The sequence below is a fragment of the Rhipicephalus sanguineus genome, chromosome 1, assembly GCF_013339695.2.
Source record: "Rhipicephalus sanguineus isolate Rsan-2018 chromosome 1, BIME_Rsan_1.4, whole genome shotgun sequence".
NCBI lineage: Eukaryota > Metazoa > Arthropoda > Arachnida > Ixodida > Ixodidae > Rhipicephalus > Rhipicephalus sanguineus.
This window is the reverse complement of record NC_051176.1, coordinates 182,164,000-182,236,088: the sequence shown is the minus strand read 5'-3', so window position 1 is coordinate 182,236,088 and position 72,089 is coordinate 182,164,000. Positions and strand designations below refer to the sequence as shown.

The following is a 72,089-nucleotide window of genomic DNA, read 5'->3' as shown; positions in this document are numbered from 1 at the left end:
ACTCAGACTCACTCAGACTCAGATCGGGCTGTGAGTCTGAGTCTGAGTGAGTTCGGGTGAGCAACATTGTGGTGAGTTTGAGTGAGTCCGGTTGAGGAAAATTTTAGCGAGCCTCAGTCCGAGTCAGTCCGATTCAGGAAAATATTGGTGAGTCTGAGTCTAAGTGAGCCTTAAGCTCAAAATATATTTCTTAAGTAAGTCTGAGTGAGCTCCACCTTTTTTGCCGACTTAGGGTTCTATCTGATCATCTTCAGCATTACTGTCAGCCTTACATTAGCTTAAGTTGATGCTCAAATCTATTCACACATACTTGAACGCACCAGAATTCGTGCGCCACCTCAATATTTATTGAGGTGGCGCAGTGTTTCACGAGAAGTTCCTAATAACATAAAAATGTTTTAATGGATTAAAACCACTGATAACTGGCATTTGAAGGTGTAAGATCAAAAGGCTTATAATAGAGCACCGATTATGTGAGATATTGGCGTTAAAGAGCGTTGACACCATGATCAAAAGATCTAATTTTACGCTAACGGACTCATGAGTCGGCTCACTCTGGCTCCCTCAGACTCAGGTGATGCCGCAAGTCTGAGTCTGAGTGAGTCCGGCTGATCAATATGGTGGTGAGACCGGTTGAGAAAATGTTTAGTGAGCCTGGGTCTGAGTGAGTCCGGTTGAGGAAAGTTTTGGTGATTCTGAGTCCGAGTGAGTCCACATAACAAAATATAGTCCTTGAGGGAGTCTGAGTGAGCTCCAATATTTTTGCCGACCTATGGTCGAAGGGTACATGACTCTTCGGGGAACGAGAGAAAGAAGCGATGGACGGCCGCTACAGCACCAAACTATTTCGGTTGCGCAGTGGTTACAGAACCCGGTTTCCGTTTTTGCTTAATGAGGAGTCGGTAGTTCGATTGCACGATCTGGTGCCTCAACCGAAGTTTTGGTTCTGACTACTTTTCTTTGTAACCTATTTGTGTGTTTTTAATGACGTCATTTCCATGACGCAAATAATTTTCATTCAATTCTTTGTTGACCCTGGCATAAAGCAATCTCGTGTTAAAAGGACCCCCTCCTTTGTACAACAGTCATTGTCCTATTTTTGCTGAACAGTTCAAACTGTATCTAATGAAGCATGGTATTTACGCGAATACTGTGAACTAATTATTATTCTACAGCTCTTTTCATTTGTGTCAGCATGGCTTTCGGAAAGTACTTTGTGCGACAACCAAGTGGCGTCTGGAACGCTCTCGTCTCAACATTAGCCCGCTCGGACCAGTCTGGGTGCGCCGCTACCTTACTAATCGGCAACACTTTTTACACGCTAAAACGTGTTCAACCGCGCAATCTCCTGTGCATTACGACCTGCCACCAAGCACAGTCTTTAGACTCTTTCAAGCGAAGCTTGTACTGACTGACCTGTGAAGCTAGTGATATTGGTGTTCCAAAAAAACCCACGCGACGGGAAAAAGACGTGACGGGCTCCCCTAAAAACCCTCCACACCCACAGCTGGTGCGCACCAAAGAAATAATATACAAAACTAAAGAAACTTGCTTTCCGGGGACGGGATTTGAACCCGGGCCCCTGAAAGCGAGTGCGTTGACCACTAGGCCAAGCGCCCACGCTTGCCCAATGTGAATTGAACTAAAGCATACGAATGCGTTCTACCGACGATGCAAAAAGCAATTGGGAAACAGTGCACTTGCTATGGCCGCTTCATTGAAATGTTTCGTGTTGGCGGACTAAAACCGATCTGCCGATCAATGCGTAAGGCCGATATCAGGAATTGCGCATTTCAGGGAAATTCTGACTTCGAGAAAATTGAATTCATGAACCGCATCTCACAAGGTACAGTCCCTCGGATTCCTCCACTTCATAACTTAGAATAATGACCTTGCTACAGACATTTCTGCGATATAGGGCTGTTCGCAGATGGATGAGTCAGTTATCGTGCTGCAACAAACACTTACGGCATTAACGTACTTTAGCATCCCCTCGAACATCATACCATCGTGTAACTAATGGTTAATGTCTTCCAACACCTAAAAAAAAAAGAAAAAAGAAACATCACTATATGGTTTTCTCTTAGTGTAGACATGGCATTAAATCAGCAAAGTGTGATGATATTTGCTACTTTCAGCTCGCAAATATCATCCATCGAATCAAAGTTGTGGAATAACCATTTCAAACGCTCTAACTATAGGTGACGTCGTGTAGTTAACATAACCAAGGCCATCGAATGAACTTCTGACTTTCACTCGGAACGTTCTCCCAGCAGTATTATTACCTTAAATGTGCCCGCCTTAAAATTATAATATGCAAGCTCTATTTGAAATCCTTATCAGAATATATGTAACAAATCAAATAGACTTGAATCAGTTCAAGATCGTTCAAACTTTCAGTCAATTCATTTATCATTCTCTAACACCGAAGCTGAAATCGCATTTTTAAGTCATCTCAGAGAAAAGAAAATCTCTTTTTACGCTTTAGGATAAAAGGCGGGGGGGGGGTGCATAAAATTTAAGAGGACGTCATCTTGTGTCTAGCTTAGAAAAAAATTTATCTGAGAGATTTGGCTAAACACAGTGAGAAAAGTGTTGAAAGTCTGAGGACTGCTCGCGGAAACTTTTTTCTCCGCCAATGCTAGTACGCGTATGCTACGCCGGTGGACAAAACCGGAAGCCGTCCAGGGCATGTGTTTGTAAACACTAAAACCTTCTATTGCCATGCATATTGCAGAAGACAGGAACCCACGCGGTGAAAGCAACTTACCAGGGGATGCGAGGATCCCCAAATGCTATTGTCAGTTGTCATCGACGATAGCATAATAGCCATACGACGACACTTCGGTAGTGTGGTTGAAACGTTCTGGCGTACACGAAGGAAATTCCTGACGATAGCATTACTGCTGTGACCCGCCACGGTGGTCTTAGTAGTTATGGCGCTCGACTGCTGACGCGAAGGACGACAACCTCAACGCACCTCAAAAAACGACAGCCTCAACAAGGGTGCGCAAACGATATATAAATGCTTGAAGACAACAGAGTCGGAGAGCACGTAAGCATCGCGCGGCAAGAAACCCAAGCTCATTCTGAGTAACAGAGACTGACGGCCGACTCCATTTTTTCTCATCCATTTTTTTTTCTATATTTTTTTTTCAATTTCAGCCTCAGAGCCCCGCCACGGAGGTCTAGTGGTTACGGTGCTCGACTGCTGACCCGAAGGTCGCGCGATCGAATCCCGGCCGCGGCGGCTGCATTTTCGGTGGAGGCGATAATGCTCGAGGCCCGTAGACTTAAATATAGGTGCATGTTAAAGAACCCCAGGTGGTAGAAATTTCCGGAGCCCTCCACTACGGCGTCCATCATAATAATATCGTGGTTTTGGGACGTTAAACCCCAGATATTATTTATTAATACTACTGTGGAAACGCGTCAAGCGTATGGACGCGCTCGCTCTCACGCGGGACGTTCTTAAAGGGATGCTGAAGTGGTTTTACAATTCGGTAAAACTGTGTTGTTAACAAGGACCAACATTATTGTCGACGATGGCGTAAATTTTTTCGCTGTTGTGGCAGCAGGAGCTTTAAAATACGCGAAAGAAAAGCGGCGATCGACTACAGGGTTACTATAGTATGTCTTGAACTGAGAAGGCAATTGGTTCATCGGATCGTCCTCCAGTGCAACTGGTGCAACGCAATTGCGTAGAAGTGCGCGTGGTGCGTGATCGACGGCAACCAGCTTAAGGGAGAGGAGGTGAAGGCAGTAGCAACCAAACGTTGGTAACAGCAGTAGACTGTGAGATGGAGAGAAGTGGTCAAGTTCATTTCTGCCTCGATGGGGTGGAGCCGCCTCCTGCCCGGGCTTGAAGCATTGGGGAATGCTTGGAGTTGGACGCCGTACGCGACGGAGATCAAAGCGAGTTCAATCTTCCTCTACGGGGTATGGCCGCCGCCAGCTCTGGGCTCGTTCTGCTAGCGCACAATTATGCGCTGTAGTGAAAGCAGTGAAAGAGAGGCGATGTGCACGGCATCTGAGTCTCAGGATAGCGCGCCTCGCAGTCATGCGCTCCGGCCAAGGGGCGAGGTTGGGGGGCGGGATTGGGGGGTGCCGTAAACGATTAATCGAATAGTTTTAATCGATTAATTCGATTAATCGAGTGGCGGAAATAGGTGACGATTAATCGATTAATTGTGGACCTTTAATCGATGAATCGATTAATCGTTCATCAATTTTACCATCCCTACGCCGCGCGTGTAACGGAGGTGCTCCAGTTGCCGCCGCTTTCCCGCAAGGTGACAGCAGGTGTACTATGGGCCGATATCTCCGCTGCGGTGCATTTGAAAGCATGTGGCCAGCGTGCGTCGCGAGCATTTAAACTGCAATTTACATCTTTAACCGCGGTGTATTTATTACACCAAAGAGGCCTTGAGCAACACTGAAGAGTTTCCGTCGCTTAGAACGGACGCGCCACTAAGGAAAGCATGCAACGCAACCAGCGTTGCAGCGGCGTCTCTTCCTTTCTGCTTGGTCATCTTCGATAAATGCGGAGGTGTCCGTGGGTGCAAGCGTCCGAAGAGCAAGAGCGTCCCTATGCGACGCAACCAGCGTCGCAAAGTCGCAATCAGCCTTCGAGTCATGATCACGGCCAGATCACGGTGGTCGTGATTAGGTGATCCCACGGCTTGAGGTCCGCTCTGATGCGTCGCGTTTGTTGCGCTCTGTCAAACCAACGCGCGTGACCGCATCGGTGTTTCCGCTCACTTTGTAAGCTGGAACCACGGCTGAAACCACGGTGGCTCGAACTGTGCCGCTGATGCGGCGGCCACCATGGGACGAAAATGCTTCGCTCCAAATTGCAAATCTGGCTACAAAACGTGCAAAGAAAAGCTGTGTCTTTTTTCCGCGCCGACAGACGAAAAGCGACTGCAGTTCTGGAGAAATGAAATTCCGCGGAAAGACCGCCAGCTACAGTCCTCCGACATACGTACGATAACGTGAAAACCAAATGCTTTTTTTTTTTTACTCTGTACACTCGTCGGTAGGAATTCTCACGCTTTCGAAAAAAAAGTACACGCGCGTCTCTTGCAATCGGCACCCTGTGACAGTCGTATCGGGACTGCCCGCGCCGATTAAAAAAATTTAAGCTTCATAAAGCCTGGCGCTCTTACTTTTGCGGTCGAAGCTGGCAGACAGCCACTACAAGCTAGTAAAAGCACAAACAACCGTTTAAAGCCACAAAATTAGCTAGAGAAACCGGTTTTTACAGCACAGCGAGAGCTTGCGGTGCGCGTCTTTCTTCCCAAAAACTCGTCGCGAACCTAGCGGCGGCCGCGAGCAACTCGAGCAGTACGGCAACGCGCTCGCGGCGGTCGATGGGCCACCTTTTTTTTTCTACCACCGTGGTTTTGGCGGAGCCGTGGCCTCCGTGACTACTTCTGGCTGCGCGCGTTGGTGGAGCTAATCGCGAAGGCCATGCTTTTACAAAGCTGATGGCGCCGATGACGCGCACAACGAAGTTGACGTCACCGCCTTCGCTCGGCAGTTCAAGGAGCCCTGCGGCTGCAGCCGCTGTTTTTTTGCCCAGAAATGCCATTTGCGTTCACTTCTGTGAACTCTTAGATTGGTTTTCGAATTAAGCAAGGATCAAACTATGATTACACATTCCAAAGTCATTTTTCTTAAAAAGTGCTTCAGCTTCCCTTTAAAGGGACACTAAATGCAAATAATTTATGTCAGCGTGAAAGCTCAATGTATGACAACGCCTAAAACGGCAATATTATCGACAGCAGTACCCTAGTTACCAAGAAATTAATATCACACGATGAGCGCCACGAGCGGCACATTTTGGAAATGATCCCGATGACGTGAGAGAGTTCAACTACAATTAATCACTCGTAATCAAACTAGCTGCAATAAAAGAAGGACCTTCCGTGCATCAAGAGACGTAATAAAATGCTGCTTGTTCGTTTCTGTTTCATTCATGAAAAAAAAAGAACCTCTTTTGCGTTGCCATGGGGAACAGCGCGCGTGGTTCAAGGGTTCCGTTTTCGCCGAACTGCGCTTCGCCCGGCACCCTGCTTCGCTCACGCGGTATAGCGTCTCAGTGGTAGTTTCGGTATCGCGTACTGCAGCATGTGTTTTGCGCGCTCGTGAAAGTCACTCTGACAGAAAGTTCGACAAAATGCCGCATGCATGTGAAGTTGCCGGATGCCCGAATGGCGTACGCCGCCAGTGCACGCCGCCGCGCAGTAAAGGCGGGCACCGTTGGGCACGGCAGCTGGGACGTGAGAAACACCGCTTTCAGGCGGGTGATTTGAAGTGCGCTAACGCGATGCTCACCACTAAAACGTGATTTTATTTCAAAATAAGCACTTCCTTGGCACAAAAATAGCACTACGAGGTTTCTAGACCGTTATTTCAACAATCAACGTCGACTTAATATTTGCCTTTAGTGTCCCTTTAAAGACGTTGTGCTGCGCTCGGTGAGGTTTTCGCATGTGGCATAGTGGTTTGAACAACGGCCCAGAGTTCAAATCCCGTCGTCGGAGCGCATTTTTGCGCATATTCATTCATATTTGTCTGGTGTACACATGCAATGCACTAAGGTAACTCAGTTATATGATGTAACTCGTGCGTGTGTGGATGACGTCTACTGTTAGATCCACCGCCCATATGAAACCAATCGTGGCAGCCAAAGAAATGCTTGCAGCATTTAAACAAGGACGATAGTCCAAATTTTTCCACTTTACATTCATCCTGCCCTCAGTGGCATGGGCTAACGCGCGGCACAGCTATATCGCCGGTATCAGCCATTTTGTGTGCTTGACCGCTTACACCCCACCCCCCCGCCTTTCTGGAGACGTGAGGGGTCATTTAAATTTTATTAATTGGCAAGATATTATGATGTGCGAAAACTCTGTAAAAAAAAAGTACCAAAATTAGAGGAAATTGTCGGGATGCGAAGCAAGTAGCGCGCGAATCTTTGCCGTATGGCCTATGTTAGCCTTATGCGGCTCTCATTTCACGCTTTTATACATATAATTTTGGTGGATAATGGAGCTCAATAGACTGTGGGGATGAAAATAGTGTACGGTGCCTCTCAATCTTATGAGGCGTCAAAGAATGTTCACAATCGTGGTATAGTTATTCTAATTATAGAAACTTCTGAATATACATACATACTCGTACACCTTGCCAATTTTCGTGTGCTAATGAACTAAGAATTTTACAGCGAAGCTGCATAACTCTCGTTGGTCTGAAAATTTCGTGGCGTCAGTACAAAAGTCCTAGAGCGCGTATGTGCCACAGAAATCGGGCCAATCCCACTACTCACCACGGGCGCTCACGCGCTCCTCTGCTAGCAGATGGGCGCGCTCCTTGCGTTTTCACCTCGGACGCTGAGGAAGGGCATTCGGAGAGGTGGACAGACGAGCCGACGAACGCAGCGTAGCGAAGGAAAGAGCAAAACGAGCAAATGCGTTGTAACTCCGCTAGCGTTCGCTGTAGACTCGTGCACAACTGCAACGCCACAACTAAATTTCGACCTCTGGGTGGTTTAGGGACACATTGACAATTCAAGGCTAACAGCATATCTTTCTTTGCAATCAGGCATACAGCATAGCGCTCAGGTTGGCGATCGGAGATCTGTTCGTTCCGCTTGTTCGTTCTCCTGGGGAAGAACAAGCGCGCTGATTGGCTGAAGCGGGAGATGCCACTCAAGGCCGGGGGGTGTCGCCATTTCTTTTTTTTTTGCTTGATATTTTCTTTTTTGGTGACGTCATATCGCGTCATAACGAGTAGGTTGGTCGGAGATCTCTGTTCTGCGCCGTTCGTTCTGCACCCATTCTGGCGGCGCACGCGATTAGCCGAAGCCGGAAAAAACCACGTCTCTGAGGGGCGTAGCCATTTTTCTTTTTGCTTGATCTTTTATTTTTTGGTGACGTCATACCGCGTCATAACGAGCATGTCGTCTGCTACAAACGAACGGATCACGAGGCCGTTCGCACGCGTTCTCTCGAGCGAACAAACGGCTTCGCACGGCATGATGCGGCGGTTGCGGCTGCCGCAACAGCGGATTTTCAGAAAATGGAGCTTGCGACGTGTGCTTCTCTTGCGGTTGGAGGTGCGAGGTGCGTTTGAAGCCATGAGTGAGTGCAGCGTCGCTTTCGGTTCTCCAAACGAACATTGCGAATGGAATGAACGGGCCTGCCACTGGGCTGTGGTCTTACGCGCAGGGACTTAGTTCAAAAGCGCTACCAGCTCTTGCCACGTGTCGTCCCTGTCCTCACTCGTGAACGACGGCCCCAGCGGGCGCGACGGCGTAGCTATCTGTGGGTGCTCTTTCATAATAGCCAGCAGAAGCTCCCTTTGACGATCCGACACCCGGGAGCCAAGCCAGACATTCCGGTGGGACGACATTTTGAAAAACTGCGCCAACCGCTACTTTTCCTTTTTTTTTTTTCGCGTGCGCTACTTAACATAGCAAGCACGTTAGAAAAACTAACACCAATAAATATCAGCACTCAAAGCTATTGCTGTTTCAGAAACTGCTTGAGCTTGAAAAGAAAAACAATATCTTTTCGTATGACAACTGTATTTATTAGAAGGCGACAAACACTTCGTTCTGAAATATTCGGTCCCTTTGCCGAGGACAAACGATGCGCGTCTACTTCCGGAAAGCTCGCCGCTCACCGCTTGACGAATTGGCTGTCGTCTTCCTCTCGGCGGAAGAGAGCTGCGGACCGCCCACTTTTGTGACGTAACACCGCCAGAACGAACGCGGAACGAACAGAGATCTCCGATCCCCCCCCCCTTCCCCCCAGTATTCGTTTCAATTAAGAAAACTACAAAACAAGCATCAAAACCGCATGATGGATGATAAGGCGCCTGTTAACAATGGGAACACCCTCCCACGCGTTCCCGGTAAAGATTAGGCTGCAACTGTTTTGCACTTCCCACGAGAGCTTTGAATGACGTGAAACGGCCATTCCTTCTACCCGCGTGTGTTTCCCGCTTTCATATATAAAAGGGGACCCGTCTAGCAACTAGTGATGCAGAGTTATCGATGGTACTATCGATACTATCGAAAGGAGAGTCACTATTGCACTATCGATGGTAAAAACAACTATCGATAGCGCTATCGATAGTAAATTCGATAGTACTAACGATAGTATAAAATCAACCGCGCGAACTTATTGCAGCATAAACTTGATTCCCCGAGTGTGTGGTGCAGTTAAACTCGATCTAATGAAGCCCGATTTTGCGAAGTTCCCAATCTAACGAAAAAATTTCCATTCCCCGACAAATACCCATATGGTTCAGTGCTGTCATTAACCCGATTTAAAGAACTAATTTGGCCACCAAATATGATATAACGATGTCTTTCCTGAAATAACTGAATGAAAAAGCGGTGATTTCCTTCTAATTTTGACCGAGACGGGTTTTTGTTCGACGGTGCGCTCTAACGATATCGTGTTATAACATCTAGGTGCCATAATTAGGGCCGTAGCTTTCCTTTGACGAGGCTGCACGTGGCGCCAATGCACGGAATAACAAACTCGCAGCCGGTGGCGTTCTTACGTACCGAATTGTGCAAGATGCGGCGGTGGTTGCTTTGATTATTGCATGGTTTATGCGACGGATAGCACTGATCATCGCCTCCCATCTTTCTCTATCGCCCTGCTCACACAGTCACTGCATTCGTTCTCCGTGTCATCGCATGTCGGTAGGCGGTCATAACTCCACGTGACCATCTGCCTGGCCTGCACCGCCCGGACATAGTGTGCCTTAAGTCTGGGCCACCCTCGGGCATTCCTCGCGAACTTTTCAGACGCGCAGTCATGGGTTGTCGATTGAAACGATGCCCTGGAAGCTGTTGGGTGCCGCTAAGTTACAATTTTAAATTTAGAAGGACCGTAAAATTCTTTTCTCGATTTTACGAAATTCCAGACTTAACGAAATAAATAGAGCGTCCCGATCACTTCGTTAATCACGGTTCAACTGTATATGGGAGAGCAGGAGAAGCAGGCTGAAGGGCAAGAAAGTTGACATGCTTGCGTTCCTCCCCCAGATTGGTTGGCTTACACATGATAATTAAGTTGAACTGTTCAGCTTTAGCAGAAAGGAAGCCGTTGCATGTGGCGGAACTGTGCGGCTTCAAACTTGTATTGCATTTTATGATTTCATTTCAAAGTAAAAATATCAAGAACTAAGTTTTTTAATTGTAAGGTGTAAGTGGTTACCTTTTGTGATCGGTCAGTTTCGGTTTCGCCACCTTCGAATGCCAAAGAGCTGTGTGAAGCGAGAGGAAAACGAAGTTGGGTGGGCGGCTAGTTAGGATGAGAAGTCTGGGCCGAATGTAGAAATAATTATTGCACTAGTTCTTTTTATGTTTGCTTGTCTTTTGTGTTAACTTAGTAGTTTTAAATCTTCATATCTACAATTCTTGGCCAATCCCCCAGTGTGGGTATGAGCCATGTGTAGAGGCACATCATCATCATCATCATCATCATCATCATCATCATCATCATCATCATCATCATCATCATCATCATCGGCCGTCGCCGCGTTCGATCAGGCGTTTGGGGCTTCTGACCCCGTAGGGTAGGCCAGTAGCGCTATGCGGGCGCCACTGCGCCTGCAAGGACGACGCAACGGTCCCACACTCCCGCCGCCCCGTACCAGAAGTAGCCATCATGAGCACTTGCGACGTGCCTTCTTGCAAGAACGAGACAACCAGGTCATCATGCTGCCCATGCAGCGCCTGTGTTCGCTGCAACGGCATGATTGTCGACGTCTCCAGGACGTGGCTGCTTGCAAGTTCGACACGACCAATTCATCGTGCTGCCCGGTGCCTGTGTTCGTCGCAACGGTACGAGTGAGTGGACATCGACTTCGTAAGCATTGGGTCACGAGCTGGCGGTGCCGTGCATAGACATTTACGTGGAAGAACATGGGTCGTATTTCACCAAGGCTGACAGTTACGTCGTTAGTGCAGTGTCCAGTTTATGAGTATTGTGGCTGTTGTCTGTCTTTCAGTTGTGGTGCGTCTGAAATTAATTTTCTATGTCTACCGTCTTAGCTGTGCACGTCTCAGTTCCTGGGCCCACGAACTTTCACATTTTGAATATAAATTTACTGACGGACATATTCCAGCATTTTCATTGCGGCAATAATTTATTTCTTTCGCCAAAAGATCGCTCATATATTAAGCGAACTGAGTACTGCTGATAATAGGCTATCGCAAATGATTTGGTAATATCGCCACCCAATAGCAGCATAATTATTCACAGCACTATTGATTGTGCTATCGACAGTAACACTACTGATGGTACAAGTGATTGCACTGTCGATAATACTCTCGATAGTTTTTTACTCTATGGATAGTTTAAAAAGAACTATTGATGGTATCGACAGTCCATTTACCAATAGTTTGCATCAGTATACCAGCAACTCATTCAGTTCGTTCTAAGACTACCATAGGCAGACCATGAAAATTAAAGTCACCAGAAAAACAGCGGCAATACAATGAACATATTCGGCTTGCTGAAAATGGTGGCGGAAGCAATCACGGTCTATCACAGCGACCATAAAGCGATTGACACTACCATTACTTCAAAGTAATGACAGGAACCACCTGGCGCGCACCAAATAAATAATACATAAAAGTGAATAAATTTTTGTTTTCGTTCCGGGGATGGGGTGTGAACACGCGTCTCACCGGTCCGAAAACGAGTGTCTTGAACACTAGGCCACGCGCCCACGCTTGCCCAATGTGAAATGAACTGAAACATACAAATGAAGTCAAGTCAACGCGCCCCCCCCCCCAAAAAAAAAAATAACAATACAAGTAAAAAGAGGGCGCTACAAATCAAGTCAATAACAAAATAGGTGAAGAGAGGGCGCCACTGCATCACAAATAAATGTTGACTTTCCCGCCATGGACGCCGAGCAGGCTGCACGTTTGGAACGCCAGCATCGCTGAAGGGCTTATTCGTTTGTCCGAGCCAGCGAAGCGATATTGAAACGCCAGCACCGCTAGTTAAACACAGATCTACGGAGGAGATTAGTGGAGGCGAAACGCTAGCGAATGCGAGGTAACCCTCAGCTTCGGAAGACTCAGACGCAAGCCGAGCGCCAACATAGACAGGTGAATCCGCAACTTCGACTCGGACAAACACAAGCCCAGCCTGAAAAGAGGCAGGCGAATCCTTATCTCTGCTCTGCAGTTTGTACAGTTTTCACGATGTGGAACTGGCGCGATTTCAGAAGCTGGCTCGCCAGGTTCTTAAGCTGGGGCAAAGTCCCACGCCGTAAGCGTAACCTTAGTTCCAGAGGTGACCGCTACAGGCGCAGCTCGCGCGAAAGAGAAGTCTTCTCCTCTTGTTCTTTGAGGGCGCCTTGATGATGATATTAACGCAGGCAAAACCACATATAGCATAGCCAACTGTAGCATGGGCACGCTCGCGCGAAAGAAAAGTCTTCTTCCTCTTGTTCTTCGAGAGCCTTGATGATGATAATAACGCAGGCAAAACCACATATAGGATAGCCAACTGTAGTATGCGGCACTCGCTCCACTCCGGCAGTGCGCTTCGATACTAATAACATGAACGAAGAAGACAAGGCGGCGGAGCGGAGGGCTCGCAAGGCAGTAGCATTGCGGGCTCGCCGCCAAGACCCTGCGGTGAGAGCTCGCGAGGCCGCAGAGAGACGTCAGCGTCGTGCGGACCCCGAGATATGAACCCGCGAAGCCGAAGCAGCGCGGAAGCGGCGGCAAGAGAACCTCGAAGAGGTACGGGCGCGGGATGCAGCGGCCAAGCGCCGAAAGCGGTCGCTACCTGAAGTTCGTGGTTCCGACGCGCGCTTCGAGCGCGATTTCCTCGACCACACGCTCGGCCACAGCTGCAAGGTCTGCGACCGCTTGTGGTTCGACAACAACCTGACCGCTATCGCTGCTATAACAACGTATGACGTCTTTATGACAGTAGAGGAAATGTACGGAGCATTCACGGTTTACCCGATTATCTCCGAGCCAGCTCCTCAACCATCATTCACTTCGTGGATATGGCGTGATTTTTTTTTCAAGGGTCGTCACTTGCAGTTGCGGTCTGACGTCACACAGCGGCGGCATTTCCTGCGCGCCTAGCCCGCTCGGTTTCGATATCGCTTCGACTGCGGCCTTGAATTTTGATGATTAATATCACAAACAACGTGTGTTTTAACGCGATAGCGTTAAAGACCTCGTTTCGCAGAAATTCCGGAGTCGGCGTCGGCGTCGTTGGTTGTGAGCGAAAAATCAGCGTTGTCCGTGACCGACGAATCGGATGCAAGTAAAAAATAATAAAAAAATCTTCAGCTCGAGCGGGAATCGAACCGTGGCAAGCAGGTGTTCTACCACAGAGCCACGCCCGTGCTCGAACACGCGTTGGAAAAAAAAAAAACCTATATGAATGTTAAGTAGTGCGAGGAGTGTCATTAGCACATGTAATATTGCGTGGCAGTCACGTAGAATTTCACCAGGTGTCAAAACATATGAGTTGCGCATCGAGTGGCTGGTTTAAATGCCTACTCATGACAAAGCGCTCAGGAATAATTAATCATCATCATCAGCAACAGCATCAACAAAGTGGGCAGATGCGCAGGTGCGCGTGTTTACGGACACGAAGTGGGTACTTTGCGAATTTGTAAAAAGGAAGAATTATGGCGTAGTGAGCAATTCGCAACTGTACTTGCAGTAGGCATTCTAGGATAGCTTGATAGGGCCTATGTTACACGCACAGGCGTTCATTTCCTTGCAGCACGGCTGAGTTGTCCACCGAGAAGCGAAGCGAGTCTAGTGATTGAGAAGGCTATGCGAACGGGGCCCGATTGCGCTATCGCGTTCTGCTCTTGAAGGCGAAGCTCAGGAGTCCCCCGAATTTTCGGGGGCATCTCTAAAAAAATGTGTATGCCACAAACCAATTGCCTTCAATCGTATCAATTGCCTTCAAGTTAAATAATTAAAAAGTAATTAACGAGTTCTTGTCAATCGATCATTTCAATACAACTTTAGGTGCGACAGAGTATTTCCGCCTAGGTGCGAAGTCGACCGGTGCCTGACTGTCGTAGGATTTTTAGAAAAAAAATTGTATTATCTTAAGAAACAACACCCAGAAAAGGAGGGAAGTAAAAGTACAATTTTTACAGTTTTCATTATGGGCAAATGAACGCACGTCCGCTCCCCTTGGCTTTTTGCCGCCTGGTACCACCCGGTTTTTCCGAAGAGGAGATAGGTACGCACTCCGATGTAGCACTCTTCGATATGGGTACTCCTCTCGAAAAGGTGGCCTCTGCTTTCAGCTCCCGTATGACACTGCGCAGTGCTCCCTTTCAGAAGTAAGCTTCTTCCCTAACCTCCACTCACTATCCGAACCCGGCCAGGTCATACATGCTTCGCACCAACCCTTCGCACGGCGACGGCGGTAGCGGCTGAGCGTCCACGTGCCCTATGTTGTAGGCACTCAGCGGCGAGTGCAAAGGGTGAACGAGCCGATATAGCGGGTCGCTTCGTCTGTACGGTCTTTCAGCACACCTATAGTATTGGATGTCGCATTATGAAGGTTTGAGACGAGTCACAGAGAGGGGCAACATGACGCATTTAATCTCTTCTGCCTTCGCTTTTGTTCAGACTAGCATTGTGATAGTTGGCATTTTCTGTCCCCGATTGATGTCCGATCTTGTTTTCCTGAGCGCACGCGTGGCATCCTGCTACCTAATTCACTCAGTAAGCGAATGTTTTGCGCAATATATATCAATCCCAGGAAACTGCGCGTGGTACTTTGTGTACATGTCTAGTACATTGTTATCGCTATAAATGCTGCACTTCCCGGGTGAAACGGTGACTTTTCTACAGTATGGTAAAACCCGTGTTGATCGACTTTGCTGCGTTCTCAGGACTCTTCAGTAAATGGGTGGCATTAAGATATTTTCCATATATTCACATTTAGGTTTACATGTCAACGCTCTCCTGTTTTTTAAGCATAAGAATCATAAGATTATTTTTATGAACATCGCACTGTCGCCTCAGAACATTCCTTTATTTTTAATTTCCCCTCATTTAAGATATTTAGAGCAAAATGGGTACCACCACAGGCCGCTACTTGTGTTCCTGCCTGCGCTTCCACCCACTTTCTGTGACTTAATGTGTTGTCTATGATGTTGACGATCTTTTCTTACAAAACTTGACGTTCCTTTGCTAGTGTATAATAGAAAGTGAAGTAGAAACCAGAAGTAAATAAAGGGCATGTGGAAGGCGGAAGTGAACGAAGAAAACATGAAGTGGAAACCGGAAATGAGCTAGGGGACACCTTGCGCGGATGCTAGAAAACCAGCGTACCCTTTTACTGACACGGGCACCGCGACGAAAAGAAGGTCAGTAAATTTTCAGTCTAACCTGTAATAAAACACTTTTATCTTAAAAAAATGTCTATAAATAAGAGGATACCAGCGATTATTGGGAGGCCTTATCGCTTCTCGTTAATTTTATTCAACCTCATCAGAAGAACATACGTAACTAGAGCTTCGCATGTAGTGCCCATTTTACGAAGAATTGTAACTAGTTGGGCGAGTCGGTACAATTGCGTATTTATTTAAAGCACGAACACCACAAACCAATTATTAACGAAGGACGGCACAACACTAGTGCTCTACAGTGCAGTGCTCATGCTGTCCTTCAGTATTTTTTTCGCAAAATGGGGAGGCTTACCGAGGACCCTGATTTATTTATTTATTTATTTATTTATTTATTTATTTATTTATTTATTTATTTATTTATTTATTTATTTATTTATTTATTTATTTATTTCTCAAATGCCGCTACGTTTCTTTCCGGTACCCATCTCCTTTGCCGCGCTACAACGAAGCTTAAGAAATAGGACATGATACGTTAGTAAGCATGTCGTATTACGCTCGATACCAACTAGCCCAACATTCATTCATTCATTCATTCATTCATTCATTCATTCATTCATTCATTCATTCATTCATTCATTCATTATTTCCTTAAAGACCCCACTAGGGGCATTACATAAGGGGTGGGTTACAAGATATACAACAAGGTAAACACTTTGTTACATGGTATATAGGGATGTGATAGCTTCCATGAAGGCAGATGGGCTTGAGTCAGCGATTTCCTGCGCAAGGTCGTTCCAGTCCTTGGCTGCTCGAGGAAAAAAAGAAGATGCGAAGGTGACAGTACGAGCATGAGGACGGGCAACATTTAAGGGGTGACCAATGCGATAGGATATGCGTGATAATGGCAAAATATACGGTGCTCGGTTTAGCGCGCTGCGATAGAACTTATGAAATAACGATAAACTAGCGATGAGACGTCGATTGGAAAGTGTTTGTAGGCCAGATTCTGCTTTCAAAGATGTTACGCTGATATCATATGAAAATGTGGAATGGATGAAACGAGTGGCACGATTCTGAAAGGCCTCAAGGGCATTTGTGAGGAAAATCTGGCGAGGATTCCAAATGGCGGATGCGTACTCTAGTTTCGGCCGTATTAGTGTCTTGTATGCTAGGAGTTTGACATGCTGTGGAGTGCTTTGTAAGTGACGTCGTAAAAACCCAAACGTTTTGTTAGCTGATGCGATTACTTTTGTCACATGCGCACACCAGTCAAGGTCATTTGATATCGTCAAACTTATAAGTATTTATATTGGCTTACTGTCTCAAGTTGCTGATTTACTATTTCATACTGGAATTGCAACGGGTTAGAACGGCGAGAAAAGGACACTGTTTTGCATTTACTGGGATTTAAAACCATTAACCAACGTTGACACCAATTTTGAATGTTGTGCAAGTCTTGTTGAAGAGCAAGCTGGTCAGTATTGTTAGCAACTGAACGATAAATAACGCAATCATCGGCAAACATGCGGATTTTGCTAGTAACGTGCATTGGTAGGTCGTTAATATATATTAGAAAAAGTAGGGGGCCTAACACCGAACCCTGAGGGACGCCGGATCCTACTGGACGAGGCTCAGAGTTGTTGTTATTGACGCACACTGACTGCAGGCGGTTAGTAAGGAATTGCTCAATCCATGTTAGAACAGCGGGTTGTAGATTTAGTTGTGAGCTTTAGTAATAAGCGTTGATGAGCAACCTTGTCGAATGCTTTCGCAAAATCAAGGAAAATTGCATCAGTTTGTATGTTAGCGTCTAGATTTAGGTGCAGGTCGTGTAGAAAGCCAGCTAATTGTGTTTCGCAAGATAGTCCCTTGCGGAACCCATGCTGAGAATGGTGAAAGAAATTGTTATCATCAAGGAAGTTAATTATATGAGTGTATATGACATGCTCCATGATCTTACAAGGCACTGATGTGATGGAAATGGGGCGGTAGTTTAGAGGTGAACTCTTGCTGCCAGATTTGTGGACCGGAACGACCTTGGCCATTTTCCACTCTATCGGTAGGCTTCCAGATGACAGTGACTGGGAAAACAACAAGGTTAGATATGCCGCAGAAATGAATTTGGTGTTCTTTAGGAACTTCGACGTGATTTCATCAAAACCGGCCGATGATGACAGTTTAATGTTGGAAATTATGTTTGAAATGCCTTCTATCGAGAAGGTGATAAGAGGCATTGTTGCCTCAAAAGGGGCAAGAAACGTAGGAAATGGTCCGTCAGATTCTTTGGTGAATACAGAAGAAAACGCGGTGTTAAACGTGTTAGCAGTGTCTTTATCCGATAGCATTTCACCCTGTTCGTTGGGCAGAGATATCGTGCGGGTTGGTTGCGGATTGATGATATGCCAAAATTTCTTAGTATTTTCACTGATCATCTTAGCCAGGTCGTAGTGAAAGAAGGTGAACTTGCTTTGACGGATTGCTTTAAGATATGAACGTTCAGCTTCATAGTACTTTTCCCATGCGTGGTACTGGGGGTTTTGTTTAGCCTGACGAAAAAGTCGCTTTTTCTTGTTTTCAAGTTTTTTGAGGCTTTTCGTGAACCATGGTTGGTGACGGTTAGCGTTGATTGATATTGTTGGAATGTATTTGTTGGTTAGATATGCAGTTTTTTCTTTGAAAAGAGACCAGTTTTTATGAATGTCGCGCTGTTGAAACGTTGCTTCGTATTCCTCGTAAAACTGTTCAAATTCATTATTTATCGCTGAGTAATTGCCTTTATCATAGAGACGGATGATTTTCTTTTGTGAATGACGCGCGGGCTGGGTTAGAGCAAATGTGGTATGAATTACTTTGTGGTCACTTATTTCTTGAAGATAAGTGATAGAAGACAACGTTTGTGGGCTTGAAGACAATACTAAATCAAGAATGTTAGCACTATCCTGTGTGACACGTGTTGGCTCGGTTACCAGTTGACTGAGGTTGAAGTTTAAACAGACGTTAACGAATTCTTTAGATTCCAAACTTCCTAAGGCGCGCGTTCGGGTACTTTTTGACTAGTTGGCTTAGGATGTTGTTCAATTTCGTAGGAAAATCTGAAGAACTGTTTGGGGGGCGGTAGCACACAATAACGAGAAGAAGTTGCGGCTTGGAACGACATAGGATCCATAGAATTTCCAGATCTGAACGTAAATCAATCGTACAAAATGAAAGTTCTTTGTTAATGGCAATGAGGACGCCACCACCTCTGCTTCCATGCCGATCTTTGCGGATGAGTTCAAAGTTTGGCAGATCTTCCAGTATTTCTGCGTCGGAAACATCGGCACTCAGCCATGTCTCTGTTAATATGAGCAGGTTGCTCCCAGACGAAGAGACAAGGTTAGATATGGCATCACGTTTTGAAAGAATGCTTCGTATGTTAGTGTAGATAATCGAAAAAGCCGTAAGTGTACAAGCGGCACGTGTAGCATGGCATGGAATTTTAGTACGGCGCGATAGCTATGTTAATTCCTCGACCCTTTGAGATGACTCGTTAAAGACATATCGCTTCGAGTTGATGTGCAAGGTTTTGTAACGAAGCGAATAAGGAACGGATTTGTTTTTTGCAAAAGCAGCGAGATGCTTACGCGCGTTTTGGGTTTGCCGGGAGTAGTCTTCGCTAATGCCAAAAGAAGTACCCTTTAATTTGCGGCTGTTGAATAGTACTGCTTCCTTGGTTTTGAAGAAGCTGAATTTAACAATAATTGGCCGGTTTCGACCTTGGGTGTGTCTATCCAGTCGATGTGCACGGTCAATTAATTGAGGGTCTAATGTTAAGTTAAGGTGTTCAGCACAGTGGCGAATGATTATTTCTTCGGAGCGCGCGAATGATTCTTTTGAGTCTGAATCAGGAATGCCGTGGAACAACAAGTTGTTACGCCTAGAATGGTTCTCTGCTTCATCAAGGCGGTTCTCCAGTTTTACAATTCGACTAGCCGAACCAACTATGTCCGATTGTATCGATTCCAGCTGCCTCCGCATAGGTTCAATACGCTGGCAGCTGGTCTCGACATTAGCCAAACGTGAACCCAGGTCTGAAATGGCAGCGCTGTTAACAATGAGTTGGGTTTTGATGTCCTGCACTTCTGTTAGTAATTTGGACTGTCCAGCAGACAGTTTCTTCAGCTCGGAGAGAACGTTTGCCATTTCCGGCCCGGGGTTAGTCTCTATATCTCCCGCAAGCAATAGTATATTGCGGGCAACAGCGATACATTCGCAACAGATACACATCAAACACTGCGGGCTCGGCAGCTGTACCAACATGTAGTTACTAGTTTTTTGGAGTATAATTGATACGATGGACCAACCTGCATGGCGAAGCGGAGCGGGTTAGTGGATGCTAATGTGGCACAGCCACCAAGCCCATAGGGCGGCGCAGATCCAAGCAGCAGCTTTATAGACATCACTGTGAAGGTTGTCGTTGGCGATGGGGCCAGCCAAGGTGGATTGATGACTAGCTGCTGCGAGTGCGTTTGTGGATGGGCTGACGATATGTTGCCTCCTGGCAACTCCCACTGATACGCCGCACGAGCTCGACCAGCGCAGAGATTTGGTAGATGAGACCGCATTGCGCACGTTGAAACAGCAGCCAAGCCAGGAACGAGCGCTAGCAGAAGGGCAGCTCAAATAGAAGCCTGCATGGCGAAGCGGAGCGGGTTAGTGGATGCTAATGTGGCACAACCACCAAGCCCACCTTTAAAGAGACCATGACACCCAATTTTTGGTCATAATCTGTGTTATGTAGGTTAATCCTTGTGCATTCACAAACACGTTGGCGAGATTCTAGCGCATTTGGTCGAGCACTTAACTTATAATTGAATATTTTTGTAAACACGCGAGCGGCCTGAGAGTAGGGCAACACTGACGCACTCGCGAGTCGTGACGTAACAAGCTGCTTGCTTTGCGAGCGTCTGCATTCCGGCGAACGATCTTGTTCTGCGATCAGCTGCGCGTGCAATCGGGTTATTTCAGCTTTATTCAGCATAGCATTGAAATTGAACGATTTGCAGTGGCTGAAACTTTGTAGAAGACGACGGCTCCGCTACATTGAGCACATGACGTCACACAAGACATGGCAAAATTGCGGTAGCTGGTCGTGGGCGGGGTTCATAGCTGGCGACTTCTAGCGCTCATTTTGCACTGAAATATTATTTTACAGTCTATTCTTCGTATATGTTCACGCACAATAGAAGCTCTACTTCTATTTTTCACTGCAAGCCGCAAATTGTTGGGTGTCTGTGTCAAGGCCCCTTAACTGTGCGGTAGCCTGATCAGGGGGCGAGTACACGGACCTTTCGGGACTTAGACTAAAAAAACTGACTAGCTATAGACGGTTACAACCTAAGAATAAATGTAAGCTCCGCCTACAGCCATCGCTGTCCCACCCAGCCAGAATTTGCATAAATGCCCAAACCAATGGCAATTGACGTGACGGCAAGAAGATCTAGCGTATTTGGCGGCGGTGACTTTCCCATACAGGCACATATTCGTGTCGCTAGTTTTCGGTCGAAAACGAACTTCCTGGCAAATTTCAGCAAAGGTTCCGACTTCACTGCTCAGTCAAACGTAACATTTTATCATTGGACGAGAAACTTTTAATTCGTAGTATGCGTGGCATTGATAATAGCAACGAAAAAATAGTTATGGTTTGAACGGAAACCACCTAGCACCGCTCTCTTGCACAGGTGAATCGCAGGCACGCCGCAGTTCAGGGGGCGGAGCTTGCATATATTCTCAAGTTGTAACCGACTATAGTAATTTTAAGCATGTGGCAGTACAGCGCACGTTGTGGCGGAAGTAAGCGAGCGTACGATTGGCTTCGTTTTTAATGTTCGTAATATGGGAAGACCAGGAAAGGTTATCTCAAAGTGGAACGCTAAGCTAGAAAGAATGTAGCGATGGCGGCTGTCATCTGCGGGTCGCGGTGAACTCAAGACTTGCTAATGAAGTGTCCTAGGAAGCGGAGTTCTTCGTACGCTAATCGGCACGTTTCCGGTGATTGCCTGAGGTACTGTTCCAAGGTGTCGGAGGTGTTCGTCGAAGCTAGGGGCGAAGACAACGGCGTCATACAAGTAGGCAAGCCTTCCCTTTAAAGCCTGCCAGCACTGTATCCATCAAGCGATGAAACATCGCAGGTGCCGAGCAAAGACCGGATGGCATGATCTTGAAGTCGAGCAAGTAGTCTGGTCTTATAAAGGCAGTCTTCTCGGTCGCTAGCAACATCAGTTTGCCAGCAGGCGGTCTTGAGGTCCATCGACGAAAAATATCTTGTGTCGCAGAGTCGATCCAAGGGGTCATCTATCGGAGGGAGAGGATATGCGTCCTTTTTCGTGGTATTGTTCAAGCGACGGCAATCGACAAAGAAATACAGGGTTCCGTCCTTCTTCACCAATACTACTGGCGATGTCCACGGACTCTTTCACGCCTGTATCACAACAGCAAAGGCGCACAACGGCGGAAGAGAAAGAAGGCACGAAAACTTATCTCCGCATGCGCAGGCAATAGACGAACCTACCAATCTGGCACGCATGGGGTCTACATGAAAGATAACTGCTAAGGCACTTTATTTCTTCTTTATGCAAGTTAATCGACGGTTGGCTCACGCATGCATAACCACTATTATCGATATGCCATTCCACAATCATTAGACGCGTTTCTTCATTCCTGTGCCTGTACAAAACTGCGGATTCATCGGATTTCGGCGTGCATTTGCACTCTCGACAATGTAACGATAGATTAGAAGGTGAGCCTTCGGTTAGCAATCTCTTATGTTCCAATAATATCTGGTGTTCTTTCTCTGCCCATCCCTTAAGCACCTAAGATTTATTCACGCATATCTATCCTTGTAAATTTCATTTCCTTTTCACGCCTATGTCGCCACCGTCCGGCTTCATTAACAACTGATTTCATATAAGAAAGCCGAGTGTCGCTAAATATTAGACAATTAAATCAGTCCACCAGAAGGACTGCTTTAATAGTCTCGAAGGAGGGTAACTGAGATGCAATCAGCATACGTAAAATGCTTATAGTAACGTACGAGTAATATGATTGTGAAAAACGTTTTTTTTTTAACTTCACACTTTCATATTGGGTCAGAATGCAGTACACATTTCTACAAGTTCCAGCGGTTTGTATAACATGAAAAGTGGCGGACGTCGAGCTTCAGTAGCCGTAAGAGGACTCGATGTGGCTCAGGGGGCGTAAAGACACGTTCTAAGCGCTCTTGACCATGAATGTTGGAGTCTTCCCTGAGAAGTTCACGGCATGAAATTAAAAGCATACCAAACAAACAATTTTTGCTGTGTCAGCGCATCGTGAGCTTTCAGTCAAAAAGTGGGTTATCTGCTCAATGTTGTTCCAGCTATCGGGAGAGACACATTCAAGAGAAAATTATGTCTAAATCCCATGACAATTGTCTACAGCAGGGGTCGGCAATATTTTGAGGCGGAGGGCCCAGTTGCATGAAGCCGACACGCGGGGTCCGCACGGCACATCTGAGGGAGGAGGGGAGGGGGGGGGGGGGGGAGGGGGGCTTGGCAAATTTTCAGTGGTGATGTAAAAAAAACTAGAATAGCAATCATGCTTATTTTCAGCATGCATGTCACAAGGTTGTATTTTCTAGACGTTGTTTACGAGCGAAAGAAAACAAAAATTTGCAATGCGACTTTTGGTGCTGGACATTCTTAGCAAACTCGCACCCGCCACGGTGGTCTAGTGGTTATGATGCTCGACTGCTGACCCGCAGGTCGCAGGATCGAATCCCGGCCGCGGCGGCCGCATTTTCGATGGAGGTGGAAATGCTTGAGGACCGTGTACTTAGATTTAGGTGCACGTTAAAGAACCCCAGGCGGTCAAAAGTTCCGGAGCCCTCCACTACGCGTCCCTCATAATGATATGATGGTTTTGGGACGTAAAACGCTAACAATTATTATTATCTTATCCAACTCGCAAATATCTACATCAATGTTGCTCACCGACAAACGCAGAAAGTAGGGGATGTGTTCATCGGTTAAGTTGGGGGTGTGGGAGGGGGGATCTGACGTCGTGCCGGGGGCCGCATGCGGGCCGCAGATTGCCGACCCCTGGTCTATAGAGCTTGACCTTGCTGCTTTAGCGGTCAGTTTAGGTGGTATCAAGCTCCACCGCTCTCAAGCATTGTTTGAAAAACCTGACAACAAATTAACAAACCACGTCTGATGGAAAGTGTACTTTATTTAGAAGGCACATCAGTGCAAGGTCCAGGTGGCTTGAAAACCTAGGAGCGAAATCTTCAACTGTCCTTTGTCATTGCTTGCCGGCTTTTTCTAGTATGTCCAAAATCAGGATTGGATGTGGGTTCACATAACAACAGCTTTAACGCAAGAAAGCCTTTAGAAAGGTCAGCATGGTTCTATGCAAAAAAAAAAAGAACAGGATTTGCGCGCGAAATGTTTCTAAGAGCGAATATCAGCCATTTGGACGTACGAACAAACATCTTTATGAATACGGGTCGCCCCCGCCCCCTCCTCTCCGTGTTAACAATAAGCTTTCTAGTAGCCTTCGTGTTCCTAAAAGTGGTTACCAGCATATATTGACGCCGGAAATATTAGCAAAGGCGACTAAGCGAATGGAAAATAACATTTATGCACAAAAGCATTTGCGAATTCGCATCCTATAGTTCACTCTACACCCACGATCATAGGCGTGCGCACAGGGGGGGGGGGGGGGGCAGGGGGGCGGCCGCCCCCCCCCCTAATCACATAAGAGGGGGGCGCAAAATCTGCCCCGTACATTGACCCTTCTAGTCACCTAAGAGGGGGGGGGGCGCAAAATCTGCCCCATACACTGGCTTAGTAGAGTGGGGGGGCGCTGCGTTGAAACTTTGCCCTCCCTAATGGGGAACCCTGCGCACGCCTATGCCCACGATATATAGGCTGAAACTCCAGGTAATGGTTACAGTTTCAGTATATAGTGGTTTCGCTCTGGGCACAGGCTTAATTGGGAATTCTTACCCGCCACGGTGGTCTAGTGGTTATGGTGCTCGACTGCTGACCCAAAGGTCACGGAATCGAATCCCGGCCGCGGTGGCCGCATTTAGATGGAAACGAAATGTTTGAGGCCCATGTACTTAGAGTTAGGTGCACGTTAAACAGCACCAAATGGTCAAATATTCCGGAGCCCTCCACTACGGCGTCCCTCATAACCATATCATGGTTTCAGGACGTAAAACCCCAACAATTATTATTATTATTAATTTTCAATTTTTGGACATCGTGACCAATATTCACAAAAATGTCTTACACAATGGTTCTTAAGAGAAACTTTCAGCCAATCTTGATGCTGGGTACATCATGAGCGAAGATGGTCAGCCAATGGCAAAGATCACTTAGGAAACAACAAATTTGTGAATTCAGCCCCAGGTGAATCTTTTAGTGGATGGTGAGCGCCACTGCGTCGAGAAGGAGGAATTACGGTACCATTTTTTTTTCTGTAGAAAAAAACTTAGTTCTGCAGAAGATGCACGCAAAAATAAATTATATCGTGATTGCAAAATATACTTCCTAGAAATTAAAGTGTTGCCATTGGTCCAGCACCGAAGCGGACAATAAGAAAAGAAGTCGCTTTCTGATAGCCTGTTGATATTGCTCCACGCCAGAAATTAGATCAGGGCAAAAGCAAGAGCTTCGTCATCACTTCGACATTGCTCCCGATTAAAAAAAAAATGTAGCTCCGGAACTTAAACTCGTGTCAAGTGTCAAAATGAACAAACAGAAACCAAACAAGAGTCAGGGATGTTTAGCCAGATGGAATGACACACTTGCGCACAGCTTTTATAGCCATCTGTTTGAAGCTTTGTAGGTCACGGACTACTCATTTAAAGTTCATGTTTACTTCTGTCTCCTCTGTGCAAAACGCGATATCCGACAGCGTCGCTATTGTCGTATAACTACGTTGGGATAGTAACTTTACTCACTCGCGATATGTGCAAGAACTCCTTCATTCAATTAACGAATGACATTATGACAAGTTTCACTTTGTGATTATGATAATATTCGAAAAAAAAAGCAGGGCCCGTACAAACAAGAACGTTCTGAAGAACGAAGCAAAACTATTGTTCAGGGTCCGTATTAACAAAAACACCTTACTCTGAAAAAATGTCCGCAAGAATAACATTTCCGCATATGCTGAAGCTGGACGTATCATTAGCAAAGCCCACCGACCAATGGCAAAGAAGAAAAAATTCCGGCAGATCCCACGTATTGTCGAAAGCGATTTCACGCGAAGCAGTCGGCGAGTATAGCAGCCTGTGCCGGATTTTCCGCTTTGAGTCATGCGTTACGAGGGGGATTGACTTGCTTGGGTAAATTTAGTAGTTGTGCGCGTATCGTGGGCTTGCCAGGTACGTCACTGCCTTGTCGTGTAAAAAGCAGCCCATGCTCCGACATAACGTCGGCACTCACGTTAAAGCGATGTCAGTTTTGAAGTGTACACTACGCTACGATGATGTGCATATGATAAGCAGCGGTCGTCGGCGTATTTGATCTAAGCTTGACTGTAGCTTGCAGGTTCAATGTTTATTACATAGTTATAAAAGCGGTTAGCCAACCCTGAAACCACAAGTGGTGTTGACCCGACATGACGCTTGCATATAGGGTCTTTTTCCTAAGCAGTTTGAAGCACAGGCGTGGCTTTGTAGTAGAATACTTGAATGTGATGCAGGCAGCCCGGGTTCGATTTCCGCTCGAGCCGTGATTTTCTTCTTTGTATCGATCAAAGTTTTTCGCTCATCGACAACGCCGTCGACGCCAGCCCAGGATTTTCTGCAACATGGGCTCCTTAACGCTAACGCGCTGTTTTCCAAAGTCTGTTCTCGCTGTTCCTAACTTGATATAGACTGTCAATCACGGAGACCACCGAAATACGATGCCTAAATGAAAACAAAATAAAGATGTTTATTCTCTCTCTCTCACCTCTGGCGCATACCCATATAACACGGGTCGTGTTATGCAGGTATGTGCCACACGTGACTGGTGGAAAGGGTTTCAGGACGTACGCGACAGGCAAGTCACATTATTCATGTCATGACCTGTTGAATCGTGTTCGTCATGCACTCATGTCCTCCTATATGCCAATTTTGGTATGCACCAAGCTAAGGAGACGACCACGAGAGCGTCCAGGCGTAGGCGGCTAGATAGATAGATAGATAGATAGATAGATAGATAGATAGATAGATAGATAGATAGATAGATAGATAGATAGATATTTTCAACGTGCCTTTGGTTCGTTAGGAATGCTTCGCATTTAAAACACTTAGGGAAAGAGCAGTTTAGTGAATTCGTCACCAAAACATCTTCCAGCAAAATCCTAATGCTGGACGTATTCTTAACGAAGGGTGCACTGCTCAATGTCACTTATCACTTACTAAAGGCAAGCTTCGTGAATTTGGCCCCAGATATTTTCTTGTGAATCAAACAATGTCATTACAGAGGTCTCGTTCAATTAAGAGAAGTTTCAAAAGCTTCCCACAGTTCTACAAATTGTGTCAGTTTTCCGTTACGGTTTCTGATAGCGAGAAACAAGGAAGGTGACTCGCCCACGCGCAAGCGAATATTTCATCCCGCATACAACGCGCAAGATGTGCACAACTACTGCAGCTGCGCTCGAAAACACCTGAGCGCGTGCGCTGCAGTCGCGATGGCATGCCGCGCCTGCCTTCCGGAATGCCGGCTGCACTTGTCCCCCGTCGCACGGTACAGCTCTGCAGCACAACGCCGGCGATGCGTCATCCCTGCAAACAGCGTTTGGAGGATTTTGCAAGATTTTTTTTTTTTGTCAGGGTCAATTCGCTGTCTGCGTTGATGCGCGCTCATGTCGCAGTTACTCATTTAGCGTGACAGACTGCGACAAGATAATTTAGACAGCTGACGGTTGGCTGAGCTCAAGCAACAAGCACGGACGAAGGCCTGTAGTCTCGCTTAATCATTAGATATTATCTAGCAAAATGCGAAATCGCAGAGCGCAGCACTGCGAATGAGCAACAAAGGTGGTGAAAATGAGGTCAAAGTTAACAGGGTATACACACTACCTGGTTTCATCAAGACAATTGTGCTTACGAAATGATAAAAAAACAACACTTATCGCTGAGAAAGCTCCAAACTTTCAGCCACTATGTTATGCTGGAATAAACATAGAATAATAATTGTTGGAGTTTAACTTACCAAAACCCACGGTATTATTATGAGAGACGCCGTAGTGGAGGGCTCCGGAAATTTCGACCACCTGAGGTTCTTTAACGTGCACCTAAATCTAAGCACACGGGCCTCAACCATTTCCGCCTCCATCGAAAATGCGGCCGCCGCGGAATAAACAGCGGTGTCCTCCTCAGGAATTGGAAGTTTCTTACACCAGGGCTCCTTTTGACAAAAACGACTTGCGCTAGAATTAAACATAACAGAAAATGCCCGCCAATCTTAATGCTAAGCATATCATTTGCGTAACCGACTGACCGATGGTAAAGGGCACTGGCAAATTCAATGTTTTGTGAATTCGCAGATTAGGCTGTTTTATCTCCCAGTTTAATCTTTACTTACATGGAGCTGAGATGGTACAAAGCGTAGCTCTATTCCGCTTTGTATTTATTCCGGATTCGCCATTATTCTTCTCTGATTCGTCGAATTCGCCAAAAATTTTCGGGCCGCGTGCACTCAGTTTGCTTGTCAAACAAGTGGCGACAAGGAACCGCTAAAACAGGTGAAGTGAAAAGGAGGCGTACGTAGACGTTGTTTCGAAACGGTATAGAAGAAACAAAGGAAATGATCGTTATGCGACCACCCGAAAAAAATTGAAGGACACTTTGTAAATTCCAAAGTGTGTTCGACGAAAGCCTGTGGCCATTCAACTGACTATACCAAGGTATCGGGGGAATCCACATTCTTGGGGCGCTTCTCCGAACCGCTTGCCGTGGAATCATCACCGGGCCGCTGACGTCTGACGAAGGAGCGTTGCCGCGCACGCCGCTGTGCCATCACATGATTGCTGAGACAGTGTGAGGGGGCCGGACGGACGCCGCCGCTGGACTTTGGAAGGAGAAACGCGCAACTGTTGCGCGTTGACGGACGGACGCCGCCGACGGACGCCGCCGCGTTGTGCAACAGTTGCGCGTGGGAAGGAGCAACGCGCAGCTGTTGCTATGCGCCGCTCTGCCATCAGGTGACTGCTGAGAGAGCATGAGGGGGAGAGGCCACAGCTGGCACCGTTCCAGGGCACGGATGGACGCCGCGAGTATGAGACATTAAAGGCTTTCTCCTTAAATAACCAAACGCAATTAAATTCGTTTTCGCCGCCAGCTATAACAGTACCCTGCGCCAGAACAAACGGTGGTCAGCCATCTATTCCTTGCGAAGCTGGACACTCCAGCTATTCTGATATCTCGTAGCGATGTATTATGCTCGATTTTGTGGTAGTCTTACCGCTCCCCGCTCACGGCTGTCTCATACCGTGCATATTGTCTAATGGCGTCCCCTCTATTCCATGCTTGTAATGGAAATGAATCAATAAACCACTCCTTTTAATACGAAAGTGCTTTATACATGGGTCCACCAAGACTTCATTGGCGTATTTACGTCTCAGAAATGACGTCGGTAGAGTGCACACTGTCACATGACAAAGAAAAACTACAAAGAAAATTTTAGTTGACGGGAGTTGAACCCATGACCTCTCGGCACGGAACGATAGCTGCCAGGCGTTCTACCTACTGCACTACCGTCACACATGCACGAAACTTCACAAACGCAGCTTTAATCTCTCACACCTTCCTCTCACTGTGTTCTTGGTTGACGGGGCCGTGTCGCCGTCAGGGAGCAGTGAAGTGCTGCATCATGGCACTCGGCGCAGCGGAGGCTTTCCCTGCAGTATTGTAGGAAACTCTATGGTCGGTGAAATACGGCGTATGCGTTGATTCGATTGGTCGATGGTGTTACGTGATTTTCCTTTCACGTCGTGTTAGCGCGACGCCTCCTCGCTAGCGTAGAGCAGCTCCAAATAGAGAGAGAGAGAGAGAGAGAGATAGGTAGAATGAGATAGAGATAGAGATAGAGATAGAGAAACATTATTCAAGTGTCCTTGCTGGGGTCAAGGGTGGCGGGCAGCCGGGAGACAGGCCCCTCCGTAACCCCCCTTCCTCAGGCGGCGGCCACAACTTGAATCCTGGCGGCGTCTTCGGCAAGCCGGACGACCCACAGCTGGTCCTCTGGGGACGTGCTGAGCAGCATAGCCTCGCACTGCTCAGCCCCGGTGATTGTAAATGTAGGATTTATGCTGTTTTTTATTGTGTGAGTAGCTGCGGGACAGGCCCATATGATATGGTCGAGCTCGGCGCGAGGCGCACCACACGCCTTGCATTGTGGTGTGTGGACTGCGGGGTAAATACGGCTGTATGGTGAAGGAGAGGGGAAAGTGCTGCCAGTAATAAACGCCAGGTGGTGGATCTCTGCTTATTGAGGAATTTGTCTGGTGGTTGGCACTTGAGTCGGGCCTTACGGTAGTACATGAGGATTTCTCCGAAGGTAACCATTCTGTTTCTCGCATGGTCGCGAAAAGAGGAGACCGTCATCTCTCTCTCGGCTGTTCCGGGTCAAGAGGGGTCGCGCTCTGTTGATTACAACGGTGTTTCTCCGCCGCCTACATTTCGAGTGCGATGGCGCCGACTAATAATACGGATGCAATAGCGCCGCACAAAGGCAACGACGTCGATGCGCGAATGTCGTGCAAGTAGGTGCTTTGGTGCACGCCAGTGGGAAGCGGAACGCCTTCACGCGTTCACGAATCAAACCACGAACTTTGGCTCTCGCGCTCCTGAAGCGCCCTGTGGTAGTGTATGCATGAGCACAGGCGTGGTTACTGGGAATCGCACACCTTGCCGTTTTTCTGCTCAAATTACGACACTTAGAAAGAGTGCATATCAAGTACCAGTGTTTGTTATGTACATGTTGACGCCATCTTTCCGCGGGATTCAAAATATGCTGTGTCCAGGTGTATGTTAACTACTACAACAGGGTTGTTGCTGAGCTAGTTAGTTGATTACTTGAGAAAACCTGGTAAGGTGCAAAAAGGACGGAGGCGAATAAAAGACACGAACTGACAAACACGGGCGCCAACTTCAAACTGTTTATTAACAGAAACCACGCCTATTTATATATGCTGCCGAACAAGGTAATCACATTGCAGGTATAATAGATTCATGTATGAACAGAAAATCATCATGAGGCACTGAAAAAGAGTTGAGACATGCGCCGAGCCGAGCTGCAATATCATGCCAGCACGCATGAACTCGTAGCTATTGCAGGATCAAGGCCAGTGAGAATCAAAATAGGTTTGCTGTTCATCCATGCATCTATATCTGCATATTGAATACCTTGTTCGGCAGCATATATAAATAGGGTGGTTTCTGTTAATGAACAGTTGGAAGTTGGCGCCCGTGTTTGTCAATTCGCGTTTTTTCTTCGACCCCGTCCTTTTTGCGCCTTGCGAGGTTTTCTCAAGTAACTACTACAGCCAGCACAAAGTTTCAGTCATGATCATGGACGTTATTCCTCGGGATGGAGATGTGCCACCAGGCGTCTACATGGGCGCATCCACGTCAAAAGGTGCTATAGCTTCCCAACACCAATAGACAATGTGCAAGCTCTCGCATATCAATGTACAATAAGCATAAAATAACAGAGAGCTGAGCTAGTTGGTAAGTATTCATGTTAAAGAGACAGGGCGTGCAAACACGGACCCAAGAGAGAAGTCAAGACACCACAAGCGCCGGCGTTTGTGGTGTCTTGACTTCTCTCTTGGGTCCGTGTTTGCACGCCCTGTCTTTTTAACACACTAAGCATTAAGCTACTTCTGTGAGGACACGTTTCACTTTCGTATTACACCGATTCCTAAGACGGAGGGATCAAACATGATTTTTACATTTCGAACAGTGTTCTAACCATAGAAAGAAGTTACTCAAAGCAGCAGTTCCCGACGTTGCATTACGGTTAAAAAAATAAGAAAATCCAACTAGTTCCACGCCATGAAAACCGTCGGGAAGCGAACTGTCGCCCCTTTCGTCAGGCATTACATCTTCCTCCTAAGTTCCGGCAAAACCTTCCATAATTATTTCATATACCCCCTAGCTGGCTTGCAATAAGCGTCTCTCCTCGTAAGCTCGTGTTGGCACCGGCGAAGCGACCGGCAGTGACGTCGCCGCCGCCTCGACGCTATAGCGCTCGGCGTCTTGGGCGCACCACGGCCGCTCAACGAACATAACAACGTCGGAGCGAGAATGACTGCCGCAGACGCGCACGATATTCGCTGCGAGAGGGGAGGGGCGAGTCGTCCACGTGGCCACTCCCCTCTCGCATTCATATGCTTCCCATAAGTTAACGTCGTGCAAGCGCGGATGTATAGTTCAGTGGTTGTGAAACTTGTCTCCGGACCATGGGGGCCAATGTTCAAACCCCTCCTCGCCGATGTTCTATTTATTTCTTTATTCACTCCTCCTTTCAGTCATACCTCCTCCCGGCGGTAGATCACGTGAGTTTTAGCGAGCGCCATGGATGGCGAACGACGACAACACCGACACAGGGTCCACAAAGACAGCTGCGCTGTAAAGATCAATTTCTACAGAAAGGCAGATCAAACTTCCGACATACCGACCTGCATCTGCCTTACAAGTTACTTAAACAGCTTTTTGAGGAGGCACCAGACTTGACTCTTTTATCAGACTTGAGTGCTTTAGCACCCCGTAATCAGTGGAGCTCAGTATGGTTTCTGTACTGTAATTCTACAGACTAAAACTATCACATAACCCGAACCAGCAGGTTTGATTTCTTTAGGTTGCATGCGAATGGTTATTGGTATTTTACCAGACCGTAAAGATCACGTGCTGCGTGACGCACTCTGACGACAGCTGCATCAAAATCTTGATACGTATAGCTAAGAGTAAGTATATGATATTTAGATTTATCTCCAAGCCGCGCACCGACTACATAAACATACTAAGATGGGAACCAAGAGCTGCAGCGGATTTAAGCGCAAAGAATTTTAAAGTATAATTAAAAAAAGTTATGGAAGATCCAGGCCTACAGACTCGCATAAGAAGTAAGCAGTACTGTTTGGTGCATATTTAAATTACATCCTTTAGTATCGCTTTAGATACGACAGAAAACATACTCCGCTCTTTACTCGCACTTGTCCTATACCATGCTTGTTTGGGGCACAACAAGTGAAAATGACCTTAACAAACTAAAATATCTACAGGAGAAAGTGGTTCATTTACTTGAGAACTATTATACGATGACCCGAGGAGGATCTTTAGTAATTTGTTCTTTATAAAAGATAGCGCACTCAAAGAAAAACAAGTTTAAGAATATAAATTAATAGCCCACCTTCTGAGAACAAGCTTCACTCTCTTCTACGACGTGAAGCTATGCCCAAATATCCACTACGTAGACAAGAAATTCAGGCACCTGCTACAGCGACAGCATGGGGTGGAACCCTAACTACATGGCACGTGCCTGTGCTTCCAAATTGTGCTGGTGAGAAATTAAATTCTACCCCTTATTAACGAAATTCAAACACCACACAAAGTATTTCGTTCCGACTGCGTTATTATTGCCGCGCGCGCTTCTCTTTCTATTAACGAGATAACGTTAAAGAGCTCGCTTCGCAGAAATACTGGTGTCGGCGTCCGGCGTCATTGGTTGTGAGCGAAAAATCAAGAAAGGTGTAAAGAAAGTAAACAATAACGATCTTAGGTCAGGGTGAGATTCGAACCCAGGCCGTCTGCGTGGCAAGCAGGTGTTCTACCACAGAGCAACGCTATTGCTTGTAAGTGCTTCGGAAAAAAAAAAACGCTATATGAATGCCAAATGTTGCGTGGCAGAAGCGTAGAATCGCGCCAGGCGTCAAAACATGTGAATTGCGCACCGAGTGGGTGTTTGAAAGGCCCACCCACTACAAAGTGCTCAGACATATTTAATCATGATCATCAGCAAAAGCATCAACAAAGTGAGCAGCTGCATAGGTTCGCGTGTTGCCTTACGGGCGCGTAGTGGGCCCTTCGCCGATTCGCAAAAGGAAGAACTATGGCGTAGTGCCTACTGCAAGTACAACTGTACTTGCAGTAGGCATTCTAGGATAGTTTGAAACGGCCAGTGTTACGCGCACAGTCGTTCTATTCCTTACAGCACGGTTGGGGCATGCACCGAGAACTGAAGCCAGGCTAGCAATTGACAAGGCATGGGGTCCGATTAAGCTATCGCGTTCTACTCTCGAAGGCGAAGCTTCCTCCAGGTTTTTTTTTATGTAAGCAGCCTGTTACACGTGGAACCACTACCTTGCGCAAACCGCGCCCGAATGTCTGGGAACATTCCCGATTATTTTTTAATCTTCCGATAAGGTTGTGCACCCAACTCGAAAAATAGAGTTTATTCTGGAACTAACCCGGCTACCAACGATAACGCTGGAATCTTCGACGCCACATGCCGACGCGCTTTACCGCTGTTCAGATTATTCGACTACCAACGACTATGCACGCCGATATCATTGCACTTTGAGTGTCATTCTTTTTCTGGGTACAAGTTCACCCAATAAAGAGTTTGAAGTTTACCGGCTGCGGTTGCTTTCTTCAGCGTCACAATCCCGCGACAATATCAGTTGTAGGTTTTAACTTGTACTACGTGCCACTATCAATGCTTTTTTGACTTATATGTGTCCTTGTTGGTTCATGCAAACCATCTATACATATACAGAATGTAAGGGCTCGCATCTCTTTAGTTCGTAAGCCCTATTTCTCATTTAACTTTATTGTTTTCTACGAGCATGTCGCGGAAAGCGTCACGAGATATGTTCTTTTTCCCACATGTAAATGTGGTCGATATGTTTTCTTGTGTTGATGTTCATATATTCTTTGCTACCCGTTACATTTGCACCCGCCACAGTGGTCTAGTGGTTACGGCGCCCTACTTCTGACCCGAAGGTCGCGGTATCGTATCCTGGCCGCGGCGGCCGCATTTCGCTAGAGGCGGAATGCTAGAGGCCCGTGTAGTTACATTTAGGCGCACGTTAAAGAACCCCAGGTGGTCGTAAAATCCGGAGCCTTCCACTGCGGCGTTCCTCATAATTATGTCGTGGTTTTGGGTCGTAAAACGCCAACATTTATTATTATTATTATTATTCGTTCTTTAGTCCTTCAGTGAGTGCCATACTAAGCGCATTTCAGCGTGAAAAGTAGAGGAGCTTAGTTGGGTCAAGCTTAGCTTAGTTTAGTTGGGTCAAGCTAACGGTGAGGGAGAGTTGCACAGGCGTCTCTGATCGGTCCACTTCTACTGGCTTACATTGCGGTGGCTCGTCGACGATGCCGGCTACGAGCAGGCAAAAGACAGGCAAACCCAGTGAACACGGCGGGAAACTTCCCGCCGAGATATATATAGAGCTATACCTTTCATTCGTTTCGGAACGCTGCCGCGGTTCTGCAGCTATTGCAATAGATTTCATTTCTGTACGGTATAATAATACGCCGTTTAACGCTTGCACATCCCTACGACACGACGTCGTCAGTTCATGCGATTTTCTGACAGACAGTTGATGACATTTCTTTTAATGAAAATATTTTCAGTCCACTGATGAAAACATATTACGTTGTATTTATTGTCATGACTGCAAAATACATTCCCACTCTGGAAAATTTTATTCCACACATGCAGTCTACTGAATGCACGCTATCTAATAGACAATGCATTTTCAGACTGCTGTGTAGCCACCGTCGATAGGCAGAACGACCCCTGTTACCATGGACGCCATATCGCTGAGAAGAAACAGCACCACATCTGATATTTCCTTTGTCTCTGCAAATGGAACAGACAGGCGAATTAACGCGTCACTGTTAAATTCAATAAGTTATGAAATTTCATGTGCTCCGACCACAATACACGGCGTAGTGGAGAACAACAGATTAAATTTGAACACTCGGGTTTCTTAAACGCGCACTTATATCCAAGTACACGGGCATCTTCGGATTTCGTCTGCATAGAAATGCAGCTTCCGTGGTCTGTGAGCAAACCGCCGTCCTCTACAGTCAAATCCACGTATATCAAACTCGAAAAAAAAAAGAAAAAAATAACAGGGGTTACTTTGTTATATTGGTATTCCATGTACAAGTTTTAAAGGGACGCCGAACAGAAAAACGATTTTTCTCATATTAGTAAATTGCTCTGTTACAATCCTAAAATCACCACGCTTGCAGCGAGAGGTCGTTTGGCAAGCGATAAAACGCGCAAAAATAAAAGGCGGGTGGCGACGCCACCTTGAAATTCTCGCACCAAACGCCGTGACGTCATAGATTTTGATGGCGTCTGCTAGGTCCTACGTAGTTCCTAATCGGTAAAAATGAAGTACATTGTCCTCTAAGGCGGCCATAGACCAAGTTTCAGGAAATTTTGTTGAGCCAATTTCTCTAAAATACGAAAAATACACTTTGAAATCCGTGACGTCATGCGCGGACATTACCGCGCGAAATTTAAAAATGCTGCTTCAACCTTGAGTTCCTCTTCTATTATTAAACCTGTGATGATGAAATTAACAACATTAGAGTTCTCAGAGCACAATTTATTATTCTAAACCGACTCATTGTTTCATTTTAGTGTCCCTTTAATGAAATTATTGTATCTTTAGGGCAAGCTTGGGTGCGCAAGTTGGCTTCACGGCACTGCTCACAGTAATGTAAGGGAGACGCCTTCTCGGTTTGCAGTTGGGTATGCGGGGTTATATGCAGGAGTGGATTATACGCGAGAAAATACTGTATCGACGTAAATAGCGCCTCAAAATTTTCACACGCAACTGTCCGTACTCATTGGGCGCCAAAAGCCTCTAGTCTGCCTTGGCCTAAATGTCGGCCATATTTTTCAATATCACACTCAGCGTGCTTCTTGGGATGCTGTACGCAGCGGCGACGTCGGGCTCCTTTCCTCCACGTTCGGCTGTGTTGATTATCGCCAGCTTTGCGGATAACTATACTGAGGCAAGGTCTGAGTACGGGCTAGTTGGTATTTCATTGCATATTGTGATTTACAGCGCGGTGGAAGACACGAGACAGAGATCAGCGAAGGCGAGCGCTGTCTTCGTTGATCTCTGTCTTGTGTCTTCCCCTGAGCTGTAAATCACAATTTGCCGAGAACAGCAGGTTCTTCCGTTTTACGGCATCCATCGCGTTAAGAAAACGAGCGGAGAAGTGAACGGCGACCACGCACGACGGGCCGGCGGTTCAACGGCGAGAAATCATGGGGGAAAGCAACGGTAAACGGTAATTTGCACTCTCTCCGCGTGGCGCCCACGTGATCACAGCGCTCGCTTTCCCAAATGCATGCAGGAAGGGCCCCCTTCCGTGAGGAAAAGCCAAATATTTGTGACGGAAAGCCAACTTTTTGGGGCTATTCGCGCTGCCCGATGTTCAATATATCAAGTGTTCCGGCTATTTTTGTTCGATGTAGCCGCAGAATTTTCTGTGCATTGACATTAAAGCATTGCCGTGCTCCAAAACAGTGCGATATAAAGGATAATCCAATTTACCCGAGTTAGATATAGTCGTGTTCGACTGTATACTATTCGGCTGCGCAGCGCTGTAGACGGCCAGCCACGAAAGCGGATGAGTATGTCACTGTCGTTTACCCAGCTAGAGGCTCATGGACAGGTTCGTATGCGGGGTGTTTCAAAGCATGCGTTCGAAATTCTGTAGAGATAGGGAAGATCTCAAGATTGCATATACAACACAGGCATAACTTTGAAGATTATTCGAGGCAGTAACTGAATAAGTAAGTACCAAAGCTATAATTAGAATTTCTACTGAAATAGTGAAGGCTATTAATCCCAAGCCGACAATTGAAGCCCGCCTTCCTTATTGTTCATATACAGTTGCTGATGTGCAAAATTCTAACGCTGCTAACTTTTACAACGCAAAGAGTGTCAGTCGTTTCGCCCGGAAAACCAGCACTGCAGCTGTAGAAGAACGTAACTGTCATCGTCATAGAAGATGCCCATGAGTGACTGAAGTTGGGCAAGCATCAAGCGAACGTTCTGATCCAACCTGTCACCTCGCTTGCTTCATGCTCAACCGATGGTCCTGTGTAAACCGCTGCGTCCCTTACGGGCTTTTGCTAAGAGCATGAAGCGCGCACCGATTGCTCTGCATAAATGAGAAGCATTTCTTTTTTTTTCATGTCCGAAACCAGTCATAACTGTTACGAATGACGGCCTTCTCGTGTTGCGGTCGGATCAATCGTTGATTTTTTGTTATTGTTGTTGTTGTTAACAAGCGGCAAGATTCACAGAGCTCCGGATTCGTTCGTAAGTTCTCCATCTCATTGTCCGGTCGCACCTGCTTGTAACATGCGCACCATCTTGAATGGCTGATATTCACAGTTCATAACACACTCCTAGATTGACGCCTTGGGCCCCGAATACCTGTTTCTCAGAACTGTTCGCATAATCATGATAACAGAGTCTGTCATACATAGTAGTCTATACCGGAAACGGCCGAAGACGTGTGATTTTTAGCAAGTACACCATGTGTTGCATGGCATGTTGTTGTTCTTCGTCCATTGATCGCTACATTTTCTGCGAAATTATGCGGAGTTTTTTTATTGATATGTATTTGAAGGAGGTCCTGACGCCTTTTTTAGCTGCCACTTTTATTACTCCTCTCCGCACGGCAAAAGGTAAGATCAGGAAAAGAATGAAAGGCAGAAAATTGTGTTAAATATCGCGTACATTTTCGTAGTTCCACGCGCAAATAAAGTGGAGCGCAGAATCCAGTATAAGGATGTTAAGAGACAACCAGAGTTCCGTAAACGAGTGGAAGTGCACATGAGAGTCCGACAACATTCATGTTTAGAGTTTCGCAGAAGGGACGGCTGACGTAAAGACATTTTCACACAAGTGTTAACGCTAAGTATGTTCGTAACATTTTGTATTTTCAATAAATATTTGAAAAACCATAAGTGTGCTTTTCTGTATAGTGCAACTGATAGCAGTTGACCAAGCACTTTTTATGAGTGTATGACTGAACGGGTCATGAGTGAGCATTATTAAATCAATGTTTAGTTGATTTAATAATGTTTAGCGTGTGGCACAGAAATAAACAATTGTTAGTACGCGCTTCACCCTGAGTGTGTCTTTTTCTGCGTCAATTCGTCCAGTTCCTGGCAGCGCGAACAAGCCATGTTCAGTTATCGCCTCGCCGTATTATATCGTGGGCACACGAGAAGAAAAAGCGCTTTCTTACAGTGGGCAAAACGGCACTGCAGGCTAGCGGCATACACTTCCTACAGATTTCACGTAGAGTGCAAATGCATACATTTTTATTGCGATAGCAATTATATGGACAGTCTCGGCTGGATTTTGCCATCGCCGTCGCCGCCGTCATGCACCGTATATGTATTTATATGTATATAAAAGCCCCAAAGAAAAATAATTCAGAAAAATGCTTCCGAAGCGCGGAATCGAACCAGGGACCTCTTCCTCCGCAGCGAGTGGCGCTAGCCACTACGCCACGAAACGCAGATCCTCCACGTAGGTAACGGCGAGCGTTATATACACACCCTTCACCGCTGGACGCACTCGGAGACGGCTGCGCTTATAAGCGTTTCTTCATTACCAGCGAGATGGCGTTAGGAGCGCGACAGGCGCATTTAAAAGTCGTCGGCGAGCTCGCTCGCTTCTTCTTATACTTGCGCAGGGAGAACCTTGCCCTTCCGCTGTCTGCTACGCGCGGTTTTCTTGTTCTGAGGGGAAGAGGGATGTTTCACGCTTTCACCGTGATGTCCGCGTTCATGTTACGGAGCGTACGAAAGCCACTCGAGCTCAAGGGACGCCGCTAAACGAACAAACAGAAGATGAGCGCGAGCTATCAAGTGTCACAGCTCGACACTTGAAGCACGCTAGTTTCCTTCGCTGCTTCGGCCGCCTTTGCAACAGGAGCGCTGTTCAAACTGAGAGTATCCATTGGCGAGCCTCACTTCATACAGCATTAGTTTCCTGCTATCGCATTCATTGCTTCGGCCTTGCGGCGAAACTGTGACTTTTTTTTTATAGCAGAAGTGAGCTGTTATGCCCGCCGTTTGTCCGGTTCGCGATGTATACAAGCAATAATCATTATGACGGCGCGGCCACATCAAGCCACATCAAGTTAAGCATAGCTGTGCCTAGTTAGGCCAAGTTAATCATAGCCAAGCCTAATTAAGCCTATTTTAGCATGGTAATGCGTAATTATCTAAGCATAAATACGTTAATTATATCAAAGCCTAATTACTCACAATTAAGCCGAGTTGAGATTCTGGTGCGCCCAGTCATGCCAAGCTCGGCAAGATGAGCCGTGCTAATCCTAATTAAGACTAGGACTGAGCCTAGTTTGCGCTTATTAGGCTAATATGCTAATTACGCCTATGTTGACTTGGGATTGAAGCTAATGGTGACCAAGCCTCGAATATGCAAATAGGATCAATTAAGCTATTAGGCCTGGTCCAGATAATTACGCTAATTAATGTAATTAAGCTACTAGGTGCTGTCATTGCCAAGCGATTCCCATCGAACCCTATCGACACCTAGATAATACTCGTGATTTACCATGTGATCACGTGAACACTTCGTGCATCGACGTGTGAATGCACGTGTGCATATAGTCAAGCCAGGACCAGCCGAGTGCCGACCAGCTCTGCTCTGGCCCAGCCTTGCGTGACTCAGTATAAGCTGCGCAACCTATTTATAACGAAGTTGACTTTCTTTTTTAGTTTAATAATGTGTGAAAGCCGTCACAACTGCCGATCAAGAGCAATCGAGAGTAACGCCGTCACGGAATTATTTTACAGCGGAGCGGCCAAGCTTGGGGTTGATCCGTTAACTAGACACAAAACTAGCACCATCGTGGATCGTCAAGCGCTCTCTTCTTTCTCTTCGTCAACTTCTGCTTCGCTCCTAGAACACGTGCGCCGATTTGTCCGGCGGAGGGTCGGTAACTCTGATGGGCGAGAGAACGAGTACAGTGAGAGAGAAAGGAAGACAGAAAGAGAGAGAGAGAGAGAAAGAAAGATAAATAGAGAAATTCTTGGCGAGGCGGGATTCGAGGCGCCTACTCGTGATCCGAAGGCGAGCGTCGTAGCCACTCGGCTATCCAGGCACGCTATCAGAGCATAGCATAGCCTTGTATAGTACAGTATAGCAAGAAGGTGAGGAGGAGAGATGTGAGGGTAAGGAGGAGCGAAAGAAGGAGGGGAGAGTAAAGCATAGAGTACAAAAAAAAAAGAGAAATAGGGAACTAGAGAGAAAGAAAGGGACGAAAGACAGAAAAAGAAGGAACTTCATTTGGGCCTAGTTGGTACATATTCCTGCGGTTAAAATTACAGAGCAAACACACAAGACGCCCACGAAGAAAAGACACGACACACACAAGCGCTTGTGCGTGTCGTGCGTTTTCTTCGTGGGCGTGTTGTGTGGTTGCGCGGTAATTTTAACCTCGGGGACAGCAAGAGAAGGAAAGAGATAAAGAGAGAGAATCAAGGAAAAAAAAAGAGAAAGAGATATAGAGATGAAGAAAGAAAGAGAAAAATAAAGAGAAACAAAGAAGGCTACCCAGCTCCGCGCTTCCTTCAGACTTGGCACCACTAGTACGATGCTGCCTTAATTTTTTTCCTTTTTATTAAATCATTGAATTAATTTCCCATTCAACTCTATCTATTTCAGTGGAAAATTCTTCAGCTGGCGTCTAGTAAAAGCTGTCTTACTGTAATTGAGACCCATGCCCTGTCTTTCGAAAAGTTTTTAATTGAGGATTCCCTTTTAACATTGATTGTAGCTGAAGTCATCTGCGTGGAACGAATACCATGGATGAGCCAGAAGCTTCTGCGGGAAAGGTGCCGTCATTTCTCCTTCTAGCTGGCATCCTTAGAAGTCAAAACTGCACGGCCACTCTTCGTACTAGCGTTGTAGTCGTTAGCAGGCTGCAGGAGCAAATAGGGGTAGACAGAAAGCGGGGAAGAGGGCGAGGGGTGAAAGTGCGGAAGCAGAAAGGGCTTCCTTGTGGCATAACATTTTTGACAATACATCTGCAAACCTGCAAATCGGCCGAGTGGGATCTTGGCTTTCATGGCGGCCGCCTTTTCAGGGTATTGCTTCCAAACGGCCTCGCCCATGGCTGTCTTGGTCACGGTCGGGTTCACCGAATTCACGCGAATCTGCATCGGAAAAGGACAACACAGAAATGCGCAGCTCTTCAGCTTCAGTGAAATCTATCTATCTATCTATCTATCTATCTATCTATCTATCTATCTATCTATCTATCTATCTATCTATCTATCTATCTATCTATCTATCTATCTATCTATCTATCTATCTATCTATCTATCTATCTATCTATCTATCTATCTATCTATCTATCTATCTGTGTGTCTGCCTGCCTGCCTGCCTGCCTGCCTGTGTCCTGTTCTGTTCTGTTCAGTTCTGTCTGTCTGTGTCAGGCCCGTAGCCAGGGGGGGGGGCCCTAGGGGCCCGGGCCCCCCCCAAATTTTGGTGAAGTAGGTGTTTTACAGCGAAAGCTGTTATGAGATCATTTCACCGGCCGTTTTTGGCGCCGTAGTTGTCCGCCGCCGCCGCCGCCGGTGTCCGTAACCAGTATCGCTCGAAATAAAAAAAAACAAAATAAGAAAAGAATTCCAGGATGGAACGAGGTTCGAACCTGGGCCCTCTGCGTGGGAGCCCAGTACTCAACCTCTGAGCCACGCCGGGGCTTGAAACTGCTTTGCAAAGAGGTCCTATACAGGCTTCATGTCGGGAAGGAACCACGTTAGCATATGCAATATAGCGTGGTAGAAGAGTACAATAAGCACCAAGCGTCGCACAAAGCGAATTCTGTAACCAGGCGTCACACAATGCGAATTGCGCAACGAGTAGGTTGTTGAATGCTTCCAACCCACTAAAAAGGGCTCTGCCATAATTCTTCATCGTCATCAGGCACAGCATCAACAAAGTGCGCATAATGCCTTACATGCGTTTAGCAGGTACTAACGCTTTCCGTAGAATGACGAAAAATGGCACAGTGCCTGCTGCCGTACTTCTCAAAAGTTACAATGATTCATAGCGTAGTGGGTTGCTCGCAAGTGCACTTGTATTGGTTGCCAAGGAAGCCCATAAGCGCATGATCCATTTCCTCGGGGTCTCAGTAAAATTACAATGATTTATAGCGTAGTGAGTTCCTCGCAAATGCACTTGTATTGGTTGCCAAGGAAGCCCATAAGCGCATGATCCATTTCCTCGGGGTCTCAGTAAACTTACAATGATTTATAGCGTAGTGGGTTCCTCGCAGGTGCAGTTGTATTGGTGGCCAAGGAAGCCCATAAGCGCATGATCCATTTCCTCGGGGTCTCAGTAAAGTTCTTCGCCCCCCACCCCACCCCGTCTCTCTCCCACGTCAACGTATGTTATACAGCATGACGGGAGAGGGAAATAGCGACCGGGCGTCACCCAATGCAAATTACATAACTGGTGGGCCGTTTAAAGCTTCCAACCCATTACAAAGGGCTGAGCCATAATTCTTCATCGTCATCAGTCGTCGCGTCAACAAAGTGCACATAATTCCTTACAGACGTGTAGCTGGTGCCTCGCTTCTCCGCAGAACGACGAATAATGACTTGGTAGGTGCTTCCAAACTTCACAAAAACTGTGATTTATGGTGTAGTGGGTACCTTTCTAGTGTACTTGTATTGTAGCCCCAAGAGAGCTTACAACGGGCTCTAGAAACGCCGCTCTTCCAGCTTTCGCTGTGACTGTGCTGCGGTTTCAGCGCAGGCCTGGCTGTTTTTACCAAAAATAAATACTAAAAATAGGTGTTCTTCTCAAAAAGTTAGGGTTTTCAGGAAGTGCCCCCCCCCCCCCCGAAAAAAAATTCCTGGCTACGGGCCTGGTCTGTCTGTCTGTCTGTCTGTCTGTCTGTCTGTCTGTCTGTCTGTCTGTCTGTCTGTCTGTCTGTCTGTCGGTCGGTCGGTCGGTCGGTCGGTCGGTCGGTCGGTCGGTCGGTCGGTCGGTCCGTCCGTCCGTCCGTCCGTCGTATACGTCGTGATGCTGTAGTGGTCGTTCTAATCATAGTATTTCTTGATAATACACTAGAGGAAACTCTGGCGCTAATGTCTATGGGAGCTGCAACGCATGCCGCTTCAGTCAGCATGGAAGTTGTGGGTAGTATACGGATTTGTCTAAGCTTCGTTCTTTCGGCTCTGTTTGGCTCCATGTGGCCTGGAGCCGCTTGTCGCAAGGGGAAGTTCAGCAAATGTTCAGCATTTCTACTTCACCACCTCAACCTTTTAGGCTCACCAATTCAAATCGGCTCACGAAGTTCACAACGATCCATTCTTTTATATAAAACAAACGCCAAAACATAACAATAAACAAAGCCGCAAGTGCGTTCGAAGCCGCAAGCACGAAGATTAAGCAAGTCCGTGTACTACCCATCATTCCCATGGTGGCTGAACGTTCGCAGCGCCAGAGTTCCGTCTGGTAAATATTGTAGGAAACTCCGTGGTTCTAATAACTTGGCATATCAGATTGCACACGGCATGGCATGCATGCATAACAAAGATGAATTACATGTCGTGATGAGAGTGGCATAAATGACAAGATGCTATTCCGGACGTTTTCACTAATGGATATATCAGAATATGCATGAGACGTGACACAACACGTCTAACATGCCATTCAAGCACTATATTTACTCGCATAGTACTTGCACTGGCTGATGTTGGTTAGCGTTACCTAGCAACCGCTAACGTTAGGTAACAGGCAGTAGTGTTGGCTAACGTTGGCTAACTTTTGCCTAATATTGGCCAAATGTAAGGTAATATTGCCTAATGTTGGCTGTTGGTGGCTGACTGTTGGCTAATATCGCTTAAAAAGACTACAGGAACTTCCCTCGGGGTACGACTTACGATAACTTTCTCTGTCGTCAAGGGCGTGTTGTAAACGACTATCTCAAAGCGACGACGCAATTGTCGAAATTTTGAGTCACATCTGAAGCACTGTGCCTTATTAACTGGGAACGTTCATTACAATGGTATTAACGGTCAAACTGCTGCGCGCCGAGTGGCGACGAAGACTTAGGTGTCCTGCTGTTTTATATGCCCAGTCACCTGCTGCTCCTCACCCCAAGCTCGTCCCCTCCTAAACATTCGGTACGCTGGGACTATAACTGTGTAAATGAGTTGAATGGAAATACCGTAGAAGCTGTCGTATGTGATTGTCACATGTAAGCTGATCCAGCTGTGACTTAACAACGAAAAATGAAAGCGGAGTCAAGTTGGTGCATTGCTCCCATTACTCAGGCTAATGTGTGTAGTACGTATCTTACAGGTATGTCCCTTTTACTGCCCTGTACCCGGGTTTCTTACCTCAGTTCACGCATTTATTAAACCACGCAATCTGTCTCGTAAACAACTTATTAAACGGTAGCTGCACGTTGTGTTTCGCCACGTAGACGCGTTTACATGGCTGTGTGTTATAACCTATCTGATCTGTTATAAGCGCTGCACGCAAAACTCACAGAATAAGCGGCGCACTTGTGTATTTGACGCGACTTGTCGATTCTCCAGACCAGACTCTGCTGCGACGCGCCTTTTTCCAAAGTTCGTTACGGCAAGTTCCAGTCTGACGTAACACAGCGGCCGCATTTTCCAGCATTTCCTGTCTGCCCGACGCACTCATTTTCGATGTCATCTGCACCGGCGCCTTCGATTTCAATGACTGATATCTCAAGCTAAGTGTTTTTTTTCGTAATTCTAAAAAAAGAACGGGAATGCCCTAAATTATCACGTCATACGACTTTTGCATGCAATTGACGGCCCCAACTTCATACTTGAAAAGTTAATTAACAAGTTTGCATTAATTAATCATTCAATGTAACTTTAGGGGCGGCAATGTATTTCCGCCTCGATGTCGATTTCACGTGTGAAGGCAAAAGGTGCCTGGCTGTCCAGGGGCATATCCAGAAATTTTTTCGGGGAGTGGGGGGGAAGGGGAGTGCAGGTTCAACACTCTTTATGTATGTTCATGCGTGTTTTGTATGTGTGCGTGTATACATACACATGCAGAATTCAAAATTTTGGGAAGGGAGATTGAGCAATCCGCCTTCCCCCCAACAACCCCTCCTCACCCGCCTTGGATACGCCAGTGTGGCTGTCATATAATCTCTTTATTAAAAAATTGTATTTTCTTTAAAAAACACCCTGTATATATGAAAATTATGACATAATGGTAAACTATTTAGGGGTGATTTGTAATGAAACTAAACCGATCAATACTTGGAAGAAATAGATATTGAAAATTATTTGTTTGACATTCGTCGAATTTATTTGTGGTCGAAACCTTATTCTCAAAAAAATGGCTGGTTCTCCCGTAATCAATAGTAGATGTAAGCAAGAAATGGGTACCGGTAGACCAGATTGGTTCGAGATTATACTAGCCACATTCTTGTGCATGTTCGCAAGGACACACACCACTAAACTACACCACACTACATTGTGCACCCATTCATATGGACGTCATTGTTTGCCGTCACTGCGCAAGATAAATCTTGTGCTTTGCCTAGCGTCTGCGGCCGATCCGGCCACGACGCGACAGCAGGCTGGTTCACGCCACCTCTCGAAGTATGCGGCAACCCGCACCGCGAAACCTCTGCCTCTGGCAGCGCGCCGTTTACTGGCGCACCGTGTCGTTCAAAAGAGCACTGGTTTTCTGCTGGTGTTTAAAAGAGGAAGTGTATGGTGCCCTATCTGCCTTTAGAATGTCTATATTGTAAATGGTAAATAAGATTTTTTCTGTGGACAAGAAGTTATAGCTTCAGGAATACTAGTGAACCAGCACTAAGGGGACCGCTAAAGCAACATATTTTATAATCTGTTTGGACCGCTGCCAGGGCATGTAATGTGGTCCTGTAAGAAAGGGTGACTACCAAACACCGCAATTTTTTTAAACTTTTGGGCTAATTGCGCGGATGTCTCGTTTGAAGTGCCTAGATAACGGCGCTGGTATTTGGCTCAAAGTCGCTTGAAGGCAGCCGACAACGGGAGTTGAAAGCATTTCATGTTTAATACATGATAGGTTTGCAAGGTTTGTCGCATATTGCCAACCCCTTTACGTTCACTAAAAAAGTTTTAAGAAAAGAAGCTTCGCCGGTGATACACGATATGACGTCATCTCTATTGTACAGTGGCGGTCAAAATTTTACGGACCATGGGAGCGCGTGGCAGACAGCACCGAGGTGCCTTCTCACGGCTGCTTCCGAAGCTCGAGAGCGCGCACTGCGCACGCGCATCCTAGTTTACCTACCGGCCTGCTCGTTCTCTCGCTTCAAGTGCGCGCGAACCAGAACACCAGAGAAAGTGCAAGGTGCCGCTTCTGCAGTCACCGCGGAAGCCCCGAGCGATTTGCCTACAAGAAAACTTTTTCCACTTGGCGAAAACTTCGTCCTGGTCTGGACAAATTTTTCGTCAGCTTTCAAGATTTTTCTTCATTTTTTAACCCATGTGGGTTTTTATTGTAGGTTTGTGCTATAAACCGGTTGATGCCATGTTTTTTATTTCAAAGCGCATATGAACGGGCGCATGACAGTTGCACCGAGCACCACAAAAAAAATTTCAGCATGCATGAGTTCCGCGAATGGAAGCTGCTGGGTAATCTTATCACACATGTCGATTTGAGACAAACTGATGCAAAGCGTATTAGGGGCGAAGCTCCTTAAGGCGGCACCCGTTCGTCCCTCGTAGTCGTAGTCGTAGTAGTCGTGCGTAACCAGTCTTACGCTTTGACCTCCAAGGTGGTGCCGGTGGGAGATTTTTCCTGTGCGTTGTTGAACAATAAAAAAATTCGCAGCGTGCGCGTTAACTAAAAGCCGAATTCTTCTGTCTCTCATTCCCCATTAGCAGCCATTGGCATGTTCCAGTAGGAAACGTTAGTAGAAGTAGAGGTGTAAGTGTTAGCTAAAAGCCGACTTCTTCTGTCTCTCATTCCCATTAGCAGCCATTGTTTACCTCCAAGGTAGTGCCTGGTGAGATTTCTCCTGTGCGTGATTAAACAATAAAAATTTTGTTCAAAACGCCGTTGATTGATGAAATAAACCAACGAAAGACGCCAGATGTTTTGTAAAAGCAAAACGAAAGAACGCCAGATGTTTCTAAAGCAAAACGAAAAGACGCCAGCTGCTTAACGAAAGACGCCAGATGTTTTCTAAAGCAATGGTTTTCTAAACAATGAAAATTCACAGCGTACAAGTAAAATTAAAGTGAGCTGCAAGTCGTCATAACTCATCGAACCTTTAGTATAAACGCGCCCGATCTCACGTCGGTGATGATGTACTGGGCAGAATTCACGGAAGATTCACGGTTTACCGATGAACCTCCGCAGCTTCGCCCACTCATCATCATTCACTCCGTGGATATGCTGTGATTTTTTTTTTCCACGCTGCGGAACGTTTGGGAACAAAGCGTAGAGTGCGACGCGCACCGAGCACTGCCAGTACAATTTACGTATTTTCGTCACGATATCATCGCTCGGTGCTTCCGCGGTGACTGCAGAAGCGGCACCTTGCGATTTCTCCGGCTTTCCGCCGCCCGCGCTCTTGAAGCGAGCGAACGAGCAGGCCGGCAGGTAAACAAGGATGCGAGTGCGCAGTGCGCGCTCTAGCGCTTCGCAAACAGCCGTGAGAAGGCGCCTCGGTGCTGTCTGCCATGCGCTCCCGTGGTCCGTAATATTTTGACCGTCACTGTACGTTTGTAGTAAGCGACGTAATCAACCACACTTCATCTAAACAGGAAGGACGTAATGAACGCAAGACACTGCTTATTGAAACTGAAAATGAGATAACGACAAAAATTGCGCTTGTGGTTAATGCCAGAAAGTAAATAATAAAGAGTGAGCATTAAAAGCTTGTGAGTGCCTGCTACCGGGGTTAGATTATTGTGGTAATGATCAAGCCATCTCGGGCGTCGCATTACTTCACAATGATCGAGATAACGCAAACGAGTGGTGTTGTACGTGAGACATGACACTAAATACTGATAAAAGAAAAATATGCGCGAAACTTGGCGTGATGCTATTTTCCCACTTCTTTAACCTATCATCTCCGCCTTCGACAGTCCCCCAGTGCTGGTTAGCCATCCGGAAGCTTTTCTGGTTAATCTGCCTGCCTTCTGCTTTTCTGTTTCCTTCCTCCTTCCTTCCTTGCTTGAGGTAGTACAAAATGGTTCCGCTAGTTTCAATTTAGCTATCGTCGCAATGCTTATGTGAAAAGAATAAAGTGCTGAGAAGCTGTTTTTCCCTAGTTAGCCGTAGAATAGAGACATGCCTCCCACGTTTTGATGAAGTGTGGTATTTTCACCACCCTGATGTTTACTCCTAGCTATTACTTTCAGCACCATTCCACTAGTATCAGCTCTATCATCCCCATAAAGTTTAACATACCGTACTTCTCAACGATTGCTTGTTCAGAGTTATTTTGCTCCCACAACCGCAAGGGACCGGAAACCCTTACCTGACTACATAGAGAACGCAATCGACCCAAGTGGTCTTAAAAAGGCGGCATCAAGCCTGCTGTAAAGAAAAGGAAAGGGGGAAAACGAAAACAAATATGCGGAATGGTTAGTTTGTGTTTTGTGTATTTTTTAGGGGTGTGCGAATGTTCGAGTTTCGAATTCGAATCGAATGCTATCTAACGGAATAATTCGATTCGACTTTCGAATAGCTAGTATTCGAACTTTCGAATAATCCGACAGGACGAATATCTAAAACGCGAAAAAGGCCAATGGTGCAACTTGGTGAAGCTGGGGCGGCTAAAACTAATGATAACGTCGTTACATTAGGCCTTTCGTTAAAACTTTCACCAATTTCCTGGCTCAGAAGCGAGCGCATGTTTACTTTAGAGTATATTATGTCATTTAAGCCCGTAAAAAAAAAAAAAAAAAGCAATGAATGCGATAGCAACAAATTTGAATGTAACGCGATGAACGGAAACCAGCTCGAAATTTCCAGCGCATCGCTCAAGCGCAAAGGACGCACGAAAAGAACACACACAAGACGAGCGCGAACTATGATGCGTCACAGCTCGACACTTGAAGCGCACTGCTCAAACATAAAGCAGGACGCACGAAACGAACGAACAGGTCCACACAGGACGAGCGCGAACTATCACAGTTGTTACTTATTTCTGTTTGAACAGCGCGCTCCTTTCGCAAACGCGGCCGCTGCAGCGAGCGAAGTGAGCTTCGTATGCTCTGTTACTTCAGCGCGGACATCGCGGGGAAAGCACATGACAGACAACTCCACCTCCACGACCCCCCCCCCCCCCCCGCCCGCCTCCTTCTTTCCTCGGATAAGCGCACGAATGCGACCACGCCCTGTAGGGCGAAGAGAAACGGCGTTCGCAGGAGCGGGCGAGCTGGCCGACGCCTTTAAGTGCGCCCGTTTAAAGCCCCTTGTTTGTGGTTATGTAGAGGAAGAGACGCTTATTTCTGGATGTTGGAAAGTAGCGGCGCTCCTTTATCCACGCCGCCTCTCCCTCACCGGGCCGTCAACCTCCTCTTTCTTCACTCTCTCTTTCGCGGAGCCGGCGCATCCGCAACGCTGAATGGCTGCAACGCGCGATACCTCCCAGTCAGGTGACCCTGACGTCACGAGAAGCGAGCGCCAGCAAACTTCGCGCGCTTTCAGATGCTCACGCACGCCATGAACCCTCCAGGCGTCAACCCTCCAGGCGTGTGTGTACGGGTGTGTGCAGGTGTGTGCGTCCCACGAAACACGAAACCTCTATAAAACGTTTTATGGAGGTTTATAGAGGTTTTAAACGTTTTAAAGACGTTTTATAGAGGTTTTGTGTTTCATGAGGTGTTTTATGTGTGCATATGTGCGCCTGCGTCTGTATGTGCGTGTGAGCACGTGTTAACGTGTGAGTGCATGGGCGTGCGTTTGTGTATGTGTCTTCGCGCGTGTTTGTGCGTGTACGCACGTATGTGTGTGTGTATGTGTGCGCCTGTAGTGCGTGCGTGCCTGTATCGCATGTATTGCATGTGCATGCATGTGTGCATGTATGTGCATGCGTGTCTGCATCATTTGTGCATGCGCGTGCGTGTCTGTATCGCTATGTATGCGTGTGTGTGTCTGTATCGTGTGTCATGTATGTGCCTGCGTGTCCTTATCACGTGTGTATTTATGTGCGTGTCTGTATCGCGTGTGTATGCGCATTTGTAGGTAAGTGCGTGCGTGTCTGTTCGCATGTACACGCACGAGTGTCTGTATCACGTGCGTACGCGCATATGTATGTATGTGCGTATCTATGTCGCGTGTGTATGTGCGTGCGTGTCTGTATCGCGTGCGTATGATCGTGTGTATCTATGTGCGTGTGTTTCTGCATCGCGTGTGTATCTATGTGGGTGTGTGCATGTATGTGCGTGTCTTTATCACGTGCGTATGAGCGTGCGTGTGTGCCTGTGTGCCTGTATCGTGTGCGTACGTGCGTGTCTGACAGCGGCATTGACACAAAAAGGCTTCGGGCCCACTCATTTGGCAAAATTCAATTTAAGCAAACCACCACATTCCTTCTTGGCTGCCTTCTTTGAGCTCATCAAGATCACAATTATGAAAAAAATTCTCGCAAGTGCGAACTTGATCATATGCGCGCGGTTGCGAGCGCTGGCGCGCGCGCTATCTCGGCAGACATCACCAAACGGCTCGTACACTTCTATACGTATGTAAGCGGATTTCGTGCAGTCTGTTGTAGACTGCAGGAAAACCGCTATTCTCCCTGGAGCGGCTGTATTCCCTTACATCAGTGTTTTACAATGAAGCGGTTAGAGCCGAGCTCAAACTGGTGAAGTATCGTCCACAGCCTAGCGAAGGAGGGCGAGGAGGAGGGAAGAGAGCGAAGCATAGCATAGCCATGTATAGTATAGTATAGCAAGAGGGCAGGAAACGGAAGTTGGGTGAGGATGAGTGATGTGAGGGTGAAGAGGAGGAGGAGGGGTGTGGGTAAAAGCATATGGAAGTGAGGGTGAGAGAATGGAAATGAAGAAAGAGAGAGGGTACAGCATAGCATAGTCATGTATTGTATAGTATAGGAAGGGGTGGGAAAGGGACATGAGGGTGAGGAGGAGGGTGAAGAGAAGGGGAGAGTGTAAAACATAGTATAGCCTTGTACAGTATATTATAGGAAGGGGTAGAAAATGGAAGTGAGGGTGAGGAAGATAGAAAGCAGGAGGGAGAGGGTAAAGCATAGCGTAGCCATGTATAGTATAGTATAGCAAGAGGTCGGAAGGGGAAGTGAAGTTGAGGAGGACGGAACGGAGGAGGTATATCATAATATAGCAGAGGTGAGTGGAGGAGGAAAGCGAGTTGGAGGTTGGAGACATGCTGGCGGTCAAGCGGAGATGGTGCTCCTTCAGTTTAATCCATGCAAGGGACTCCTTCGTGGAGCCAGTGTTCGTCTAGCTTTGCATCAGCTCGCATTTCATCGCTGACGCTTCCCTTCAGCTCCGCTGTACATTGGCATTTACGACGTCAAGTCAGTTAAAGTCTCGCATAAATTGTAGAGTTACGCGAGATTGGATGCAAAAAGGTTCACAGCTACCCTTATACCCCTGACACACGGGCACTCTAAAGTCCTTTAGACTAGGGGACATCTTCCGGAAAGGCGTTCAGGCGCAGTGACACACGACAAAGGAGTAACTCCTTTCTGGCAAAGGTTCTTTTCCGAAAAGCAGATGCCGCATCTACTTTTCGGGCAGTAAGGGAGTACTCTCGCACACAGTGTGCAGAGCTGATCAATAGAAGAAAGCGTGTCACAACGCTAGGTTGCCCCGTGATTTCTTCCCCTAGAGAAAATGTGTTCATTTCCAGTAGTGAAGCGATTTGTTAAACAGTAAATGTTTACAGTAGCTATACTCTCGCACGCCCGCATCACGTCACTGGCGCCGCCACGTTGGTGTTGACAGTGGCACAGTGCGGGCTGTCGCCGGTTGTCAAACCCACACGTTGTGTGTCGTCGCGCGCGTCACGCTTGTGTTCCTTGTGTTTACAGTAACTATACTCTCGCACGCCCGCATCACGTCACTGGCGCCGCCACGTTGGTGTCTTCAATGTGTGTTGTCATCACTGTGCCTGCAAAACCCGATCTGCAAGGTCAACTCGCTTATCGAGGAACACGCGACTCCACGCTACCTGCGAGTGCGCTGCAAGGGACGCTCATCGGCGTGCTTGCCATACGCGGTCCACGTCCCACAAGAACGCTTAGCGAGAAGCGCGTCGGGTGTGCGTTGGCTTCGGTCGCCTCTGTTGTATGCATTTGTTCGCTCGTGTAATGTGAAGGCGCGTCTCTGCGCTCTTTTGTAAAGATTCTCGCGAGTAGTCGTTTGAATTTCGCCTGCGCTGCGTTAATCTAACCATCAAGAAATCCGAGAGCAACAAGCGTCAGGATTACCGCAACTCTTCCTTTATCGCTATCGCTAATTACTCCGCTAATCCATCACGTGATCACAGTTGTGTGAATAACGCTATGAATAAAACGCGGCACGCCGGCACTTTGACACAAACGTGAGAAAGGACGGCAAGAACGTGGGTACCAAAACAGCGACTATTCATAGTTGCAAAACCAATCGAGGTCGCTGCTAAAATGCAAAAAAAAGAAAAAAAATATACGAACGTGAGCAATATTATAAGCCGTCAAACATTAAAAACAAACGTTTTCGAGTTCTGGTAGCGCTAAAAGTGATCTACATGCGTAGCTTTTTTAAAAATATATCGCTCGCAGAAGAAGCGCCATTTATTTTCGGCGTTCTTCTGAGGAACCACCTGAAGCACTAGTCCGGTGCCGTGTGTCATCGGCGCAACTCCTTTCTGAAAATGGTCCCTTTGGGCGACAAAAGTGGTTTACTTCAAAGCACTTTACTTTTGCCCGTGTGTCAGGGGCATTACTTCGTATAATATTACAATATGTTGTTATCGCATTCATTGCTTCGCCCTTGCCGTGAAACTATGATATTTTTCTTCCTCGCCCTCTCTCACGTTGTCATGATACGACATATTCGAGACTATCTGCTGTACACCAGCTTGCTATAGAAGTGAGCAAATTATGACAAAGTTGGGATGAAGTTTCTATGGAGTCAGCCCTAGTCAGATTCGTTACATTAGTGGAAATTAGGCGGGACTGTTTTGGTGCACTATTTCCTTAATAATCTAATTTTTTGCGGTACATTTCTCGTTATATGGAAGGTCGGGATTCTTTTGATGATTGTTTACCATATATTATTTACAACCTCGGTGTAGTCTGTTTTCGATATGGGCGATTTCAGTAACTATAGTTTAGGGCCGACTAATAAATAGCTACAATTAAACAACGCCAGCATCACACGTTCAGTTTTGCGGTGCCAGCATATCTGTGACCTTAGAACTTGAATCAAAAACCTCCGAAAAATTACAGCATATCCACGGGTGAATGATGAAGAGCTTGGGCGAAGCTCCTGAAGCAATCATGATCTCGGGATCCGCTTCTCGTTGAGCCCGTTTCGCAGCGGCGTCCTTGGCGCGCACCGTCTCGGGATCCGCCTGGCTGCCGCCAAGCGAGCGCCTGCCGCTGCGCATCGTCCATGCTCCACCAACGATCCGACACGTACGGCGACGATCCAGGAGAATGAGAGAGGTGCTCGCTCCCCGAGCATCCCCGCGCAGCCCGCGCAGCAGCTAATCGAAGAGCAGCGACACTTCCAGCGCCATCTAGTGTCGATTCACACAAGCGCCATATTGCACACAATTCTATTGGACCAACGCCATCTAGGAAATGAGACGAGAAATGGTGATGACACAGATTGTGTACAGCGCCATCTAGAATATCGTCCCTGAACTGCAGTTTGTATGTACTTCTATGAGACAGCGCCATCTAGTGCATTATACGGGGCATACTTCCGTTTACGCCGGTAACGCCGGACAATGGAGACGTGACAAGGTTAGACTAAGAGGAGCTACGCCCCTAAAGCCAACAACACGCTCAATCAGTCTCTACACAGGCTGATGCAGTGGAAATGAGGAAGTGGTACCTACATTGTATGGGCCCAGCTCGAGCGCCATGACTCTGGTAAGCATGTCGAGGGCAGCCTTACTGCCACAGTACGCAGCGTGCTCAGGTAGCGCCACTAGTGAGGACTGGCTCGACACATTCACCACGGCACCAGGCACGCCTCGGGATTTCATGGATCGCACGCATATCTGCGCAAAGTGGCATTGGGCTCTGTTGATGTCATAGTGTAATAATATTGAAGAGATGTCTGTGAGAGGGGTTGTGAAGTAGACTGAAGCAAAACCGCACTGAACATGATGTAACATCGCATTTAGTATGTCTTGCAATGGGTGGAGCCGAACTTGATGCGCAGTCTGTGCCAAGCTATATAATCACACTAACGTGTGTCGCGCTGGCCATCATGTGGTTTTTATATTAAAGGGACACTAAAGGGAAACAATGAATCGGCCTAGATCGATAAATTGTGCTCTGAGAACTCCAATGTCGTTAATTTCGCCATTATAGGTTTATTAATAGAGGTGAAAATGAAGTTCAAAGTTTCATTTTTCAATTTCGCGCCGAAACCTCCCCGCGTGACGTCGCGGATTTCATAGTGTATTTATCGTATTTTGGCGCCATTGGCTCAACAAAATTACCCCAAACTAGGTATGTTAAATCTATGGCCCCTTCAGAGGACAATGTACTTCATTTTTACCGATTAGGGACTACGTAGTCCCTAGTAGGCGACGTCAAAACATGTGACGTCACGGCGAATGGCGCGGAAACTTCAAGGTGGCGTCGCCGCCCACATTTTGTTCTTGCGCGTTTTCTCGCTTACTAAGCGTCTTCTCGCCGCAAGCGTGGTGTTTTTGGTGACGTGAAAGAGTACTTTACTAATGTGAGAAAAATAGTTTTGCTCTTTAGTGTCCCTTTAAAGGAGCCCTGCAACACTTTCTCAGCATGGTCAGAAAACGCTGCCGATCGGTAGTCGACGCTTCTGAGAACATGTATGAGCCAACCATTTTAGCGCAGCGAGCGGCCTGGAATTTACCATTAATTCTCAAAGTCGGTTAGAAATTGCTCGTTCTTTTCAGCAATGATACCATAAACCCAAATGACCGCGCCATAAACATAATGTCCACGGAACTTCGCTGATTTGAGCATAGTGAGCTGCATAGTTACCGCGGCCGCCGCGGGATGCCACGACGGGCCCGCGAGCGAGCGCGCAGGCAGCTTCGCACTAGCGGTGCCAAGCCTGAAGGAACAGCGTAGCAGGTGGCCTTTTTTATAAAATGTAGGCTTAACTTGGATTGACAAGCAAGCGCGACCACAGGAAACCTATGTTCTATCGCCAGATTTAGACGAAGAAAGGTGTTTCAGGGAATAATATATTTGATTTGGAAAGAGCTGCGATCATTCACCTCGACATAACCTGGAAAACGGTGAGAGCGGGGACATCGTGTTTAGGACAAACTGAAGGGATTTAATAGACTGTAATGTAAGTGCGAATTATAACTTACCTGCGAAACGTTCACTGCGGCCTTGAAGTTCACTGCAAAAATTCTGTAACAAGTCGAGATAGTCATATCAAGCATGTGAACGGTTATAAAGATCTTTGCATGCTTATGACACGTCGGGCTCAGAGGACACCAAGGACCTGTCTTTCGCTACGGTTACTGTTATGCTGAAAACACTTTTCCTGCTTTTTAACCTCCTAGTAATGTGGTGTGGAGCTTTATGTGTCTGTAGTGCTCTTACACGTATTTGAAGCTCATATCATGAGCTATCACTTATTTGACCTTACATGTATATACAAGGAAACAGTTCTTTCAAACTGCAAGAACTCAGGTAAGAAGTTGAATTACATGAGGGTGTCGATTGCGATTACAACGGGTACCTTTGTTAGTAGCGTCTGTATCACAAGTACTCGTGATTTTTCAACGTTGCGAAGACGCGGCAGTCAATATTTTCACTTGTGTCAATACAAAGAAAAACACTTAAGTGCTCTCAGATAAATAAATCAGGGGCTGGAAAACATTGAAGAGCAATCGCATGATTGCCCCCCCCCCCCCCCCCCGAAAAAAAAAAGAACAAAGCCTCATGACCAACGTGCAGCCACCCATTTTTTAAATCTGAACGCGTGAGCATCAACCGCTGAGTTGATAAGCGCCGTACAACGGAGCGCAGTGGGTGATGTGAACGAAAATACGCGCATGCGCACTCTAAGTAGTCCTGCGCAGCTGTCGTCTTCTAGGCTTTTCCGGGAACCGGACACGAGCCCCGCTTCTTTTGAGCACCGCTATCGTCATCCTTAAATGCGAAGCATTTCTTTGCGAACTTTTGGCACTTTGAGCGTTTCTATCTATCTATCTATCTAGCCACCTACGTCTGGGTGCTCTCATGATCGCCTCCTTAACTTGGTGTTGACCAATATTTGCATGGGAGGGAAAGAGGATTTGACGAGTATCACTGTCGGATCATGATATGATGAACGTGAAAATCCTGTCGCTTACGTCGTCAAACCCTTTCCTCCAGACACGTGTGGCACATACCCGTGTAATACGGACCGCGGTGTACGGGTATGCGCCACAGGTGACTGACAGTTTATATCTACCCAGAAACGGCGAGAACAGATATTGGTAATTTAAATGCGCGAGCGTTAAGAAAAACCGACATCGGCAGCGTTGGCCAGACGAATGGAAAGAATAAAAATTAGGGTCAAAGCAGGTATCGAACCCAAGCATTCTGCGTGGCAATGAGGTATTCTACCACAGAGCCACGCCAGGTCTATAAACTCGTTTGGAAAAACAGCTTATGCAGGCGTAATGTCGGTGCAACATCAATTGTGGTTGTGGTGCAGGCTATCTAATCTTATAACAAAGCAATGAACACTACGTATGTACTCCTACGATACAGTACAGGCGTCATGTCAGGTTAATGTCTGTGGTTACAGTGTTGGCTCCGCTTTTATAGCAGTCTAATAAACGTTACATTTGTATTCCTAATTCAGCAAGCTATATTGAAGCATTGCTTGAACCAGGAGGAATACATTAACGAAAGTTACATATGATATTCACATGATTTCACCATCAAGTGCACTTAGTTTCGATAATAGTGCCGTATGTACTCTAACGTGAGGGCTGACGTTACGTCGCACCATAGGTTACCCTTTAAACGCCAGTGTTGTCGACATGCCTGCTAAGCCCACGATGTCCACACAGCTACTACACTCACAAAAACACGTCGATCCACCCCGTAATGCTTGGCCCAAAGCCATAAAATACAGCATAGAAGTACACGCTGGCTGCTTCGCATGAAACCGATACACGCTGCCATCAAGTTATAGAGAAAAGGTCAAGTGGTCAAGCCTCAGACGGATGGGATGTGATTACACCCCCTAATTATTCTACGTGCTTATCAGTATTTTTAAAGCGGAGCTCTTAAGCTTTTCGTTATGCCGTGCAGAGTCGAAAAGAAACTCTCATCATCAAAAGCCGGCGCGCGCTCTGGCTCTCTTCGTCCTCTTCGTGGTCTTAGTCAGTCTCCATGCTTAGTCAAGCTAATTAAGCCAAGCTATGCTAAGATCAAGCTAATTAAGCCATGTCGTGCTATGATGAAGATAATTACGATCACATTAACGCAATTGTAATTAAAAATTCGTTAAATGAGGCAAGACTAATTAGGGCTTTACTAATTAAGATCATGATAATTAACAGCGTGTTGATTAAGGGTTTATCAGTTAAGGCTGCATTAATCAGTTTAGACATAACTAATAAAAATTTGCTAATTAAGATTGTGCTAAGAAGACTATGATAATGAGGACTTGCTTATTATCAATGACTTCATTAACATGATCCTAACTTGCAAGGTCTTAATTAGCATGATCTTAATCGGCAATCATCAATAGCACGGTCATAATGAGCAACTTCTTAAATGTCATGGTGTTAATTAGCATTCTTTAATTAGCGAGATTCTAATAACGTAGAACGTAATTAGTAAGAACTTAATTAGTAATATCAAATGAACTCTACGCTGAGGCGGAAAAACTTTGCCGGAACTAAGGTTACATTTATGTTGTGTTGCCTTCGACTGAGGTAACGCAGAAAGTGAAGATAATAACGAGAGATCAAGAAAGCTTTATCACACCGCCATAAATCCAGCAAAATTATCGTTAGAAGAATGAAGAATGACCATATGGACCCCCTCTGTGATCCTCAATAAGCTTGTTGCTACAAGATTGTTGCTACATTTCCAATGCACTCACCGCCATAAGATGCCGACTAGCGTTAGACTACTCGTTTGCTTCGTTTTAGATCATGATCGGCGCTTAGGCTTGTTGCTCTAATAAAGAAACTGTTCGAAAACGCCATAATGTATGCGAGAAGAGCTAAGGTCAGGGCGGCGCATGATGACAATAGCTAGAAAAACGTGAAGAAGCAAGCTAAACATGCGAGTTAATTAAATTCTCTTTTCGCGTACTATTCACACGTGCTTGCAATACGAAACTTACTTGTCAATACTATCCGGTTCAATTTCTCCAAACGCTTCTAATTTGGTGATGCCAGCGTTGTTCACGAGCAAATCTACGTCGCCGATGTTGGCCAAAGCACGCTTTGTCGCCTCCCAGTCGGATAGGTCTACGGCCACAGGAATAATGTTGCTCACCTAAAAAGAAAGGCGCAGATATGTGAACTTTTGTGAACTCGCAGGCCTTTCAAACATGCGAAAAGGCGATCTTTCTGTTCGCCACTCGCTGTTATGAAGACACCTGGAATCGGAAGGGAAAGGAACAACTGCGATAACCGTAGCAAGCACGAAGACGAAGCATGTGTGATTTCCCCTAGTCTCGTTAGAGTGTAGTCTGGTAGTTATTTTGCGGGGCTTCAACGATGAACGTAGGCGTACTCGAGGAAGCCTCATAGCGCACTAAACGATGAAAACTGGAAAGAATATTGTACAAAAAGGCTGATTGGCTCGCCAACGGCACCAGCTTTTTTCTTCTTGCTTTATGTAAGTGATCACTTTTGCTTCAACCAGTGCGTGCAGCTTAAACAAAGATATATGAAATTGGCTTACATAAGCGGTTGGCCTACGATTCATTGTTTTACAGCGATAGCTGGTATAAGATCACAGCAGCTGATTTTTAGTGGCGTAGTTGTCCGCCGCTTCCGCCGCCGCCGCAGCCGGTGTTCGTAACCGCTATCGCGCACCATGAAAAAAAAAAAGAAAAGCGGGAATTTTTTTCGGGGGGTGGGGGGCCTACTTGCTGAAAACCATGACTATTTGAGAAAAACACCTATTTTCATTATTTATTTTTGGTAAAAATACCTACTTCACCAAAATTTCGGGGGGGGGGGGCGGGCAGGCCCCTAGCCCCTCCCCAACCCCTGGCTACGGGCCTGCTAGCAATACTTAACAAAACCTAGCAACAACTTAGTCAAGCCGGGACTAGTTAGCAGATCACTAGCTTCGCTGAGGCCCAAGCTCGCGGGACTTAGTGCAAGCTGTCTACATTTTTTTTTATGTTACTGCCGGGAGAAATTGAGGCGCTTTTTTTTAAATAAAAGAGCCAAAGCCACATTAAACGGAACCAAGAAAAAAAAAAGCAGTTTGCTGCTGACAATATGGTCGAGCCTGCTCCAACGACCTTTGCCTGTGAACCTCTCCAGAACCTTTTTTTCTGGGAAATAAAATGATTTGATTTGATTGGTTTTGATTTTGTCAGCGCACTCATGTCAACCGTGTAACTCAAAGCTATATTGCATTTAAAACACACACACACACATAAAAAAAAAACCCAGTATACACAATTTTAGCTAATGCATTGCGGAACTGCTCATAATTATTAATGTCCACAATATAAGGGAAAGTTATTCCCGTCGCGGGAGGTACGTGGTAAAAATGATTGATGGAAGCACATTGTATTGCATGAAGCGAGTCCGACTTTGTGACGATGGTCACTGCAATGGGATACATAAAACGGTTGGGTGATGAGGTAATCGCAAAGTGCAGGAAGATGGTGCATTTCATAGAACAAAGCAATACGCGATACTTTTCTGCGCAACGACAACGGTGCGAGGGTAAGGTCTGATTTCATGGTGGTTATACTTGCTGAGCGGCTGTAATTAAGTAACTGTCCCATTTTGACTGGAACATTTTATATTGGTTTGAAGTGGCTACGCAAAAAAAAAAAAGTCTAAGTGGCAGCGCATGAACGACATCGCAATACTTGGGGAAAAATTAACATCACCAATATGCTTTTGTTGGTACCATCTTCCGTTGCGTGGACGTAATGGCGATGACTAGATGTGTAGAGCGAGTAGTTCTCCTTGGCAACCGGTGCGCTTTCCTGCACAGTCGGCAGCATTTTCTTGTTCTTGGCATCTACTGAAGGCATCAAAAATGCTTGAGCTCTTCTCCTTTTTAGCTTCTTCTAAACTCGCTTTAATCGACGCAGTTTAGGATCACTTCTTCTTCAAAGAATAGATCGGTCCCCAATATCTTTATTTCCGTCGTCGTCCATTTCAAATATACTGTCTTAAATCAAAAGATAGATGTGTTAATGTGGCGCAAAACTAGAAAAGAAACACTAAAATGAAGATAAAAACAGGAAAGTCTGCCTTTTAGCCTTTCTTACCGAGTTTTGCGCTGCAATATTATGTCCTTCAGTAAGTACCAACGCGCCCAAGCAAAAGTTATCCTGGAGCGAAAGCGCTATAGCAAAGCAACTATACAGACAATCGGTCAGGCCATGCATATGTAGATTTTCTCGGCACGAAATGAACGTAGCTTGTGCACCATCCCTCTACACAAGGATGCCATCCCTTAAATACATACACTGCAATGGATTGCACGTCGTGGCGTTTCTCACTGAATGGTGGAGCACTTGAGTCCTTTTGCAAGCGCACGAGTTTGCTGAGAACATACGCGCGGAATTATATTTCCCTGTGAGGAAACATAGGGACGTTGACTAATTCTGCCGTGAATCGAAGCTAGCATTACGGAGATGTCAATAGTCACATATCCTGAACCACTTCCCGCCAATTCTGGCGTACAATTGGTCTATGGCGATAACCTATTTATTACTGTGTCCAGCATGTCTCTAGCCTGCGACTTCATCCTTACGCCGATGGAAAAAGAATTCTAATAATGTATGTGTGACGTAGTTCTCCGTGTTACTACGGCATGACTGAAGGAAAGAAGATGGCTTTAAAGGGCTCGTTTTTCTTTGTTAGATAAAATATTAATGAGAACTAACAAACAATAATGCCAAGGAAAGTATAGGAGATGTTATTTGTAATAATTGGAATATAAATGTGAAGAAAGTAAAGTGGCCGAAAAGATAACTTGCCGCCGGCAGGGACCGAACCTGCGACCTTCGGATGGACCCACTGAGCTACGGCGGCGGTCATCCCCCCGTCCACTTTATAGGGTATATATGTGCATTTAAACCTAGGAATATGCTAGTCAGCGCCGATCGCAGCCATGGCGGCGAGTGTGGAACACTCTTTTTCTGCCTTTTTGGCGAAGGTCGCAGGTTCGGTGCCTGCCGGCGGCAAGTTATCTTTTCGTCCACTTTACTTTCTTCACATTTATATTCCAATTATTACAAATAACATCTCCTATACTTTCCTTGGCATTATTGTCTGTTAGTTCTCATTAATTACGGCATGACTGGGCACTTTCACAGTTACTATGTCCGTTGTACTTAAAAAGAAGTTACTGTGAAAATCGCTTGCAAGTCTCTTTAATTTCTTGATTGGATATTAGAGCACACACCCTCTCTATGCGAATCAGTGCTTTTTTTTTTCAAAAGGGCTGAATGAAGAGTTTAGGAATACAGATTCACTGAATGTGTTTATTATTTTTGGGACAGGCACCCATATATTTACAGGCTGTTTCACCCATAAGGGAAAACTCGGTGCGCATTGGTATACGCTCCGAGTAAGTGTGAAACAGCTTGTACTTTAACTGATCCCTATTTCTGGTATGCGTTGTGTGACGCATTGCAAGAAGTATCCAGAGAGATTACGCTGATTGCTTTTTGCATGCGGATTTCATTTCCTTATTCATCGAAGTCTTTTGTTAATTTGTAGTCTGCCTGCCAGCAGCACGTCCTGCTTTCGAATAAAGGCGCTTTAGTAAAAAGCAGCTGTAGTAATCTGTGCATATACGAAAGTTTTTTTTTTATTTTGTTTTTTGAAGTAACCGGTCTCGTTCATTTCTCCTGGTGATTGTTCCCGAAGTTTTTACACTCGCGCCAGGTTAACCTCCCTGCGTTTCCTTTTCATCTATTTCTCTCTCTCTCTCTCTTTACAGTTGTCCTTTCAGCCTCAGCGAGATCAAAAGTGCCATTATATACATTACACTGAAGTTTATAGATAACTGACAAGTGAAACTTATATGCATATTCCTAATATTAACTAATCTATAGTCGTAGAAACTTTTCTTGTTCGGCTTGTGCAACAAGCACGTTACTAAGCTTTAGTTATACTCTATCATCGAATTGTTTTATTTTCGACCGCAATTTAATGTAGGTTGTTTTTATTTGCATTCACCTCGCTGTTTACTTGCATTCAGCTGTCAGCTGTTTTAGTTGCGTCCTACTGCCTAAATGTAAAAGTCAAGGAAAACAGATAAGTTATTTATATTTTGTAATTGAGGTGTAGAAATTATAAGCTAAAAAGGAAGGAAAATGGTCAGAAAGCAGCGAACAACTGGCAGCAGCTGAATAACTACAAATGGCCTCCCCATATGCTTTCTTTGGCTTCATTATCTATTGACCTCGTACTTTAGCGTCGAGCGTCTTTTCTTTTATTACATTAGTTTCAAGCCTTTGCATTAGCAAAACTTTAATGCGAATGTATGCAACGCAAGAGATTTTAAATGCAAAAGCGAGCAGCGGCGAGGCGCTGAGAGAACTTTGTAGAAATATGATCGAGGGTATGTAAGAAAGGTATTTGAAGTTTCAAAGCAATGTTGTGACGGGAACGTCTTAATCTCCATTCCGAACGTGGCATAAAAAGGAAATTAGAGATTATTTGCAAAGAGAGATTATTTGCAAAATGCAAGCAAAATTAGCGGATACACATAGGTATTAAAAGTATAGAATATGCACCCCGGTGTTAATCTGTAATCTAGGCCCTCGTCAGGAAGCCCAAACATCGTGGATGAGAAACAGTATAGATTTGGCGCGTACGCTTGAGGAGGATATACAGCGTCAGGTAGGCGCACTTTTCTTGCGTGTGCCGATTTGGCGAGTGAAAATATATTCGTGCGTAATTTAATGGAGTAAGCTAATGAGGTTTGCGGCCGTTTTATGGGTGAGGTGTTTGCGTTATAGAGTGCAGAAGAGGAGTTATAAAGGATAAATTGCTGTGGAGGACTCCAGCATGCGATTCGAATCATAAATCCTCATCCATTCGACCGCATGCACACTTTGTCAGTAGACCTGAGAAAGGGGCAAGGAAAGGCATATCAGGTGCGCTGAGAAGACGCATACATTCCCTGCTGCACAGCGGTATGCATGTTACTGTTCGTCTTCGTCTCCTTGTCGAGAAGCAGCTGCCCTACATCTCCGTTACAATATGCCTGCGCTTCGATGCACGTTTTCGGCGTCACAGAAACGTGCACGCTCGTCGCCCTCTAGCCGCGATGGCGTTGTCTTGAAGGCTGCGGCAAATTTGAGTCGATACGAGCGTGACTGTCACGCGCCTGTAGACGAGACTTCAGAACAGCGCGGCTCTGAGAAACGTGACGACGGGAATCGTACTTACCTTTGGCGTTAACCAGGTGACGGGCGAGCAAAGGAAGCCAACAGTTAGGCGATTACAGCGAGCTACAAACGCCAAAATACCCACGCGTTCTCGCGAATCAAATACAGCCACACGATGGCGGGAATGCTGACGCTCTTCAGGAAACGTGCGGTGAGGGCGAGGCGAAGCATTTGCAGCTTGTAGGCTATAGGCTGTATGTCTTTATCATCGGCATAGGATTTCCTTACAACGTTTTGACCTTCGTTGGATTGACCTTTGACGAGTGGTAGTCTTCGTTCCTGGGTGCAATTTTACGATTGCGTGCGACGACTCTTTGTACACTGATCAGCTTAAGTTGGCATATGTTATCTTCCATTTGTGTTATATCGCGTTATTCATTTCACAGCATGCGAAAAGGCTCTCGTAGGCTGAGGCAGAAAAAGAAAAGAGAGGAGCTACATGCAGCAGGCAGAATTTAGCTATTAGAAGCAAATACTAAAATAAAATAATTTTAGAAGGGAAGTTGAATCACAAGAACCTGAAATGGACAAATCTGGAACATATTGAAATAAACTAAGTATAAATTTGACTGCAAAAATGGCAAGAATGATTATCAGACACAATCGAAATTCACCGCCAGTTAACGGTAGAAGAAAACTCACACAGGCACAAAAAATCAAAGGAAAGCAGCAGAAACGCGGTGTAAATCGCTGTTTAGGAGGAAAGGGATGAAGGCCAGGCTCTGGCCGAAACTGTCGAAATGAACACTTCCGTTGTTACTGTTACTCACGGAGGATCCACTTCACTATATATATATATATGTATACACAGGGTGTTTCAAGAAATGTGTCCAACCTTCGCAAAAGATCAGGGAAATGCGATATTTGCTCGGGACTTTCAGAATTGCTTTTTCTGTAGCGGCAGGAATCTTAAGGTAGTTAAGGACATCATTTAGGACGGTAATTAAGAAAGTTACATTAATTAACTTTTTAATTAATGGAGTTAGGTGACTGTGTCAAATGGTAGAATTGAAGTTCTTCATGCGAGGAATTCATCCGAGCTTTGAGATTTCGAAAAAGCGTCCTCCAATAATTGTTGTGGCGTAATGAAATTCAACGAAATGCGACGGCTTTCAACAGCGTAAGCCATCAAATTCGGTTGAATGTCATTACTTCGTAATTATTACTAGAGGCCGCTTTTTCGAAATCTCAATGTTGGGATGGGTTTCTGGCACGAAGAACTTCAATTCCCCAATTTGACACAGTCACCTAACTCTATAATTAAAAGTTAATTAATTTAACTTTCTTAATTAATGTCTCAAGTCATGTATCTAATCATCTTAAGATGCCTAACGCCACAGAAAAAGTCATTCGCTCATTTTGAACGTCTCAGAAGAATATGGCAGTCGCGTTCTTCCATGTTTCTGTTTAGGTTTCGCCATTGAATTTGGTTGAAATTCATTACTTCGTAATTATTACTAGATGCCACTTTTTCGAAATCTCAAAGTTGGATTGGGTTTCTGGCACGAAGAACTTCAATTCCCCCATTTGACACAACCACATAAGTCCACTTATTAAAAAGTTAATTAATATAACTTCTTTTAATTACAGCTCCAAATAATTTCTTTAGCCATCTTAAAATCTCTGCCACTACAGGAAAACCAATTCTGATATATATATATATATATATATATATATATATATATATATGTAGAAAGTGCACATCTAAACAGGTAATATACATACACTGTGAAAGGTTTCAAGAAGTATTAGAAGTAGAACATAATGAATATTTAAACATACTCTGCGCCTAAGAGATCTTGGAAAGTTATGGAGACGCTTTGAGTAACAACGCACGATGGCAGCATGTTTCATTCAGCGATTGTTTAGAGATGAATGTATTAGCATAATGTGTAGAGTAACAGGTTATGTGTTTAATTTTTGAAAGAGTGGTCTGTGCGTTGAAACAAGGCTTTCCGATTAGTTTACTCTCTGACAGGTAATGAAATAGTGACTCTAAAACCCGTCGCTGTTTCGAAGGGCGAGGAATTGGCCCTAATATGCTGTGTAATGTTAACATTAGAGAATCGTGGCAATCATGTCCACGTAGGGTGAATGTTCAGTATCAGTGAAGCGAACCAGGCGCTTCTGAAGTAATTCAACTTCCCGGGTGAGGTCGTTTCTGGAAAGGATCACAAATGACGCTGGCGTGTACTGCATTGTCGGGCACTCTATTGTGATACATTCCAGCCCCTATACGTATAAGTTAGCTGCAAGGAGCATGCTTAATATGCCGTTTAAAAAGGTGAACATACTTGCTTCTGTAGTTCAGTCAGCTTTGCTGCGTTGATGTCTACAGCAGTAACAGTTGCCCCAAACTTCGCCAAATCAGTGGCGATCCGTGCGCCCATTCCTGAAGAGGATAGAGGTAACGAAAGGTCAGCGCGAAGTAAAGTGCAATTGTGATGACCCCGTTATTTTCTAAGTTTATCGGCAACAGACTGTCGAAAGGAAACTAGCGATCTAGCTGTGTCATTAGTTCTAGTGGCAGGGTACTCTAAAACTTTGTATTTATCTCAAATACTACAGCATTTCTGATTCATGCACCTATGGTAGTTCTAACATTGTTAAGGTCCCACATGCAATATACGCTATGTTTTGCTTTGCAGCGCTAAAATTACACATATTCGTATTCTATCAATGACTAAAGTCACATAGATTTCTATTTATGGCAACGTAACACTTTTTCCAGTATACAAAAGCTGTCGCTGAGTTTTTATGTTACCTAATGGCATATTTAGCCGTAGCTGAGAATACATGGGCATTAAGAAAGGCGCTTATTTATAAAGCTAAAAAGTACAAAATAAGCATCAGTTTGCGACGATTCATTGATGTCTGCGCGAAATTTATTTACACACGTTGGAGTAAATTGATCAAGGAGACATATATGCCTAGTGAACGCTCCCCCCCAACCCTACTCTATAACTCTATAACGCATGGCACCAGCGCGCGGTATCGCGTTGTCACGCTCTGAAACACTCAAGTTCGCCGCATGCCGCATACGTATGTGTATGTATATAGATGGGAACAGTTGTCGTGACCAGCTCACGATCATGTACAGCGCTTATACTGCATATTATAAGCCACAATACTCGAATTGAGTTCGCAGCATCTGAAGGATGTTCATGTAAGGCACATATTGGCATTGTCACGTGGCAGCCATTGCCCTGTCTTGCAAAATAGCAAGACAGGGCAATGGCTAATTCCTCTGGAAGAAAAGCCCGCTTAACTTCATCGGAAATAGAGCTTTCTTGTGTTGACACCGGTGAAGATTACTAAGGGGAAAGCCTTATATTCAAGCTCGAAAACTGACCGGCGTCCCGCGTCGGCGTTCCACATCGGTGGCGTTAACACGATGATGCAAAAAAACCATCATCATGTGATGACGTGACCATATAACGTCAACATGACGCCACAGATCGCCAAAATTTATGACGTCATCATAAAGTCACTGTGACATCATCACATGACATGATTGCTTGCTCAAAGGTCGGCCGATGCCGGAGGCAGTTCAAAACAAGGTGAGGCGCAGAAAGCTCAGAATGCCTCCGATCCTGGAGGCATTGCAAAACCACGTTAGTTAACTGCAGAAAGCTTTAGGAGGGGGGCGCGTGAGGTTCAATACATCGACTTAGAAGAAAGAGAAGAAGATGGCTTTAACCTTCGAGTTGACTGAGGCGGATGCATAAGGGACCCTGTGGGTTTTTGTCAGTCACTGGGTCGGGATACAGAGTCTACACTATGCACTCTAAGAAAAAAAAGAGTATATGTGACTCCTTTTGGTGAATCCTGACTTGCCACGTACATGACTCTCTTTAAAGAGGCACGTTAACTCTCTTGTGGGGCACACAATTCTCCGAAGGGAGTACAATGACCTCCAAAGAGGATTCATGTCTCTCTTTATAGAGAGTCATAAACGTGGCAAGCCAGAACTCTCAAAAAAAGAGTTAAAGGGCTCCTTTTTTTAGAGTGTAGCCTCATTGCGCACTTAAGATCATTCAGCATACATATGTAGAATTAAAGAACTTATAAAATAAAAATCAGGAGCCCCTGCCCTATCGAGAAAATGGGGGCAAGCGAAGCTTGGCGTGTGCGTGCACCTTTCTTTCTTTCTTTCTTTCTTCCTTTCTTTCTTTCTTATTTTCTTTCCTTCTTTCTTTCTTATTTTCTTTCTTTCTTATTTTATTATTTTCTTTCTTTCTTTCTTTCTTTCTTTCTTTCTTTCTTTCTTTCTTTCTTTCTTTCTTTCTTTCTTTCTTTCTTTCTTTCTTTCTTTCTTTCTTTCTTTCTTTCTTTCTTTCTTTCTTTCTTTCTGTCTTTCTTTCTACCGCATTGCGCAATGCTCTCGCCTAACTGTTTCCTTTCTCCATGCCTTGGAATCGGACCGTCATCCGCATGCTTAGCAGCGCAACACTTCATTTGCTACAGGCAGCAACAACGGTCATGCGTTCATATCCAGGCAGCAATAAAATATGGCAACGTGAAATTAGAAGTCACCTAGATTACCTCGATAAAAGATGAGATTGCCGTATCAGAAACGGTTGATTGCCGACCAACCCACTATCTACATAGAAAGCATAATTTATTGTTAAATAACACATAGAAATACGCATGTCACCGGCCCACCTTTGACGGCCACATTTCTCGGCGCTTGAGGGCGCCGGGTTTTTTTTTTTTTTTGTCGTTCACACCCAAGACACCAGCGACACTTGTGAGGCAATACCAGCTTCTCTTGATTATGTAAATTTTTATTCTGCAGTACTGTCTATCAGCTAGAAGCGATACAATAGCCAATCCCAATAGCGATCGCGCTAACGGCGAAAGCAGTCAACCAATGAGGAAGAGCTCTTACGAACCAAAAGCTTTTGCGACTACAACCCTCATATCGTGCACAAAGCGTGCTTGCGCAATGGGGAGAAAGAAACACTGATAACACACGAAAAGCCGACATGATAACAGTAACGACCAGATAGAAGCGAGAGGACAAAAATAGATGGTGCGACATTTCACACGACAATATTTGTCTCTGCACAAGCGGACATGCGTGATGAGAGAAGGATTGACCGATGGGTAGGGCTCCGTGTTTTCGGAGTTTATTTTTTTTTGAAATTCGGAGGCTGTTTTTCGGATTTTAATTTTTTGGCAGAATTTCGGCGTTTATCGGAGTTTACTTTTTCATAAAACCGAAATTCTCCGAAATTCGGAGTTTAATTTCGCACTATTCTCATACTGCAATATCTTAGATGAAGTGATATCTGCACGCGAAAACATCAGAATACACGACGCTTATTTTAGTTATCTGGATGGTTTCAACGCACAAAAACATACACACAAGCACAAGTACTTGCACACAAAATGCGAACGTTTATGCGTACTAGAACCATGAAGCTTGTTGTAATAGACGTCACCATACTTTACGAGCTCCGTATATTCGATATCGTCTGGCGCGCCACAGTGCCGTGTCGTCTCGCGCTCCGGTGGCCCTACGTAGTACGTTGACATCTCTCGCTCCGAGCGCGACAAGCCCTTTGTAAAACGTGCGATGGCTGCGGTCTGCGAGATACTCTTTATGTGAGGTAAAGTTTGTATCGGCCAAACCGGCCGATTTATTAATGACCGCTTAGCACACGCTCTTTCGATAAAGAACGGAACAGGGTCATATTGGCCGTTAAAATCAGAGTTTATCAGATGAATCCGAACTGTCAAAAATTTTACCGGCGAGTGTTTATCGGATTTTCTCGAATTTATCCCATAACACGCAGCCCTACAGATGGGCTAGTTGGTATGGCATTATTTACGGAATAGTGCAAAAGCACACAGACGGCGATTGAAGTGCTGTGTCCCATCTGCTTCTATAGCCGTTTGTGTGGTTTTTGCTCTAAAGAGAGAGAGGGAATACATTAAAGGCAGAGTGGTTACTGCGTAAATAGAGGCAAGGATGCTCATGTTGCAGTTCATCGTGACGGTAAAATATTGGAGCAAATAGGAAGAAACCCTTTCGTGTATGACAACCCTTCTGGAAATAAAAATGAGGCAAATTATTTATTTAGAGCATTGGTATGTGAAGCATTTCTGTATTGAAATACAAGAAGTTTCAGGCCACTGTTCTGATACATAGCGCCAAGAACACATTCACTGTGAGGCCGTCTGCTGCACAACCTTGCCTTTAAGTGCGACGCGAACGCTGCCGTAAGATACAAGTCACCCAAAACAGAATACCTGAGGCGATGCCAGCAACTACATTATATTTAGGTGTGCATGCTGAATTCCGCCCCTAATAAAGGTGTCATTAATTTTGAAATCCATACTTTTATAAAGAATGGTTTAGTGCAGGAAGCTGATATGCAATTAATATAGTTATATATAAGGATGTTGATGCCCACAGTAATAGTCGGTTCAGGTCTGGAAATTCGAGCAGTCGCTTAGTAAGCGCAACTGCGCTAAATCACAGTGCTATATTGCAGCTGGAACACGCGTAAACACGGGCACCACCAATACAGCTTTCAGACTTCCGTGTGTTGAGATCCTTCAGGATAAAGGTGACGATTAAAGACGTCGGTATATGAAGGGACTCATTCAAAGTGCGCACCAGCTTCCTGTATTGATGTAAAACGAGTGCGGAGCAGTGTGCTCTTGTTTCCTGTTATATCTGTACACTTCCGCGTGGCACACGCGTTCCTTAACTGCCCGAGCCGCTGTGGTAGTTCCCTCTGTTCTGCGAGTCACGTAAAATAAGCAAAAAGATGGATCTTTTATTTCCGTACTTTACGGAGCGAAGTGCAGTATTTTCGGATCGCACACGCAATACAAATTCAGAAGCCGAGCAAAAAAAAAAAATACGAGCTAGCATTTCTCCCTGTGGGAGGCGTACAGGAGACATACCTTGCGCAGCGCCCGTGACCACCGCCCGTTTGCCTGAGAAAAAGGCGTCCATGCCGCTTTCGGTGCTTCTATTATAAACTTATTTTGTGCCCGATGAAACCGCGGGACCCGCAAGAACGCCCTGGAAGAGGACTTCTTTGTGCCTGCTGCAGGCAACGCACTGCGATTTATGTTCTCCGAGGTCGAACGATTGCTGCCGGTACACGTGCTCGCTGAAAGAGGCACGGCAGGAGCTATCTTCGGCGCTTGTTTTTGAAAACGCATGCGGCGGGCCACTTGGAAATGGCGCGGCGTGGAAGTGGAGCAGCCGACTGGAGATAAAAATGTTGTCGTCTCACGCAAAGCTCAGCGATAGTGCTGGGTTCACGCGTGCCGGATTGTGTTACTAGCGGAGGCGAAGGGCAGACAGCAAGACTATAGATATGGCGAAAACAGATTGTGCGCTTGTGACTTGCGATGCCCACAAATTTCTTTAACGTGTATATGTACACACGCGTTCTTCCATTTTTCTCTCATAGGAAGTTACCCCATATACACTAAATACAAACGCATTTACAGAATGCCACGTCTATACCCCTGTCGTATCGTTGCCGGATCTATATGGTGCAGCATATACGTACATTTAATTAAAAGATCGAAAAAACTGCGCCGGATTTCAAATGCCAAGAATTCATTTGGCTAATAAATCCAAAATTTTTAAAGGTCATCCAAGGTGGTATCTTTCATAGGATCCGTCACTCACCAACTTTTTTTTTAGATTCTCGTGCTGAAGAATACATCGGAAATGGAAAGTAATACATAGAATGTTTTTAGAAGGTTACAAACTTAAAAGAGGTAGATAAAATAATTAATACCTGCTTCACATTCTTGACGTTTGATGTCGAGGAC

At 45.8% G+C, this 72,089-nt stretch overlaps 1 protein-coding gene across 1 annotated transcript; it reads right to left on the bottom strand.

Annotated features, from left to right (window-relative positions):
- Positions 1-35,066: 35,066 nt before the first annotated feature.
- LOC119403397 (L-xylulose reductase) lies at positions 35,067-71,403 on the bottom strand. The gene is made up of 7 exons (XM_037670339.2): positions 71,202-71,403; positions 66,575-66,672; positions 59,016-59,170; positions 56,026-56,068; positions 54,550-54,714; positions 41,540-41,660; positions 35,067-35,285 (listed from the first exon to the last, which is right to left on the bottom strand). The coding sequence occupies exons 1-7, from the start codon at positions 71,251-71,253 to the stop codon at positions 35,182-35,184; spliced, it is 738 nt and encodes a 245-aa protein (XP_037526267.1). The 5' UTR covers positions 71,254-71,403; the 3' UTR covers positions 35,067-35,181.
- Between the last annotated feature and the right edge of the window lie 686 nt (positions 71,404-72,089).

Excerpts from the sequence above, each read along its gene's own strand:
- LOC119403397 (XM_037670339.2), bottom strand. The coding sequence starts at position 71,253 with ATGGACGCCTTTTTCTCAGGCAAACGGGCGGTGGTCACGGGCGCTGCG. Across the intron at positions 54,715-56,025 it reads CCGCAGTGAACGTTTCGCAG|ATATGCGTGCGATCCATGAA; the intron begins GTAAGTTATAAT and ends CACTTTGCGCAG. Across the intron at positions 35,286-41,539 it reads CCCACTCGGCCGATTTGCAG|AGACAAAGGAAATATCAGAT; the intron begins GTTTGCAGATGT and ends TTCCATTTGCAG.